The sequence below is a fragment of the Salvia splendens genome, chromosome 4 (assembly GCF_004379255.2).
Source record: "Salvia splendens isolate huo1 chromosome 4, SspV2, whole genome shotgun sequence".
Classification (NCBI taxonomy): Eukaryota; Viridiplantae; Streptophyta; class Magnoliopsida; order Lamiales; family Lamiaceae; genus Salvia; species Salvia splendens.
The window spans coordinates 34,528,972-34,600,385 of record NC_056035.1 but is presented as its reverse complement, the minus strand read 5'-3'; the positions used below and the strand labels follow the sequence as shown (position 1 = coordinate 34,600,385).

The 71,414-nt window shown below is 37.2% G+C and overlaps 7 protein-coding genes and 2 pseudogenes across 9 annotated transcripts; 4 read left to right on the top strand and 5 right to left on the bottom strand.

Annotated features, from left to right (window-relative positions):
- Positions 1-15,463: 15,463 nt before the first annotated feature.
- LOC121799617 (serine/threonine-protein kinase PBL27-like) lies at positions 15,464-20,485 on the top strand. The gene is made up of 5 exons (XM_042199032.1): positions 15,464-15,970; positions 16,362-16,552; positions 16,643-16,832; positions 19,153-19,544; positions 19,620-20,485. Exons 1-5 carry the CDS (start codon positions 15,829-15,831, stop codon positions 20,232-20,234), a joined length of 1,530 nt encoding a protein of 509 aa, XP_042054966.1. The 5' UTR covers positions 15,464-15,828; the 3' UTR covers positions 20,235-20,485.
- Positions 20,486-20,634: 149 nt separating this feature from the next.
- LOC121801040 lies at positions 20,635-27,106 on the bottom strand (annotated as a pseudogene).
- A 4,467-nt stretch (positions 27,107-31,573) lies between these two features.
- On the bottom strand, positions 31,574-32,870 carry LOC121800308 (protein MNN4-like). The gene is made up of 3 exons (XM_042199883.1): positions 32,160-32,870; positions 31,991-32,079; positions 31,574-31,888 (listed from the first exon to the last, which is right to left on the bottom strand). Exons 1-3 carry the CDS (start codon positions 32,767-32,769, stop codon positions 31,838-31,840), a joined length of 750 nt encoding a protein of 249 aa, XP_042055817.1. The 5' UTR covers positions 32,770-32,870; the 3' UTR covers positions 31,574-31,837.
- Positions 32,871-38,289: 5,419 nt separating this feature from the next.
- Positions 38,290-41,237, top strand: LOC121801626 (E3 ubiquitin-protein ligase MIEL1). Of its 3 annotated transcripts, XM_042201157.1 has the most exons (12): positions 38,290-38,595; positions 38,684-38,800; positions 39,397-39,484; positions 39,592-39,648; positions 39,766-39,798; positions 39,878-39,955; positions 40,037-40,080; positions 40,166-40,206; positions 40,333-40,415; positions 40,509-40,600; positions 40,690-40,759; positions 40,849-41,237. In XM_042201157.1, exons 2-12 carry the CDS (start codon positions 38,745-38,747, stop codon positions 41,014-41,016), a joined length of 810 nt encoding a protein of 269 aa, XP_042057091.1. In that variant the 5' UTR covers positions 38,290-38,595; positions 38,684-38,744; the 3' UTR covers positions 41,017-41,237. The 3 variants fall into 3 exon arrangements, with proteins under 3 accessions (XP_042057091.1, XP_042057093.1, XP_042057090.1); XM_042201159.1 differs by having other exon boundaries at positions 38,290-38,800; positions 40,037-40,073; positions 40,159-40,206; XM_042201156.1 differs by having other exon boundaries at positions 38,291-38,800.
- A 294-nt stretch (positions 41,238-41,531) lies between these two features.
- LOC121799544 (transcription factor TT8-like) lies at positions 41,532-42,869 on the bottom strand. The gene is made up of 2 exons (XM_042198947.1): positions 42,455-42,869; positions 41,532-42,000 (listed from the first exon to the last, which is right to left on the bottom strand). The coding sequence occupies exons 1-2, from the start codon at positions 42,740-42,742 to the stop codon at positions 41,599-41,601; spliced, it is 690 nt and encodes a 229-aa protein (XP_042054881.1). The 5' UTR covers positions 42,743-42,869; the 3' UTR covers positions 41,532-41,598.
- A 10,781-nt stretch (positions 42,870-53,650) lies between these two features.
- LOC121799776 (CASP-like protein 1) lies at positions 53,651-55,454 on the top strand. Its single transcript, XM_042199242.1, has 3 exons — positions 53,651-53,934; positions 54,798-54,924; positions 55,033-55,454. Exons 1-3 carry the CDS (start codon positions 53,696-53,698, stop codon positions 55,270-55,272), a joined length of 606 nt encoding a protein of 201 aa, XP_042055176.1. The 5' UTR covers positions 53,651-53,695; the 3' UTR covers positions 55,273-55,454.
- Positions 55,455-55,501: 47 nt separating this feature from the next.
- LOC121799775 (divinyl chlorophyllide a 8-vinyl-reductase, chloroplastic-like) lies at positions 55,502-57,080 on the bottom strand. The gene is made up of 2 exons (XM_042199241.1): positions 56,782-57,080; positions 55,502-56,708 (listed from the first exon to the last, which is right to left on the bottom strand). The coding sequence occupies exons 1-2, from the start codon at positions 56,903-56,905 to the stop codon at positions 55,642-55,644; spliced, it is 1,191 nt and encodes a 396-aa protein (XP_042055175.1). The 5' UTR covers positions 56,906-57,080; the 3' UTR covers positions 55,502-55,641.
- A 3,656-nt stretch (positions 57,081-60,736) lies between these two features.
- On the top strand, positions 60,737-61,904 carry LOC121800520 (annotated as a pseudogene).
- A 677-nt stretch (positions 61,905-62,581) lies between these two features.
- On the bottom strand, positions 62,582-66,836 carry LOC121799616 (probable serine/threonine-protein kinase At1g54610). Its single transcript, XM_042199031.1, has 7 exons — positions 65,965-66,836; positions 65,569-65,853; positions 65,171-65,488; positions 64,850-65,077; positions 64,504-64,604; positions 64,251-64,368; positions 62,582-63,182 (listed from the first exon to the last, which is right to left on the bottom strand). Exons 1-7 carry the CDS (start codon positions 66,340-66,342, stop codon positions 62,913-62,915), a joined length of 1,698 nt encoding a protein of 565 aa, XP_042054965.1. The 5' UTR covers positions 66,343-66,836; the 3' UTR covers positions 62,582-62,912.
- Positions 66,837-71,414: the final 4,578 nt, after the last annotated feature.

Below are 71,414 nucleotides of genomic sequence, written 5' to 3'. Positions count from 1 at the left end.
AATTAGAGAATATTCGGCAAAACAAACAAATAGAGCTCTGAGCTTCGAACAGCGAAGCTCGGCGTAATCAGGAAAGTATGAAAGCAGAAATTAAATTGTTTCTTCGCTCCACGGAAGGACGGTGTTACAACCCACAATAGCTTCAAAGAAAACTAAACATGAACCCCGGTGCGAACCCTGAATCTCCCCACGAAAAGAACCCAAGTGTGTGAAAAGTGAACTAAGCTACAGGTTGTTAGCGAGGCCTCCAACCGAGAAGATCCCTCCAACGTGCATGCTTCTCCCTTTTATAGATGCGGACATAGTCTTCTAGAGTCTTCATAGAAATCTCTATTCTACCCTTCAACTCCGAGGTTTCCTCCGTCAAGCAATTTTCCGCATAATGTCCACTCATGCGCCTATTTCCTAGGTCCACACAACTGTCCTCCTCCTTTCCTGGACCTGGCGAAAAATCTTCACACACCTGGCTTAAAACGTGCGTTAGACCCAAAAATTTCACAGACCTATGCATGAAATTAGCCTTATCAAACTGCTCACACTTAAACCATACTTGTCCTCAAGTATGAAAGACAAGAAAAAGAAATAAGGCGAATTTCAATGCACGGTTCCCAAGAACGACTCTATAAACAAGACACTAACACAGAAACAGACTCCTAAACCTAGACACATACAGACTCAGAAAAGAAAATAAACACAAAAAGAACACAAAACACAACAAATAAGCATGCACTAGTTTCAACTTTTAGGCGACTGTCCCCACAAGCTTAAGTTCTCTCTGATCGTCTACCGTCTTCAAATCCTCCCTCTTCCTTTGTCGACCTAAACGGTCCGTCAGTTTGTCAAGATAGCCTATTGATTTCCCAGCCATTAGGTTCGCTCGATCACTCATTCCTCACCAGGGATGTTTGGATCAAAACGCTCCAAAGTTAAAGTTACACCACTGATGCGTTGGGTTATGAGAGTTTCTCCTTTCTATCATCTCCTCCCCCTTTTTTTCCTGGGTCAGGTAATTTTTTTTCTTCCTGCCCTTAGGTAATTAATCTTCTTTTTCCTCTTTTTATTTTTCCCCCTGGACTTCGTCCAGCTTATACCTCCGTTTTTTTTTCCTTTCAGTATATATATATATTTTTTTATTTACTCCTCCCCTGGACTTCGTCCAGCTTATACCTCCTTTTCCTGGACTTCGTCCAGCTTATACCTCCATAACCCATTTTTTCTCCTTTATACTCTACTCCCTAAGCATCCAATGGTTGCCCATTTTTTTACATGTTAGCTCAAAGTGTTTAGGCTTATAACTCACTTTATAGTAGGGCTGCACAGCTAGGTTATCTAAGGCATTTTCTATCGTCCTTACTTCATTCAGACTGCTTTTAGTTTGTTAAGGAAAAGGGCATCAAAATTGACGTGTATCCTTTCTTTAATTGCTCTTACTAAGGGAATATTTGCCTTATTGTATCCACTAGCTCATGCAACACGCAACACACAAACAAAACTGAAAACTCTAAGACTCTTATTCACAGAAAAAGAAAAACAAAGCAAATACTTGCACCTATTCCCTCCCCCTCCCACTTCACTCAAGCTTGTCCCCAAGCTATCCTAGTGAAAGGGGGAAATAGGGAAGTATAAAAGACACAAAACATACCACAAACAAACAAACAGCATGCTAGAAACAAAACAAACTTCTCACACTTAGACCGTACACCGGGCTAAGTGGGAGAAGGCTCAACAAACAAATCCAAACATGCAAAAATAAACGCAACCCCTTCTCACACTTAGACCAAAGATTGGGCTAAGTGTGGGAAGTTGCGACACATATGTACAAAACAAAGCATGCTGGCACGGATAAACATAACGGAAAGCAATAAAAAAGGATGAAAAGTAAAAGTTACTTAGGTTAGGGGGGTTCAATTCGGGGTCTGGCCCCCTCGGGAGTCAGACTTGGGCGGCACGGCCTGTTGGGTCACTTTAGCTTTTTTTCTCGCTGGCGATTCCGGTTTCTCTGTCGTCTCTGCTGTCTGTATGGGTACGGTCGTCTTCAAGGTCACAGATTTGGAGATTGATTTCACAGTCACGGGCTTGCTGGCAGACGGAGCGGTTAGAGATTTTGTCGGTTGGGAAAGCTTTTGAAGAGACAAACTTCCCTGCCCCGGCGATTCCGAAGTGCTCCCAGGTCCAGGAAGCAGCTCTGGTGCGTCTGGGAACTTCCTTCTAAACCATTTTGCCATCGTCATCATCAGTGCGACGGCCTCCGTCATCTTCTCAGTATACTTGGCTAATATAGCCACTAGATCGGAAACACGCCCTTTAAGGGCCACAATCTCTTTCCTAACTTGCCCAACTTCCATTCGCATGTTGTGTACTTCCGTTCTTACTCCCGTGACCTCCTTCCGTACTCTCTCACTTTCAGCACTGTCCTTTCCTTTACCCCGTAGGGCCACGATCTCTTCTCTCACCATTTTTATTTCGGATCTCATCCATCTGACTTCTTTCCTCATTTCTTCAACTTCCACGACTGATCTTCTGGCTTCATCCACATCAGTAATTTCCTTCACACCCGCCACCTCTTGCTCCTGTTTGATCTGGGCTTCCGACTTACCAACTTCATAGAAACAGACGTCCTTCCCGTGCGTGAATAGCAACCCTTTGTTGAAAAAGTAATCCATGTTGAAAACCTCTGGGGGTAGACACATCTTCACTTCTCGGCAGGACTTGTGGATCTTCATAATCACATTCCGCTGTAGATACGCCCCAAGAAGATGGCATGTGTATAGATGCCGGGAAGGGTTGGCAGTTACTTGGTGGCAGGCTTGAGCTAACCAGTAACCCAAGTGGACACGTACACCCGTGGCCATGCACCAGGTAAATTATAAGTCGGGAGTCGTCAATGCGTTGTTGGCTGTGCCCATCAGATTGTAGCTAATGAAGGTTTGGGCGAACCTCAGGATCCCGTTCTCGATATGGTGGGCCTTCGAAAAACTAGTTTTAAATTGACCCACCCTCGGGTGAGTCAAGAACTCCCATGCACTCTGCGCTTTGAAACCTGGTGTGAACTTCGGTGGGCCGACCATTCTCTCGTTCCATAATCCTTCGTCATCTTCTGTACGCGTCAGCAGACCCATCCGTAAAGTCCACTCACGGATGCTCATCACACGCTCTTCATTGAAGAGCCGGAAGCTAACGGAATCGGCTTCCAAGTTGGTGGTGGATTTAAACCGAAAAGTCGAGAAAAATTCCCGTGCCAAGTCTATCGGAACCTCAAGGGTGCTATGCTTTAGTAACCAGTCAAAGCCGATTGCATCTGTATACCCCCGAAACTCGTCATTTAACGCGATCTCTTTGAGTTCCGCCGAGTCATACATCTTCCCGGACTTAGCAACCTTTCCCAAACCACTCTTCTCTTTGTGTATGGCGGCGCGTTTTGGGTCCGCGAACTCATTTCGTTCAGCAGTTCTTTGGTGATCCAGATTTTTTTCGGCTCGAAGTTTAGCTCCTCTTCTTGTTCTTCTTCGGAGTCGCCGGACCCATCAGGGCTTTCGGACTCAGCAGCGTACAGTACCTTAGCAGGTGAAGGGAGAGAGGGTTCAACGGACTTCCCTTTTGCTTTCTTGGTCGAGGAAGGAGCAATCTGCTTTCCTTTTCTCTTCCTTTTGACCGCGTGGCGGCGCTCCTCCTCGTTGTTCTCCCCATCGCTAGGTCTAGGAGAGATTACTTGTTCAGGTGCTGCGGTCTCTAGACCCAACGACCCTTCTTCTGTCTGTGGAAGGTGTTTCTCGATTTCATCACGTAAACTCCGACGAGCTTGCCTCCTTGCGTCCCTTGCGTCGATCGGCAAATTTGTCCCCTCTGGGACATCCGTCAGATCCACAATCAATTTAACCCTGTCCTCAACAGGGTGTTGTTCAGCATCAGCAACGAGGGCTTCTCCCTCTTCAGACATAAAAAGGGTCGCCCCCTTGAGATAAACAGGGGACTCTACCCTAACCAACTCTTGTTCAACGTGGGCGTCAATACCCACAGACTTCTCAGGGGTTACCCCCTCTTTGACATCTTCCTCAACAATTTGGGCTTCGGTGCCCCCAACCACTTCTGGGGTTTCCCCCGCTAAGTTTCTTTCAGAATTTAGGGCTTCGTCGCCCTCTGGAACATCATTACCAACAACAGGGGTTTCCCCCTCAACAAACTCCTCCAAAACACCAGGGGTTTCCCCCTCAACAAAATCCACGGCGGCGATAATAGGACCTACCCCCTCGGAAACACCAGGGGTTTCTTCCTCAATGGCAGAATCTAACCTGGGTTCACTCACAGCCAACAACTCCAACCCTGCCGCCAGATCTGCTTCTTCTTCATGAGTTTCTGCGGCGGTCGTTTCTGGAACAGTAGTGTCGGGCTCTGCGACTGCTCCTGGTATATTGGGTACTGGCTCCGCGACGGCCTCCGGTTGGGATGTTGAAACCCCTGAAAAATTTTTTTGAATGTAGAGAGAGAATGAGTAAAAAAAACAAACACGGTTATAGCGTAGGTATGGGAAAGGACGTTTTGCAGTCTGTTGCAGGTATGACGCTAGCTACCGTACGCCTCCCCATAAAGTGCCTTTTGAAATCCAAACCGGTGCCAACTCCCTCCAAATTTTGTACTCCGCAACTCCCTGCCCCAGTAGATACTCTCTGCAAAACTGCACATACAAAGATATCAAACTAAAAAATGAAACGCCAGACCCCCCAGGTCTAGGATATGACAATATATAAAAAAAAACAATCCTAAGGAGGCTGGTATTTCAAAAATATTTTTGGAAGATTATTTTTTATTTTTTTTATTTGTAGAAAGCAATTAAATATTTACAAATTTTGTTTCCAAGTGTTCTCAAGATTCCCTGGGTCAAGGTATATATAAAGAAATCTAAGTCACCTGACCCAGGAATTTTCTAAGAACACTTCCTTCCCAGACCAGTCAGGCGATCTCAAGGAGTGCGCGTAGCGGCACTTCGTCCACTACACACATCTCCGAATTATCCCTAAATATCTTTACTCTATGACCATTAACCAGAAAAGGAGTAGAGTTTGAAGCACTTCCCTGGATCTCTACTGCCCCATTTGCACGAAGACTCACAACAGTGTATGGTCCAATCCATTTGGACTTAAGCTTACCAGGCATTAACTTGAGCCGGGATTGGAACAGGAGAACTTTCTGCCCAACTTGCAGTTCCTTGGTCCGGAGATTCTTATCATGCCAAAGCTTGGTCTTTTCCTTGTACCACATCGCTGATTCGTAAGACTCAAGCGTCAATTCTTCCAACTCTTGGAGCTGTAGTTTCCTCTCTCCCTCACAAGCTTGAGGGTTCATATTAATCTCCTTGACCACCCAGTAAGCCCTATGCTCAATTCCCACCGGCAAGTGACACATCTTGCCGAATACTAACCTGTAAGGGGACATTCCAATGGGTGTTTTATACGCTGTTCTGTATGCCCACAATGCGTCATCAAGTCTCTTACTCCAGTCCTTCCTTGACGGATTAACCGTCTTCTCCAATATCGACTTTATCTCCCTGTTGGAGATCTCTGCTTGCCCATTTGATTGTGGATGATACGGTGTGGAAAGACGGTGGTGAACTCCGTACTTTCTCATTAGAGCTTCAATAGTCCGGTTACGGAAATGCGTCCCATTGTCAGATATTATAGCTCTGGGCACTCCGTACCTGTTAAAGATGTTAGTTCTAAGAAATTTCGCTACCTCTTTAACTTCACAAGAAGTGGTCGCCTTGGCCTCTATCCATTTCGAAACATAATCAACCGCCACAAGTATGTATGTGTTCCCGTATGAAGACGGAAATGGACCCATGAAGTCCATTCCCCATACGTCGAAGATTTCGCAAACGATCACAGGGACTTGCGGCATTTCATCTCTCCTGGAGATTCCAACAGTCTGCTGACACCACTCACAATTCTGGCAAAATTCGAATGAATCCTTGTGCAACATAGGCCAGTAAAAACCACTATCTAACACCTTCCTTACAGTCTTCCTAGGTCCAAAGTGACCTCCACAAGCTAGGGCGTGGCAATGGTTCAGCACATCCCTTTATTCCCATTCTGGTATACATCTTCTAATCACCTGGTCAGCTCCCATTTTCCACAAATACGGGACGTCCCAGAAATAATACTTGGCTTCACTTTTAAGCTTCATTCTCTGGGCCCGGGATATTTCCTGCGAACTGGGCACCTCTCCAGTGACCAAGTAGTTTGCCAGGTCTGCGAACCATAGCTCATCGTTTAGACGACATTTGCCCTTTTCAGAATTTCCTGGACCTGTTAATGCCATAACCTCTTCCCAATTGATAGGTCTAGGAAATTCCCCTAAATAATACAAATGTTCCTCGGGGAATGCATCTGGTATTGCTTCCTCGGTCTTCCCTTGAAAAATACGACTCAGATGGTCAGCCACCTTGTTCTCAGTTCCCTTTTTATCCTTAACCTCCCAATCAAATTCTTGTAAAAGTAGCACCCAACGGATTAATCTCGGTTTGGACTCCTTCTTCGCCAGCAGGTACTTAATAGCTGCGTGGTATGTGAAAACGATCACCTTCGACCCCAACAAGTATGGTTGAAACTTCTCAAATGAGTATACAACAGCCAGCATCTCTTTTTCAGTAGTGTCGTAGTTCTTCTGGGCTTGATTTAGCGTTTTCGAAGCATAGAAAATCACGTAACTTTTTCGATCAACTCTTTGACCCAGCACCGCCCCAACTGCATAATCGCTGGCGTCGCACATGATTTCAAAGGGTAGATTCCAGTTAGGTGCTCTGATAATGGGAGCGGATACTAATCTGTCCTTCAACAGCTGAAAAGCTTTTTTACACTCCTCATCGAAAACAAATTCCACATCGTTATGCAATACGTGAGTGAGCGGTTGAGCAATTTTTGCGAAATCCTTTATAAACCTCCTATAAAATCCTGCGTGCCCTAGGAATCCTCTCACTTCTTTTTGATTCGTCGGGTAAGGCAGTTTTGAGATAACATCGATTTTTGCTTGATCTACCTGTATGCCTCTTTCCGATACCACATGCCCTAGGACAATTCCCTCAGGCACCATAAAGTGGCATTTCTCGAAATTCAAAACCAAATACTTCTCCTGGCATCTTCTCAACACTAAGTCCAAGCTCGCCAAACATGAGTCAAATGAATTCCCGTACACAGTGAAATCATCCATAAAAATCTCGATGCAATCCTCCAGAAGATCCGAGAAGATACTCATCATACACCGCTGAAAAGTGTCTGGCGCATTGCACAGACCAATCGGCATCCTTCTGTAAGCGTACGTTCCAAAGGGACACGTGAAATTTGTCTTCTCCTGGTTTTCGGGATCCACATAGATTTGAAAATACCCACTATATCCATCCAGGAAACAGAAATATTGCTTTCCCGCCAATCTTTCCAACATCTGGTCAATGAAAGGTAATGGGAAATGATCCTTCCTAGTAGCCTCGTTCAGCTTCCGGTAGTCAATACACATCCTCCACCCAGTAACAAGTGAGTGGGGACCAACTCATTTCTATCGTTCTTGACCACCTGTATTCCTGACTTCTTCGGTACCATATGTACTGGACTAACCCATTCACTGTCTGGTATGGAATATATGATTCCTAGGGATAGCAACTTCAATACTTCCTTCAGCATTTCTTCCCTCATGTTCGGATTCAATTTGCGTTGCGGGTCCCTACAGGCTTTTGCTCATTCTTCTAGGCGAATGTGATGCATGCACATATCTGGACTGATTCCAACTAAGTCAGAGAGTGTCCACCCAATAGCCTTCTTGTTCCTCCGAATTACCTTCAGCAATTCATCTTCTTGTCCCTCGGTCAAGCTGCTGTTAATAATCATCGGGAAATCTTCATTCCCCTCCAGATACGCATACTTGAGCCCAGGTGGAAGCGTCTTCAATTCTTTCTTGGGAACATCTTTTTCCTGGGGCAAGGGATTTTTCTCTGTCGACTCAATTGCTATTCCCTCCTTAGACTCAGTAGAACTGTCCATGCTCGCCACATAAGATGTCTTCCTTGATCGAGCTAGCTCCGAGTTCGTACAGAATTCCAGAATCGCTTCAGCTAGCTCATCGTCTGATAACTCACTCGTGTTCATTTCTTGACACCAACTAGCTACTTCTCTATCAATGGCATGACTCATCTCGGAACTCTCGATCTGTTCCTGCATTAACTCTATCTCAAGATATTCCTGGACCAAGGGGTTAATAACATCTACAACATGCAAATTTTCAACGTCAAGAGGTTTTTTCATTGCCCCACCTATGCTGAATGTATATTTCTCCCCATTATAATCAAGGCAGATGGTACCATCAAAAACATCAATGATAGTCTTAGCGGTACGCAGAAAGGGTCTCCCTAGTAGTACGCCGCCAGACTCTGCAGACTCATTATCACTCATTCTAATCACATGGAAATCAGCTGGGTACAAGAAGTCATGTACCTTTACTATTACATTCTCAAGCACTCCTTCAGGACAAATGCATGACCTGTCTGCCAATTGGATCACAACTTGGGTGTCCACCATGCCTACACCTACTAACTTCTTGTATATAGACAGTGGTAACACATTTATGGATGCACCTAAATCACACATAGCATGCTCGATTTTTACATCACCAATAGAGATGGGTAAGGTAAACATACCTGGATCATTGCATTTCGAAGGCATCCTCCGCTTTTGAATCACTACAGAGACGTTCTCGCCTATCAAAATTTTCCCACTAGGTCTAGCCTTCCCAGCTATAAATTCCTTGATGAACTTGCTAAACACCGGCAATTTCAAAGCCTGTAAGAATGGTAGATTAATCTCCAATTTCCCAAAAATATCCATGAAATCCACCGGCTCTTCCTTCTACTTCTTGGCTTCCCCCCGGCTTGGGAAAGGCTTCAGTCGCTTCCCTGCTCCGATAGAGCTTTCAACTGAGAATTCTTCGATTTCTTCCCTTACTGCCTTACTTCTCAATGCTGGCTCTAGATCGAGGAAGAATGGTTCAGTTGACCTAGGCAGAGGTTTCTCCAAATCTCATGTCTTAAGGTCATCCTTGACTAAGGAATTTTCTCCCTCCAAGTTCCTAGACCTAGGAATTGTATCCTCTTCCTTTTTGCCTTCTTTGGGGTCTGTCGCTTCCTTCATTCTTACCAATGGCCCATCATATCCCCTCCCGGATCTCAAAGTAATCTGACTTATATTCGCTCTATCCGGTGGTCTTACCGAGGCGGGAATCTTTCCTTCATTCCCCCTCATATCACTAAAAGAAGTGGCTATCTGGGATAATTGCTTGGCCAGCATATCCATTGTTGTCTTCTGCTCCTGTTGAGCATCTCGAAGCTTGTGCACGACGTCATTGTTCGATTGCAGGTTGTTTTGCATATGTTGTTGAGAACTGACGAGATCGTGCACCATATCATCGATGCTCTTTGGTGGCTTTGGTGGCTGGCTGGGCCCTGGCCCTATACTCAGAATCGGTCCACTCATTTGACCCTGACAAGCGTTTCCTTGACCTCCTGAAGAGTTGTTGTATTGATTTCCTTGACCCTGGTAATTGTTTTGAAAATTCCTTTGGTGCGGTGGTACATAAGAGTTCCCTTGATTGTTCTGATTTCTATTTCCCCAGTTCGAGTGGTCTCCTTGGTTCCGATTGATCGAGCTCCCCTGCCTCTAGTGATTCCTTCCTGACCAGTTACCTTGTCTCTCGGGCTGAGGTGCAAACTGCTGACTTTGTTGTGGTGCTGGCTGATTCTGCTCATTGTCAGTCCATCTGAAATTTGGATCGTTTCTCCAGGGCGCATCTCTCTGTCTCCCTGGATTCCAGCTCCCATCGGGATTCCAACTTCTCATTGCATTGACCTGGGCCTGATAATCTCCTTCATGGGTCCCGTAATATTGCTGAATTTGATTATCTCCTTGACCAGGAGATTTATCCTTCCCTTGTGAAGCTTGTGGAATTGTCTTTTCAATCGCGTTCAAAAGAGCCTTCTCGAGCCTGTCAATCCTCGCTTCTACTTTATCATCTTCTTGTTCTCTTATGGCATGCACCGATCCTCTTCTCACTGCATTCCTAGGGTTATCGTACGCCTTCTTAGTGTCGATCAACTGCCCCAGGATTTCTCTTGCTTCACTTCCCCTTTTTCTTGTGAAATTCCCCCCCACTCGAGGAATTCATTAAGTCCTTTGACTCAGGAGTTGCCCCTTCGTAAAACAGAGAGTAGGTTTCTGCCTCTATCATTCGGTGGTTCGGGCACGCATCCAACAACCCCTTGAATCTCGACCAATACTGACTCAGAGATTCATCGTAATCCTGCTTACACTCTAGTATTTCTTTTTTCAGTGCATTCGTCTTGTTAGATGGGAAGAAATAATCTAAGAATTCCAACTTGAAGTCCCTCCATGTGCGGATAGAATCCGGGGGCAACCTCAATAACCACGTATTAGCTTCCCCTTTCAAGGTAAACGGAATTGCCCGTAGGCGATAATCCTCCTCTGTTGTTTCATTCGGCCTCTTCTGAATTCCACACAACTTACTGAATTCATTTAAGAACTCATACGGGCACTCATTTCTGCGCCCAGAGAACGTTGGCAAGATGCCGAGTACGTTTGTCTTGATCTCAATAGTCCTCTGGCGCTGGTTCATTACTATGGCTTGGGCTGGTTCTCCATCTAAATGGGTAGTGAGCGAGCCGATCTCTGGATCTAGATCTACTACGTGCGCCATGACTACTTCCTCTGCTTCCCCTGTTTCTGACTCTGTTTCTGATTCGGGTGGTGACTCTGGATCTTCGCGTCCTGACGACGTCCAAGATTCGTACCTAGTAAATTCACTCGGAAACGGATCTCCCGGGGTAAACCCTGATCCGGTGGTCACAGTAGAGACTGTATCCTTAACCCGCCAATTTAACTGGTTGTGCTTCCACCCAGATGAGTTGCTCCAGTAGGTAGATCTTGAGCCTCTGCTCATAAACTACAAATAAAAGAGAAAGAAAATAAATCAAAACTATTTACACCACAGACTCTGAACACTTAACAAAAGCACGCCATCCATCCCCGGCAACGGCGCCATTTGAAGGGCAAACACGTTGTGTTTGTGTATTACGGAGTAAGCAAGTGTGCACAGAGAAAACTAATGCAAGTGCTTGGTCAAGACACCACGCTCCTTAAATCCACTGGATCACCAGGTCCAGGAACTCAAGAGAACACGGAGTATTTTTATCGTTGGACACACTCGACTCCCCTTCAAAAAAATATTAAATCCCTCAACCCGAATACTATGAATTAGTATAGGGAAGCGGGGTCGATCCCAAGAAGATGGATTCGTGAAGTAGTGCTTAGAGACTCTGGAAACAAGCGGCTGCTGCCACGCAAAAGGGTTGAGAATTTTAACTACTTCTAGACCTAGACACGAAATGTAAATGCTAGACCTAGGACACAGAACATGTAATAGAATCAGACTTCAATACTGAGAGACACATTTTGCTTCCTGGATGGAGTAGACGACTAACTAATTAAGACCAGACAGGGAGAATAAAACAGCGGGGACCATGACTCCAATTATAGCAAGTACGGCTATAGCTGCAAATAACAAACTCATGCTCCAACTAACAACGACATGCAATTTCCTTACCAATTCAAGAACGCAAATGGAGAAAACAGAGCATATATCTAGATTCGAACAGAATATAAAGATTTGGATGCCGGAAACTTGCTATGAACCGGAAATACATCAGATCTACGTAAACTAGGCGAAATGAAATGAAAACACGTAAACTAGGCATGAAATTAAATCAATCTTGCTCAGATTCACGTCGGATGCTTAATCCACTCCGGATCTAAGCGATCCGAACCCAACAACAGACACAACCGACTCCATAACTCCGGTTTTCACAGATCTGCTCCGATCAACTCCGAATTCAAACAACCACAAACAACTCCACAACTCCAGCGAACTCAACCCTCCGATTTATCCACAAACAGACTCCGATTTTTCCAGATCCAACAGTGAACCTGCATAAATTCAGACAACAACTGCGAAACGCATCCAACTCGAACAATCCAACTCCAAAATTCCGAATATCAACGTAACAGAAAATCAAACTTGCATTAAAATTAGAGAATATTCGGCAAAACAAACAAATAGAGCTCTGAGCTTCGAACAGCGAAGCTCGGCGTAATCAGGAAAGTATGAAAGCAGAAATTAAATTGTTTCTTCGCTCCACGGAAGGACGGTGTTACAACCCACAATAGCTTCAAAGAAAACTAAACATGAACCCCGGTGCGAACCCTGAATCTCCCCACGAAAAGAACCCAAGTGTGTGAAAAGTGAACTAAGCTACAGGTTGTTAGCGAGGCCTCCAACCGAGAAGATCCCTCCAACGTGCATGCTTCTCCCTTTTATAGATGCGGACATAGCCTTCTAGAGTCTTCGTAGAAATCTCTATTCTACCCTTCAACTCCTAGGTTTCCTCCTTCAAGCAATTTTCCGCATAATGTCCACTCATGTGCCTATTTCCTAGGTCCACGCAACTCTCCTCCTCCTTTCCTGGACCTGGCGAAAAATCTTCACACACCTGGCTTAAAACGTGCGTTAGACCCAGAAATTTCACGAATTAAAGCCCTAGACCTATGCATGAAATTAGCCTTATCAGCAATCAAATAACACATGCATACATGAATTTCGCGAAATTTAAATCCAAATAATCAGAGCCAAAGACTGGCTCTGATACCAACTGAAGGGGCTGGCAGCGGAAGCGTGCGCGCAAAACGGATCACATGAATTTGATCTATTTAGCAGATTATTTAGACAAAATCTATTCGCGTAATTATCACATGTATCATGCTCATAACTTGAATTAAAACATGCTTTAGCACATAAAATCCCTAAAACATGCTTACTACGGAATTAGCCAATTTACCTTGTTGATTCAATCAAGAATCGATGATGGCTTGCTGATGGCTTGCTCTGTCTCCACGTGAAGATCTTCAATACAAGACCTCGGATCTTCTGACTGGTGTCCCGGACTATACGCTGATATTTGTGTGGGCAAATCTCACCAACGTACTAGGACTCGAATAATGAAAGACAGAACTCAGCTCACTGAGGAGGCACAAATTTCGAGCTCTCTCTTTAGAGGGAGACGAAAATTTTGATAATAAATTGTTATGTTTTCTGTCTCATTTATTCTCCTATTTATATAAGTCACATATTGGGCCCAGTCAGGGATCTAAGGAAGAATTTGGAACAAGCCTCACCCAATTAGCTTTTTACTAATTAAATTGAACCCACGATTTAATATAAGCTTATATTGGAATATTACGAGCAACCACTACAGAAGTAATATTGCACTGCCTTCCAAATCCAAAATTACAAGTATTCCGGGTTTCCTTTAATTGCATTTGATTCATTTCCCGCACTTAAGATGGAAACATCCATTAATTAATTAATGTCTGCTATAGACTTAATTAATTAACATATTTCGAATTCCAAGAGTGGACTTAGCAAGAAACTCTTATTTATTATTCATAGAGTAATCAAACTCCAACTAGCTAGGTTCCGAATAATAAAACCTCGTTTCGAGCTTCTCTTGTGGATGTTATCAAACGAGACTCTCCTCGCGCACGTTTCAACATAATAGCAATCCTAGCACCTCTAGATAATGATCACCACTACCCAATATACCTGGATCGTTGGGTTACGAAAAACCCACACCTTTGGTAAGTCAAAGTAGTGGATCCTCAATATCGTATACTCAATGCTAACGTACATTGATTAAGAAATTAATTTTCAAGACCTCGTCTTTCAGTAGATAGCATAAAGACTCGTCTTGCTGTTAGATCCATTCAGTGCTATACCACACCAACGTCATCTTATTTCAATAAGGTTTAGAAATAATCGGACTGACATTGCAACCTTTCGCGATAGGTAGTCTAGGCCTATCTAGGTTGTGAAATTCTTATTTTTCTTTGTTTAGAACTGACCGTGTTACCTTAAATTGGACGACGCCCACAACCGGTCTACTAAAATAAAGACTTAGACTTTGTTACGTTTGCTCATACATTTAAATATGTAATAAACAACCATTAAATGTAAAACATAACAACATTATGACAAAAATAATCTGTTGCATTTATTGGAAAATAACCATTAGAGTTTTACAGTATCCAATCACTCGAAATGTGATTTCTAGTATACAAAACCCTAACATATAATGCACCTATATATATATATATATATATATATATCAATTTTACCATTGTTATCTCTTATGAAAAATAAGAATTTGACAGACTTTTACAAAAAAAATAAAATCGAGGGGGACTTTTATCAATTTTACGATAACGATACTTCACTACGTCTAAAATCCAAATATTTATTCCAATGAGTTATTTGTTTTGTACTTATGCCATGTCTCTACATGAAACATCGACGTGACACATTACTCAATACTCCTTGTACTAATTAACCAAGTAAAACGACATTGACAAAATTCGAAAATTTAAAATACTGAAAATATTGTAGTATTATATTATATAGTTGTACTATCAAACCTAATTTATTTCAATAAAACTATTCTGACTTGTCAAACAAAATTATTTTAATAAATATTAGTAAAAATAGTAATATTAAATTATAATTTTAATTATTCTAATACTTTTAAATATATCTTATTATCATTTCCCATCAATGCCGGATATAGATTATGAATATTAATTATTTCTATTATATTTTACCAATTGTTCTGTTTTAATAATTTTATTAGTACTCCAATAATTAAAAATTGAGTAAGGAGCCATGTACACTTGGCTGTTTAGCATCACTATTTCTACTTATTTTACTTATATAACAAGACAAAAACTACAGTCATCAAACACTCGAAATACTCATGAGTGATCATTTAATTTTTAACTATCAGAAGATTTCAACCACAAATACAAATAATACACAAGTATTCTACAATTACTGTATTTTATAAATATTTTCACCTCTAAATTCCCCATGTGTTAAGCATGTAAGTGATGGCCGGTCCCACAGTTGAATCAAAGATAAGTTAATAACAAAAAGTCTTTAATTTAATTAATTATTTTTTACTCCGAAGAAAAAAGGGTCAACTTTGTGTCGGACGGCGGTGGCCAAATATTTTAGTTTAACATTTGTTATAAAATATTTTCTCTATATACTATTAATAAATTTGACTGTAAATCAGACATTTTCATTTTAAATTAGTAAAATATAAAGTGAAAAAATAGAGTATTAACATCAGATTATTAGAACATAAAGCACAAGATTTACTAGTAAAACATTGTTAGCCACACACTTATTAAGCACTGCAACAATTAAAAGAAGATTAATTAAGAAAAATCCCCTAATTTTGCTCTTTCAAAGATTTAAATTTTACCCCAAAAGAAGATTACAAACACCTTCCTTTTTGACTTTCACCATTCACACCATTTCATGAATGAAAATTATTCCAACATATTAGTTGCAATTTTTTCTCCTTTTTCCGTTTCTTTAACTTTTTCATCCCTTTCTTTAACTTTCTCTTGAACAATCAAGATTTTCTTCGATTTGTTGATCTGCTTTTACCTCAGCACAGATATTAGCTGATCTCTGCTCTCGAAAATATTGGGGTTGGGATGAGCTGCTGCTCATGGCCGGAATACCCTATCAAAAGTTTTCAAGAATCGAATTTTGACGAGATGGGCTGCTTTGAATGGATAGGAACACGCTTGTGACGGTCGAAATTCGTGATATATATATGTATATTGAGTAGCTGAAGAGTGTTTTTGCGGAGTGGGTCGAAAAATGGGTTGTTTTTCCTGCTTCGGATCATCGAAGACAGAAGTAAATAGTAGTAGCAATGGAGTCAAAGAAGTGTCAAAGAAGGATTCTGTTAAAGAGGGTTCAGCAGCTCAGACCAATTCTAATGTAAATAGAGTGAATTCAGGTAATTTGAATTGAGCACTGCAATAGCCTTTTTTTTTGTTGAATTTTCAATTCTGTGATGGTTGGTGTGAGGGGTTTTTGTTCATTTGAAAAAATTTATGATTTGGGTTTCTTGATCTGTGGATTATGGTGTTCTTGGTGATCTGGGTGAAATTGGGTCGAGAATTGTTGTGAATGTGATTATTGTTGCTGTGTTTTGGGAGAAATTGTTAGTGGCATTTGAAAGAATGAATCTGTAATCATCTATAGTGTAGAAGGTAGAATGAGTGGTGCAGATGACCTATTCATTGGAGCAATGTGATAAGCTGTGGATAAATTATGAGAAATTACATTCTTGATTATTTTTTACAGACGTATCAGGTGTATTAAATGAATATTTTAATATTCCACAGATAAACCAAGACTTCGGACTGGTAACGATTCTAAGAAAGAAATGACAATTCCGAAAGAGCCAAATATAGCTGCACAAATATTCACATTTCGTGAACTTGCTGCAGCAACAAAGAACTTTAGACCAGAGTCCTTGCTGGGTGAAGGTGGGTTTGGACGTGTTTACAAAGGTCGACTAGAAAGCACAGGACAGGTTGGCTACCTTTGTTGTATATATAATTGAATTTGACATGTGTTATGTGTTCTTGCTTTGTGGTCTATGACACATAGTTATCTTGTACAGGCTGTTGCAGTTAAACAGCTTGATCGGAATGGCCTTCAAGGGAATCGGGAGTTTTTGGTGGAGGTTCTCATGCTTAGCCTCTTGCATCATCCAAATTTTGTCAACTTGATAGGGTATTGTGCTGATGGTGACCAACGTCTGCTAGTATATGAATACATGCCATTGGGATCGCTGGAGGACCATTTACATGGTTAGTTACTATGCGAAAAATCTTTTATAATTTGGAGTTAGATTAGTGCATAGATTTGTTAAAATTATCACAATGTTATAAAATTGACACAAGAGCTTGATATCCTTTTTTAGTTTTAGCATTGTTTTGCTTGGACAATTGTTGCTGGAGAATTTTTGCTACTCCAAATAAAGAGAACTCTGGATCCCAGATTAATGTCTTGGAATCTATCAAATATTCATTGACTTTCCTTCTAGCTATGTGTCTGATTTTTTCCTAAGTAGCTGCATCAAAACTATGGAACATAACTTGCATTTTCTATGAATGTTTCTCATATGGGGTATTAGGTTGGGAAAGAAGATATTTTATTTGTAATACTGTCTACTGGTTCCCTAATTAGATTACGATTGCTGAACAAGCTTGGTTCAGAAAATAGTTCATATGACCACCTCCATACTTAACATAGGGGTTCATCACGTTACAGGCTCTTTCATTATCTTAATTATGTCCTAAGCAATCTTATAATCCTAGTGCCTCACTAATTAGCTTTTGATCACTGAGAAAATTCATTGGCAGACATAGCTTGACTGCCCCTAATGCAGCAACTTGAGTAATCATAAAATTATTATAACCATTCCATCTGGGGTTGTAATTTCTTCATATTTTTATCTGATTGGTATAATAGCCGCACCCGCATCTTATATTTGTAACATACTCTTTACAGTAGACTAGTTTGGATACTATCCTTAGTACTTATTTTTGTTATGCTGTTCCACATGCTTAAATTTATTCATAGCATTCTCTTAGAAAGAAAGGCTATTTCTTAGTATCACATGAATTTGACTTGTTGTAGCTTTAAGATTTTATGACACTTAGGAGAATACAGACAGGGGTGGCAAGTAGGTAGGAAGTTGGGAACGACTCATCTAGCTAATTTGGTTGACTATTTTGAAAAGAAGGGGTTAAGTTTGAAACTAACATACACTTTTTTAAGATTCTTGCTTCTTTACCCTAATTAGTGTACAAATGAGCTCTCCAAATCAAATTCGATATCGTCTGACAATTTCTTTTATTTAGGACTGAAGATCTTATCCAACTTTAGGTTTGTAATCAATAAAATATTATGCTCCAATAAAATATAAATTCATCTTGGCTAATACTGTCAGAATTTTGCTAAAACCATTATAATAAGCTCTTGATTTCCCTTTCTAGTAAAGAACTAGTATGAAATATCATGCTTTCTCTTGATTTTGCTAATTGCTAAGAGTGGAATGTATTGTTAAATGCAAGTCTCCCAGTCCCAGATACTAAGAATTTGAATTTATCTCAGCCCAAATGAAATGCAAGTCTCCCAGTCCCTGCACAGCATAGTTATTTGCATATATCAATAGTTGTCTACACTTGTGATCAACTTTAGATATGAATATGGTTACAAATCTTTAGCCAGTTTCTTGAGCTTGTTTGTTCATAGAATTGTTTTTCTCATGCCCTACCTTTTTGTTACGAATACATGCTGTAGTTTGTCCCATCATATGAGAGTTCATATGCCAGACTAAGACCATAATCTTTTGGGTTTTTAATATGTCAAAAGCGAGACTTCAACATTTAAATATCTGTTAAAATATTGGAGTGGAAGATCTGTACTAGTAGTCTATTCTGAATCATAGCATCATCACGGAACATGACTATACATAATATGTACTTGAGTTGGTTGGCAACTTTCCGTGACTTCTTCATGTAACATTTGGACCTCAGCTGATATAGTTTCTAACAATTCAATTACCTGATATAGTTTCTAGCAATTCAATTACACGAGTTAGGTTGTTATTTTTGTATAAAATATTTATAATTGACTATTGACTATAAAGTGTTAGAACATTATGTTTGAACATCATGCAGTACACAAAATATTATTCTACGAACAATAGTACGTATTAGATCAAAAGAAGGTAGAACTATAGCATTTGGACCTCACTGATATATAGATTTCAGGCAGCTAGTTTGTTGTGTTTTATGCTGTTATTCTTGACTAAGAATAGAGACACAGTAACAGTGAACTACACCAAGGTCTTCCTGTTATCTCAATTACAAAACATTCTATGCGATGTGAAAAGAAATGTAATAACCTGTAACTGGTGAAGACGTACCAAATATTAACATGCTTGAACTATGTCGATTGGAATGGAGAACTCTTTACTTGTTGAAAATGTGTCCTTGATTGTTTCTTAAATGAAACAATGATTTCAGACTTGGTGTGTTACTTTGTGTCTCGTTTTCTCACATTTGTTGTCAATCGTCTTTTCAATCTGCTAAACTTGTTCATTACAATATATCTGTATAGATGTTCCGCCGGATAAAGAACCTTTGGACTGGAATACAAGGATGAAGATAGCTGCCGGTGCAGCAAAGGGATTAGAATACTTGCATGACAAAGCGAATCCACCTGTCATTTACAGAGACCTAAAATCTTCTAACATTCTTCTTGATGAGGGTTACTTCCCAAAGTTGTCGGATTTTGGGCTTGCGAAACTGGGCCCCGTTGGGGACAAAACCCACGTCTCTACGAGGGTGATGGGGACATATGGTTATTGTGCCCCGGAGTACGCTATGACTGGTCAGCTCACCCTAAAATCTGATGTCTACAGTTTTGGAGTTGTCTTTCTCGAAATCATCACTGGTCGTAAGGCTATCGACAACATGAGAAGTGCGGGGGAGCAGAATCTCGTCGCATGGGTATGTGATTCAGATTTCATTTTCTGTGCGCAATATATTCCTTTGTACTTGATTCTCATCTTGAAATGGACGCAGGCGAGACCGCTATTCAAGGACCGAAGAAAGTTTCCGAAAATGGCAGATCCTCTACTGCAAGGCCGTTACCCTATGCGTGGTCTCTATCAGGCACTAGCAGTGGCGGCCATGTGCTTGCAAGAGCAAGCAGCCACGAGGCCTCTAATCGGTGATGTTGTTACTGCTTTAACATATTTGGCCTCACAGAGTTATGACCCCAACGCACCCGGCTCCCAGAGCAGAGGGGGCTCGGGTACGCCAAGGCACAGGGATGTGCGCAGGAATATATCTGATGCCGACAGCCTGGAAGATGTGGGGCGAGGAGGCCACTACGGATCACCTTCTGCACACAAGAACTCTCCCAATTTCAGGATGAAAGACTCGGTTGGAGACTTAAATGCAGGTGCAGAGTTGGGGAGGATCGACACAGGGGGCGGGTCAGGCCGGAGATGGGGTGTGGACGAACCGGACCGCTCTGATTCTCAATGGGGGAGCCCTGCCAGTGGCGTTCGAACAAGAGAGACTCCGAAGAACCGGGACCTGGACAGAGAGCGGGCGGTTGCTGCTGCGAAAGTGTGGGGAGAGAACTGGAGGGAGAAGAAGCGGACGAACGGCCCAGGGGACGACGTTGTGTGAATAAAATCCTCTGAATCCATTGGTGCCTGTTGGTGTTTGGCCAGAAAGGCTACAATATATTGATGAGCCTTTGTGGTTGGATTTTCGTGTATGAAAATGTTGGTTGAAGATTTGATAGGGAGAATGTTCGTCTTCATGGAGAATTTTTGCTCTCATGTCTGTCTGTGTTGCATGGAAATTAAAAATCTCTAATCTTGTCTTTTCCACACACACAGTTGCTACTATGCGAATAATGCTTTTGGACTTTATAATTTCACGTTTGTGCTCCTACATCTTTGTTCCTCATATATGTCCACCATTAAAGTATTTGAAAAAACAAATTGATATAAGTAATTTTAATGCAATAACACATTTTTGACATATAGTACATAATTAACAGTAGTTAGTGGGTCGACGAGGCTCCATTTTCCAGACATCACTTCATAATCATATACATGATAAATCTATTCTGAATTTGTACAACTAATACATCTATAATATATTATCATTAGGAAATACTACAACATTAACTTGAAAAACAAACACAAACCAAATCAGTTAGCAGAGGCCCATTTTGATCCATCATTTTGATATATCATCCAGAGAAACATACCGAGCTCACATAGTCATCCATCGATGATTGCTTCCGCTTCTTCATAGTTGATGGGGGGCTCTCGGCAGCCTGTCTGGCAGCAGCGCGCTTGGATGGGGTTGCATTCTGCTGAGCCAAAAAATGATAAATGAGCTCAAGATAACAAGGTTATTCCAATTATTCAAGTGGCACAGCATCCCTACCTTGGCTAGTTTCTTCTCTTTGCGTGCCTGCCTCTCCCTCTCATCATATTCTTGGTTTTCCCTCTCTACCAACCTAATTAGTGTATCACATCTCCTTGCAAGTTCTTGAGTCATTCGAGACTTTATAAACCAATCGAAACGGCTGCCTTGAGCTCATCCCAGTTACCATATCCGAGCTTATGCACCATGCACAAGCAGATATGTATTAGGGAGTCCCAAGAGTAAATTGGACACGCACCATAAGACACCGCACTTCTTTCTCATACAGCTCGCTAAGACGCTGTGTGTTGAAGAACTGGAAATCATGCCTGACAAAAACTGACATGCGCCATAACATACATAAATCTTAAAAGTACTCAACAGGTAAAACAAGTGAACAAAAAATGCTTACAATTGCTGCATACAAGGAATTTGAGGCTCCTTGGGCTTCACAGGACCACTTTGACGCATTGTCTGCTTGAGTACTCTGATTCTGAGTAACTACAGATAAATAACAACAATGGATTAGTCTACCAGACAACAAACTGACAGTTAAGTGTATAATTAAAGAGATAGAATAAACATACTTGCGTTTCCTCTCTCTTTTTGGTGGTTCAATCCAATTATCACTGACAATTTTCTTAAAATCGAACTTATTTTCATCCTTTACCAATGAAGAAAATACAAATGAGTTGGGGGCAAGAATAAGATAGAATCATAATAGCCAGCAATAAGCAAAGCATCCATACCTTTTCATCATCAAAATCATACAAATCAGCAGCTGGAGAAAGTGCATAGCATGTTAATTGAATTAATAAAACATAAATAAATGGACAAAAACCATAAAGGTCAAGAATATGAAACATACTGTCATCCATTTTGAATTTGATGGCATCTTCAGTAAATTTTTTCATCTTGGCATCAAGTTCGGCTGTTGCTTCTTCTCCCTTGGCAATTATTCGATCTATATCCTCATCTGTGATTGTGCTATCTTTGGAGCTGAAAACCATTTCAGCACCAAACCTTACCATTTGCAACAGCTCATCCTTATTCACAGCTACATAATAGAAAACCAAAATACATAAATAAATCACAGCAATACTGCCAGCGAAGGAAGCAATGATAGTGGATGCATAAGACTTACTCTTTTGTTCTGCTAGTCTCCCTTGCTGGATAACCAAGGCATCAAGAGCAAGCTTCTTATAGGCCCTTTCAATAACTTTTTCCTCAATAGTGTACTACATAATAGCAAATGATAAGTCATTGAACACTGAACCTCCAGAGCCTTTGATATAACCATAAATATTATGACAAGACAAACCTCAGTGCAGAATCGGAATACTTGAACGTCCTTCTTCTGTCCTATCCTATGAGCTCGATCCTGTGCTTGTAAATCAACCTGTGGGTTCCTGCAATCATACGAGCCTAGGATTGTAACTCAAAAAGCCAATTGAATAGCATTCAATAAAACCAAAACAGTATAGAACCAAATTCTTACCAGTCACTATCATAAAGAATGACAACATCAGCAGTCGCAAAATTAATACCAAGACCTCCAGCCCTAGTTGACAGCAGAAAGACAAAATTTTCGCTTCCTGGTTTATTGAAGCCTTCAATGGAAGCATCTCGATCTTCTCCCCCTGTATTCCCATCAATTCGGCAATAGAGGTACCCAGAACATTAAGTAATCCTCAAGAATGTCTAGCAGTCTTGTCATCTGATGCATGTAAAAGAAGTGATGGTTATGGGGAACCCCAAAATAAAAAGGAACCGGAAACAATATAATAATCTAGACAATCTATAAGTAGTACAAGATTCTGAAAGTAGATGAAGTTGGTCATGGTTACAACCTGGGAAAATATCAAAACTCTGGAATCGCGCTCCTTTAATTTTGGGAGCAACTTGTCAAGAAGAACCATCTTGCCTGCAACCAAAACAGATAGAAAACTATAAAAGTTAACAAAGCTGAGAAAGGAGAACCCAAACTAGAGCGTATAGTGTGTTTTCCTCCATGATCTTCTAGCAAAGCCTTACCAGCATTTTCAATGAGATGCACTCCTGTGCTATAAGGTGGGCCAGGTTCCGCGCCTTGAAACAAATAAGAATGATTACAACATTTTCGGAGCTGCATGGCTATATTAAGAAGGCGTTTGCATTCTCCACCAGCATTTACCACCTCAAGATCTTTCTGTAGCAATGCCTTATAGTATTGCTTTTGCATTTGGGACATACCAACTTTAAGTATTGTCTCCTTCTTGGGAGGTAAACCTTTCTCAACATCAGATTTTAGCCTTCTAAGAAGGAAGGGCCGGAGAACCTGGTGTGTCACCAAAAGGACTGCATCAGTCACACAAGTGAATTGCTCAAACAACTGCATCTCAAGAACTTTAATTGATATATCAAATTCTAATAGTCTCTGTACCCATAGAAACAGATAATAGGATGAAGATTTTCACTATACAAGAGAAATGGTACAGAAGTTGCAAAACCACTTCTTTATGCAATACAACTTATATTGCATTTTAAAACATAATTTAGAGTATCCAACACATGGATCTGTGATGCTTGTGAATTGGCCAGCCTACAGCTCTCATGCACTTTTTGATTACTATCAAATATAAGAATACCATTTTTGGCACAAAGAATTATCTTAATATAACAATCACATACCTTGTGAAGTTGTTGGACAACTTCATGTTCATCATTTTCACCAGAGATTTGGAACCACTTGTCAAACGTCTCTGCAGAACTAAATATTTCTGGAAGCAAAAAGTTGAGGAGAGCCCAGAGTTCATGAAGATTATTCTGCAAAAGTGCAAAAAAACATTGGGCAAACATAAAACTAACATCACATCTCTTAAATAAATATACTCGAATGTAAACCTCAGCTTCCTAATGTATACAGTGAAGATTTCTGTGGAACTAATACAAGTTCCTAAAAATCAAATTAAACTCAAACTAATTAGAAATTAAAAAAGTACTACATTTTAGATATGTAATCTTTATCTTCCAAAAGAAAACATGATATTATACCCCACTTCAAATTCTGCACCAACTTATGTAACAGTTATTGTAGAGTTCATAAAATGGCCGAGACTTAGCAACTGTGACACAACAAAATATTACCTGAAGTGGTGTTCCAGTAATCAGAAGTCGGTAGTTAGTATTATAGAGCCTCATTGTTTTTGAGAGAAGGGAATTCTCATTCTTGATTCTATGAGCCTCATCAATAATGATATAGCGCCAACTAAATCGGCGCAATGTAGTCTTTTCTTTGATGGCCATCTCAAAACTTGTAACACAAACATCGAACTTCCCAGCAACAAGTAACTCCTCACGAATATACCTCTAGAAAATATCAAAATAGGATTTTTGAAATCAATAGCAGTAGAAACACAAGTCCTGGAAAACAATATCTAAATTGGTATTGCAGGCTTACCCTTTCATCAGGATTTCCAAGGAACTTTACAGCACGCAGCACTGGGCAAAACCTTTTGATTTCATTCATCCAATTTCCAAGTGTGGATTTCGGAGCAACAACCATGTGAGGACCTGTAATTCTTCTGAACTCGTGCAAGTAGCCCATCAACGATATTGTTTGCAAAGTTTTACCAAGTCCCTAAATTAAATACAATACACTAATATTAGTACAAGCAGTTATTATAAATAATAGGGAAATAGATGCACCAAATATGTTGAAAATACCACTACTCTCCATATATACCATTTCATCAGCAAGTATCCCATTAATGCCATTTTCATACAACCGAATCAGCCAATTTAAACCAGCTAGCTGGTAGTCCCTCATCTTTCCCTGAATACCTGCAATCAAAGGTAAAATTAGCATAGGAGATAGGAGTACCATTTTGTGTAAAAAACAGTGCAGGGACCCAATACATACTTGCACCAAATTAGAAACTAATGCAGTAGAATATAAACATAGGGTAGCATTTACATATACTAGTGAACCATTCTAAAAGCAAACATTTAAGTATTATTATGGCAGAAGCAATCATAACAATGAAAACAAAGAGGATAAAGAAAATCTTACAAGAGGGCTGCACCAATAGCCTATTGTTTCCTGTGCCAGAAATGCCATCTTATTCCTCTTTGAGACACTCTTCATCTTCTTCTTCTTCTTCTTCTTCAGTTGTCTTTGATGCATGGCGGCCCCTAACAATTGGAGAGCACAAGAAACATAAGATTTACTTAAGAAGCAACTAGCTTGGCTACAGAGGATGATTATGTTAACAGTGTGAATATCCTTAACCAGTTCCATCTATTACTGACCTCTGCCCCCATGCTAAGGAATTCACTTCCACAACCACCTCTTAGTTTCATGATATTCCTAAAATATCTACTTCTAAGGCTGCCAACCTGTTCAGTTGATAACTTTTAGAAAGACTTCCACTAAGCCCAATCTTATTTATCTTCCTAGTGCCTACCACAAGGTGTAATGCAAAATAGAATTAGAAAAAGAGAAGAGACAAGACAAGGATTTCTACTGACAAATTTTAGCATCACTACATCCCTTCTCAACTGTCAGCTGCTCAACCATGTAAAAATAGCGCTTAAGCAAGATACAACACATGCCGATCTACCAAGATCTTAGAAACTCGATCATGTACAATGGTTAGGTGCAACCCAAACCCAACCTCAATTTATACAACAAACTATTTCGCAAGAGATCCTCATAACTATTAGCAGCTATGAAGAACAGTGAAATACTAACCAAGAAAATGGTAATATTAAAGTTTCAACCTATGCAGCCATACTGGAAAGCATTACCCACCTTCCCTTTTCCCTTCTTCTGATAAACAGACTGATCACCCTTGGCAAAATGAGCAAATAACTCTGTTTGCTGTAACAGATAGTTTAAACGACCCTTTCCTTTGTTGTTCTGTGCCAAAGTAGATCAGATCACATATCATATGATTATATCCAAGAAGATAATTTAATGTACACATCATATCAAGTATCAATTCATATTCAGAAAACACACCATGTCAGACTCAATAGCAGCATTCTGCACATCAAGTATTTCTTGTATTTTCTGCTTTTTACCCACTGCATTTCTTTAAGCCTTGCTCTTTCACGCTTTGAAATTTCTTTTGCAACAACATCCTCTTCCTGAAACCACAACTAAAAGCTTCAGCATAGCCCACTCATTCATTCCAACCATGTAAAGCATCTTTAAACAGCACCATAGATATAATGATAACAAAAAGAGAAAACTACAGAGTAGCTCATAAATAAAAAAATTAACTGTATCCTAAAGGGGGAAATACAATACCAATTTTGAAGAAAATTATCTTTTTTTTTTAATCTCCAAAGTTAAACAAATTGTAAGAAAAACTTAAACTTATTGTCTAACAACTAAGCATATGTTTGGTACCTGAGATTAGCCAAATCTAAGATTAAGTGCCCATTGGTAGTAGGGCGGACAAGTATGTAAGATTATTAACGCAGAGACCCGTGTTAGGAGCTGTGGCCCGGCCAAGCCCAATGAACAATTCACATTTCGACCTGTTTCACTATCGCACCGAAAGGATGCGATAGTGAATCTGTATTGGGAAATGGACTCCGACAACCTTGTCGAAATGGGCATTTTTTAAGCAGAGGAATTGGATGAGGGAGATGGCGATGTCGAAGCAACAGTGGCAGCAGTGAGTGAAAGACAAAAATGTAATTTTGCATTCCAATCTAGTACGAAATAATCTAGACTACCACACATCTTATTTTTTGACTTGATCACAGATCAGTCGAGCTACACCGTGAATTGAAAACAAACAATAACGATTATAAAGTAATTTAACCTCAATGTCATCTTCTTCCTGAGCGGCAGCGTTAGGAGCATCCTCGTCGTCGGAATCTTCGGCAGTTCGAGCCACCGCCTCGAGCTCGTCATCGTCTTCTTCGTCATTGACCTGGTCCCTAGCCACCTCCTCCTCGGCCGAGGAGATAGTCATCGATTCGTCAGATGAGTCCTTAGCACGCGAGGGTTTCGCGATCTTCGATGGTTTCTGTAATTCACCTCCGCTTCGAACAGTAGTACAGTTTTGCAGTTTGGGGGAAAAGCGGAGAAGAAAAAATGAAAAAATGAAAAAGGAAAATGGAAAATTGAAATGCAACCGATCAATTTAATTGGCGGTTTGGGTTTATATAATTATTTGGCATTTCCCGCCATTTGTTTGTGTGGGCTTACTCTTTATTTTAAATCTACTCAAAGCCCAATAAGAGATTCCTTTTTATGTCTATCTTCCATTTTATTTGAATGTTCATATAGGTTAAAGGATCTATAATCAGAGCCATATTCATTCATAGGGCTGGGAAAATATACCGAAATACTGAAATACCGCACTTACCGTATCGAAAAAATACCGAAAATACCGAATTTTCGGTATACTGTACTTTTCGGTACGGTATCATACCGTACCGACAGTTTTAGGTACGGTAAAGGTATGCAGTTTGCATATACCGCGGTATACCGCATCATAATTGCGGTATATACCGCAATTGCGGTATGGTTCGGTATGATGCGGTATACCGCAAATACGGTATATACCGCAGATATATACCTGGGTTTTTAATTTTTATTTAGATTTTTCTTTAATCGAGAAATTAGGATTAAGAGTTAATCTGCTGACGTGGGTGATTACTCATTCTTTAGTCATACGCGCGCTATATAGATTATCGAATAGTAGTAATTATTTTATTGATGAAATTTTGAATAAGTTTACAATATTTGCAAAATTAATTTAACATTCGGCAGTATTATGAAGAATTGAAGATCATATATGTAATTCAATTCAAAATTAAGGCCATAAGCTATTTTTCATTAATTAGTTTGTGTAGTTGTTGACCTACTAACCACTAATACGGCGTATTTAGACGTTTAACACGTCACTATATTACTGTATTTCATACGTTCACATGATGTGGTGCATTCTATTTTGATACTACCTCTTTTTATAAAAAAATAGAAACATTTGAAATGACACAAGTTTTAATTCACAATTAATAAAATAAAATAAAAGAATTGATAAAGTAAGAGATATAATATACTCCATCCAATTCAATAAAAAATAATAGTTTATGGCCTTATATTTTAATAAAAGATGAGATGAGGTATAATGTACTCCATCCATCTTTCAAAAATAGTTTCATTTTATTATTTTAGACTGTCTCACAAAATTGATCAATTTAAAAAAAATCACCACACATTACACTACTTATAAGTTTAAGTTGAGTCTCACTATTCATAAACACTTCTTCATTTATTATTCTTTTTTTCATACTTAACTAAATTTACATTAAAACTCGCATAGTCCATAAAATCTTTACTTTTAAGGAACTAATGAGGTAGAATAAAGAAAAATAAATAAAGTACTTGAAAATTAAAATTTCATTTTTATTAAAAAGAATAAATATTGAGTATCATTTCATTTGGACGTTCCAACTGTTTTTTACATTAAAATGATGTAAGCGCTCCGGACAAATAGCGACTTTAGTTTGTCTACAAAAAGTGATTTTTTAATGACTCGATATTTATCATCTAACATTAATTGCTCTGATCGTTAACAGAATTTATTTCATTATTGGACAAGTATTATTTTTCCTTTGCTTTTTTGTTTATCTTTTTTCTTAATAACCTGATTTGTTTAATACAGTAAGTTGTACAAATTTGTATTTATGTTATTAATTCATTTGTTTCGAGCGAATTGTTTTTATTTGAGGGTATTTTTTAATATGAAAATACATCACATCATTAAATTCCATTACGAGCATTTTACCAATATATTTAAATTTAGTTCTCTGAAAATATTTGTTATTCATTATATTTGTAACATTAAATTTGCGGATCCAAATCGTATTATACATACCATTTCCAATTTATTTTAGTCAAAACGGTCTCCCATAGAAAATCTCTGATTAATAAACAATTCAAATTCAAGCCGACAAGGAATTTTTGGTTAACGGCAACATTGTAACATTAAAATGATGTATCCCGTCAAAGTATCATTTTATGATGCAAAAGTATCATTTTATCATCCAAAAATCTAAAACTATCATTGTAAAACAAAAGTATCATTTTATCATTTGAAACTATCATTTTATCCCGTCAAAGTATCATTTTATGATGCAAAAGTATCATTTTATCATCCAAAAATCTAAAACTATCATTATTAAACAAAAGTATCATTTTATCATTTGAAACTATCATTTTATCTCATCAAAGTATCATTTTATGATGCAAAAGTATTATTTTATCATCCAAAAATCTAAAACTATCATTATTAAACAAAAGTATCATTTTATCATTTGAAACTATCATTTTATCCCGTCAAAGAATCAATTTATGATGCAAAAGTATCATTTTATCATCCAAAAATCTAAAACTATCATTATTAAACAAAAGTATCATTTTATCATTTGAAACTATCATTGTATCCCGTCAAAGTATCATTTTATGATGCAAAAGTATCATTTTATCATCCAAAAATCTAAAACTATCATTATAAAACAAAAGTATCATTTTATCATTTAAAGTATCATTTTATCCCGTCAAAGTATCATTTTATGATGCAAAAGTATCATTTTATCATCCAAAAATCTAAAACTATCATTATTAAACAAAAGTATCATTTTATCATTTGAAACTATCATTTTATCCCGTCAAAGTAACATTTTATGATGCAAAAGTATCATTTTATCATCCAAAAATCTAAAACTATCATTATTAAACAAAAGTATCATTTTATCATTTGAAACTATCATTTTATCTCGTCAAAGTATCATTTTATGATGCAAAAGTATCATTTTATCATCCAAAAATCTAAAACTATCATTATTAAACAAAAGTATCATTTTATCATTTGAAACTATCATTGTGTCCCGTCAAAGTATCATTTTATGATGCAAAAGTATCATTTTATCATCCAAAAATCTAAAACTATCATTATTAAACAAAAGTATCATTTTATCATTTGAACCTATCATTTTATCCCCTCAAACTATCATTTTATGATGCAAAAGTATCATATTATCATCCAAAAATCTAAAACTATCATTATTAAACAAAAGTATCATTTTATCATTTGAAACTATCATTTTATCCCCTCAAACTATCATTTTATGATGCAAAAGTATCATATTATCATCCAAAGAACTAAAACTATCATTATGAAACAAAAATATCATTTTATCATTTGAAACTATCATTTTGTCCCCTCAAACTATCATTTTATGATGCAAAAGTATCATTTTATCCAACCAAAGAACTCAAACAATCAATTTATTATGCAAAAGTATCATTTTATCATTTGAAACTATCATTTTTTCCCCTCAAACTATCATTTTATGATGCAAAAGTATTATTTTATCATCCAAAATTCTAAAACTATCATTATGAAACAAAAGTATCATTTTATCATTTGAAACTATCATTTTATCCCCTCAAACTATCATTTTATGATGCAAAAGTATCATTTTATCATCCAAAAATCTAACTATCATTATGAAACAAAAGTATCATTTTATCATTTGAAATTATCATTTTATCCTCTCAAACTATCATTTTATGATGCAAAAGTATCATTTTATCATCCAAATAACTAAAACTATCATTATAAAACAAAAATATCATTTTATCATTTGAAACTATCATTTTGTCCCCTCAAACTAACATTTTATGATGTAAAAGTATCATTTTATCCAACCAAATAACTCAAACAATCAATTTATCATGCAAAAGTATCATTTTATCATTTGAAACTATCATTTTGTCCCCTCAAACTATCATTTTATGATGCAAAAGTATCATTTTATCCAACCAAAATTCTAAAACTATCATTATGGAACAAAAGTATCATTTTATCATTTGAAACTATCATTTTATCCCCTCAAACTATCATTTTATGATGCTAAAGTATCATTTTATCATCCAAAAATCTAAAACTATCATTATGAAACAAAAGTATTATTTAATCAGATTATCCATAGTGTTTAAGAACGAAATTAATCAATGTCAATATCACTCTCATCTCTTGTATTAAATCATTCCACTATAAGAACACAAATCTAACCATTCAACACTAGCTACTGAGCTAAAATATAGAACTCCATTCTATAAGAAAAAATATATGTTTAAAATATAGGGATTAAATGTTTTTTTTCATAAATAAAAATTTGAATATTCGCCTTCAATATATTCTATTGTAAATATGTAAAGCCCGAATTCAGAAATGATTGTCATTATCTTTATAAAATATATTATTATATAATTTTATTAAACATAATACATAATTGGGGAGGAATTCGGTATTCGGTATACCGTACCGTGATTTCGGTATACCGCATATTGCGGTATACCGAAATGTCGGTAAGGTATCGGTATCGAAATTTTGGTATACCGACTTTTCGGTTTACCGGTATGCGGTATACCGAAAAAAAAGGTACGGTAAAGGTATGCATTTTGGCCATACCGCACTTTTCGGTACGGTATGCGGTATGGCCATTTCGGCGCGGTATACCGTACCGTTCCAACCCTATTCATTCAAACAATGAGAAGAAACTTTACATATATCTTGTTAACAGTAACATTATTATTCGATGCCATGTTTAATTGCCCATCCACACATAAAAGCATCAAGACAACACAGGAAATTTCCATTAATACATCAAAGCAACTGAGATTTTCTCCTCACCAAGTGATAATAGTCTGAAATTTTGATATAGGGTGTGTGACAAATTCACCATTATGAGTATTCAAATAGTACATAAATACAAGTATAGAGATGTTGACAAACAGAGAAGGATTGAAGAATGCCAATCTCATATGAATTTCTTCTTCAGTTGCCCTTGACATCAGCTGCTGCAGCTGCTACTACAACGTCGCCCTCCTGCAAAATCATTCACAACGAACATCCATTGTCGTAAATCATACTTAATATTCAAATACAAGCCCAAATTATGAGTAAACGAAATCCGAAATAGAGCCATACACTTTGATCACCAGGCTTCTTCGCTTCTTCAGCAGAAGGTTTTATTTCTTGAGCCAACTCTTTGCTCTCCTCCACCTTGAGGCCCTCTTCTGCAAACCACAAAAAACACATAAATTTGAATCATCAATGATCAAAAACCACCTTATTTAAGCAATTTAGATATACAAACCTTTTCCTGCATTCTCTTCTTCCGCTGCAACTGCAACTACAACTACAACATTGCTTTCCCCCTCAACGACGACGTTTTCGCCTTGGAGGATCTTCTCATTAGCACTAGAAGAAGAAGAAGAAGAAGATTCTTCTACTTGCTGAGAAACTACCTCTTCTTGATCAGCCTTGACCTCATCTTTCTTCTCTTCCTTCAATTCCACATTCTTGATCTCTTGCACAACCTCAATTGCTGCAGGGATTTCTTGCTCCTCTTTTTTCTCTTCCTTCAAATCCTCATTCTTGATGATCTCTTCTTTCTTCTTCTCCTCCACCTCCACAACCTTAGAAACAGCAGCAGCCACTTCAATCTCCTTGTTCTTCTCTACCTTGACTACTTCTTCTTCATCATCTTTGGCCTTAACAGCCTTGGATTCTATATTCTTGGGAACCTCAACACCTTGGTTTTCATTTTTCTTCAAAATTTCTGAATCCTTAACAGCATTTGCAGTCACATTTGCATCATTTTTGGGGATTTCAGCCTCTTGTTTTCTGATGCTCTTGCTCTTGCTCTTGCTCTTGGTGATGGTGTTTTGTGTTGCAACAGCATGCTTTGATTCTCCGCAACCCATTGTGTGTGTGTGTTTATGAGGATGAGAGTGAAAAATGGATTCTTGGAATATGGAAAGAAAGAGGAATAGAGGAAAATGGTGATTTTTTCCCCTCTGATTTCTCTCTTGTGAGTTTCTTTTTCTTCCTACAATATTGTTCTGGTTTAAATGGGTCAATTCACCGGTTTTGCCGTTGCTATTTTGATGGCTGAAATTTGTTCATGGGGAATTGAGTGGACAAGCATTTTACCAAAAACAATTACTGCTAAAAAAGGCGTTTTGATCAAATATGTGAAAATTAATAGTACTACTAGTATAAAAAAAATTAGATTTAGTATTATATGTACCTTTTATAAATTAATATTGTTGGACCATATAATATTGAATCTCGCTTACTTTACTCTCTTTTGTTTTCATATTTATTATCTCGTCTATTTGATTTTATCTTTCTTTAACCCACTATATCTCACTTATTTTAATTTTACTTATTTTACTCTTCTTTTATCTTCTGCTTTATTTCATCATTAGTATTTTTTATTTTCATTTAATACGAGTATTTTAAATACAATTTTTCTAAATACCGCATGGAAAAGAAATGTCACTAAGTAATATGAAAAGTAGGGAGTATTTAATTTACAGGTGTCCAAATTTGAAGCGATATGAAGTTAGGAAGAATAAATTATTAGTTTTGTTGATATTTATTTGGTGGAGATTTTAATGTATATACAAGTACTACTATTCACTAGAGTAGTCATTTTACAGTATTGAATGAAAATCGAACACTTTCATGTGGTTCGGTATAGTTTATACAATTCATTTTGTAATTCAGCGACGATGAATTTCAAATAAATATGTGAATAATTGAGAAAATTTCAAATAAATACAGAGCCCTAATTCATGCATGTCTTGTTTGTTTGGTGTGGTATCTACCAGTCATGACGTTTCGATCTATATATTATAGTTGTTGTTTAATTTGTATTTATAATGGAAATTAAAGAGCTATTTAATGGGAAATTTAATGTTGTCACCCCATGAGATTGGAATACTAAGTGGGACTATTGTGCCATCATCTCACAAAGTGGAAAATAATGTGAATTGTTACTATGCTTATAAACTGAATAATCTTATAAAATTCGATAAATAGTAGGATTGGCGAACATTCACTTAGGCAAACTAAAAAATGAATGGATTTTTTTTGGATAGACCAAAATTATCTTTTTGGGGAAGGCAAAAGAGAAAGTGACTCCATGGAAATTGGGGTTTTCGAATGTTGGGAATTTTGTTTGTCATTTTGGTGCAATGCATTTGGATGGTAAATGGTATTGCCCATAATATTGCTATTTTATCAAGCATGTCTTATTATTGACGTACATTTAGAAAATTTATTTACATTTCATGTATATTTTGTCTTTAAATGCTGCAGGCCCATGAAGCATAAGACAACAGGATAGAATAGAAATGAAGAATATACATTTGCGTTGCGAATTAAATAAACAATTTTCAATAGTGATATAACATAGAAAATTGTAAATAATTATTTGTTTTGCAGGCTGTGTGACAATTCATGAATTGGATGATACCCATGTTTATGACCTTTTTCCCATTAAACCAATCAATTTCTATGCTGAATTGAAAACCTATAAAAAAATTTCGTAGTTTACAACCTCGTAGTGATATTTTAAGAGTTAATTAGGATTTGTCTGGATGGATTTCCCCAATAACAAATTTTCTTAATTTTCCAGATGGAAGAAATTTGAATTTTTCGTCCTTTTCATTGTTCGGTTTATATTCACAATTTGATACTACTCCATTTTGGCGTTTTTCTATCTTTTCGAATTAAATTTATTAACTAACAATTTTCTGTTTTATAATTAATGATTACCGAATATAGCCGATTATTTGATACATCATGTGTTGAAAAATGTAAAAATAAATAAAATAACTATCTACTGCATTAATGGTGTATTTATGTTAAAGATGATATATAGTATTATAGTCTCGTCAAGAAGTACTTATAACTTATAAAAATTGTTCGATTGCTATTACTAATTATCATACTATAATCAATCTAAAATTAAATTATGAGACTATTTCAGTTGGGGTGACTATAACTCATTATTAAATTATTCATATAAGATTATAATATGAAATTCAATCTAATGAACCAAACATAATACATACTCAATCATGATCAGATATAATCTTTCAATAGAATGAACTCTAATATACTAGTGTTATATTTTCGAGCATATACATTTGCAATTTTTTTCACAAATAATTGGTTGTAATTAAGTGAATTGATCAACTAAGTGGAAAACTTTACTAATCAAACTTGTCCAAATATATCTCTTGAGCTTTAAAATGTATGTGCATCAACAAGTGGAGTAATGTTTTTTGAAGCTAAGAAAACACTGGATATGCATAATCAAGCAAATTATCCACTTATTGCCTATATTTTCGGCCCAATTTGTGGGCTAATAATGGGCCTCATGTATACCTACTTAATTAATGGGCTGCTGTTGATTCCCAATCGTATCTACATTGTATATGAGCAATTTATTTTGACAAGTATTCGCATTCATGAAACATGAAATCTGGTTTCATTTATAGGCGGCTATTAAATATGTATAGATCGAGATGGATAAAGTGTAATAAAAACATGATGTATATCATTATAAATTCTCTTATTCATTAATGCTTATTCTATAAATAGATTGATGCCCATACGTTATGAAACTCCTCCTCGCTTTCAAGATTGACTTAAATAAAGAAAGGAATGAGCTAATTGACTATATATGCAAATGCAATTGTTGTTTCATCACCATCCAAGAGATTGACTTAAATAAAGAAAGGAATGAGCTAATTGACTATATATGCAAATGCAATTGTTGTTTCATCATCCTTGGATGGGCCTTTTCAATTTTACTACATTTTACAAAAGACAAGGTTTATATAATACTTACTCCAAAGTACAGACACAATACATGGATATAATAGTACTAATTTAAATGACAAAGTTTAATCAAATTTTGGCCCATAGTATCAAAACTAAATAATCAAATTATGAAATTTTAATTTTTTATAATTATTTCATATATGTATGTACAAAATAACGTGATGCTTAAAACAATGTTATTTCATAAAAATAAGTATCTTTCATCTTTTCCTTAAATTTTGTTTTATTTTAATTAAACGATTTGAACATCATTAAAGATATTATTTTGTACACGGTAAGATGATTATGAAAAATTAGGACTTTGATATTATGTGAGTTGATTAATTATTAGTATATCTTAATTATAAATGTGCATAATAAACTAATGCTATAAGTTGGATATTTTACTAGTAAATGAAAGTGCGGAGCATGTCATATAGTAGTATTAGATATTTAGATTGCGTCATGTATGTCTTGAGTCGTTTGAGAACGAAAATTGCCTAAGAGCATTCGCAATGGGGCGGACGATGGCGCGCCCGAGGCTCAATTGCCTAAGAGCATCCGTAATGGGGCGGACGATAGGCCGCCCGATGCCTCGGGCGTGCCATCGTCCGCCACTGTGGGTGTGCGGACGAGCCTGATGCATCGTCCGCGCCCTATAGATCGTCCGCGGACGATAGGGCATCGTCTGCCCACTGTGGGCGACGCGGACGATGCAACGCGTTTTTTTTTAATTCAAAAATTATTTTCATATAAATACCCCCTACCCCACATTCACATTTTTAACATTTCTAACTAGTGTAACTTTTTTTTAATCAATGTAGGATTTGCCGTTTTTAATTAATCGTGGTGTTTTAATTTATTTTGCATTGACATATTTGAAAATATTTAAATTAATTAACAAAACAATAGTGAAACCTATAACACGACCTTTATGGCGGCTTATAAGGCACCCCACTGTAGGTGAAAGGGTAGGAGAATAAAATGATGATATGGGGCGTCCTATAGGGCGCTTTATTGCTAATACTAATAACTCGGAAACACGTGCGTTCTTCGAAGACTTAATTTCATTTATTTATTTATGTTTCCTCCTTGTTTATGGCTGTAATTGAGCATGTTTTCTTTAAAACTAATTGAAATGGGAGCTTTTTTTATCGTTATTTAAAGAGAATCGGAGATATCTTTAAAGAATTTGATACTCCCTCCGTCCCGGAATAGTATTCTTATTTAGTTATGGCACGAATTTTAATAAATATAAAGAAAAGTGAGTAAAATAAGTTAGTAGAATATGAGTCAATTTATATATATATATATATATATATATATGAGTCTCATTATTCACAAATCCACTCTTAAAGACCGAACCACCGAACCATACCAAATTAGGGTTTTTAGATCTAGTTTTTTATGGATGAGAGACACAAATTTATCAATTATTTTCGCCTTCATCACGAGCCTATTTTAATTCATCCGAAGGTAAATAAGTCATACTAACATGTTACGAATATTTAACTTCATCCCGGTAGGTATTTACTTCATTCCAGTATGTTTTTACTTCATTCCAGTAGGATTATTACTTCATTGCAGTACGTAAATGCGGTTTCGCCGTCGCGTGCCGTTCTTTCTCTCTACAATATCTATCACCACCACCACAACGCTGATATGATGTAATAAACACATGGAATGATGTAATAAATTGTTGGAATGAAGTATGTGTAGAAGCATTTGAAGTCCTACTGGAATGAAGTAAAAACCTTATCCAATGAAGTAATAACGTTTCTGAATGAAGTAATCAATGCACTTGAATAAATTGCATTTTTTAATGTAAATAAAGTAAAAACTCAGGTCAATGAATTCAAATGAAACATATGTTGAATAATTTCAAAACCTACTGGAAGAAAGTAAAAACATGTTGTAGTTTCAAGGTATTACTTACGGAATGAAGTAATAAACCTATACAATGAACTAAAATGGGCTTGTAATGAAGACCGAAAAATTTACACAGCAGCACATCTCATCAAAAAAACTAGATCTAATAGCCTTGATTTGGTCTCTAGTTCGGTCTTTAAAATTTGTTCGACATTGACCACAACTCTATGTTATATTAGTTTTATAACAATATGCGAGTAAGTTGATGGATCAGAAACATACTTATCATTTATGGTAAAAAGAGAAATAAGTATCTGTCTACACTCGAAGTCCCAAAAATGCGTATACTCTTGGAGGCGATGACCCCACAGTTTTTCTTAAATTTCGATCATTTTAGTTATTGGATAATGTATTTTGACATGGGTTCATTGTTTTCTGAAATCATGACGTGGATTTAATAAATGTTTTGACTATTGTTCACATTATTGCCAAAAATAATAATCTTATGCGTAACAAATTGGCAAGTTAAATGAACCCATAAATATGGAAAACTTGATATTTTTGTTTGGAGTGTAATGGCAGATGCTCGAAAATTGGATTCTGAACTATGATAACCTCATCTTCACCAAGTTATGTAAAAAGTACAATTAGAAAATCATACTAGTACTTAATTTCATTTTAATTGCACTTATAAAAAGGATCAAGTAATTAATCAATTATTTCATACTCAATTGAAGTTCAAGATCCGAGAAGGAGTTTGCAGCCAATGAGAGCTCCTGAATTCACATGGCCAAAATTGAGCCTCTCAAGCAACAGCTTCAAAGGATTTTAACTGTCGTCAAGAAGCAGATAACTTTGATTTCGTGAAGAGATTGCTTTGAAGTGTGATTGGGTAGATTGAGCGGTGCTGGGGCCCATCCGACCACCCCACTCCTCAGTCACTTTCACGCTACCTTATCCTCTTCCCCAAAATAATTGTTGTAAATGGTTGAAGGTGCTTCCAGATTTGGCAAGTTAAGAATATAATAATAAGATAAGTAGAGGTGTTTCTTTTGCTATTAATGCTCACGTATATATAATCTGTCTCTGTCCATTTGACCCCATGGCCCTCTCTTAATTTGATTTTATTAGGCTTCTTGGAGTTTTTGAGGTCGCCCCCCATCTTCTTCTTGCATCCCACTTTCACTTGGAAATGCTAATGGAAGGCAGCCCCAATGATCGCCTCACCTTTGGCAAGATGGGCTATGGGTACTCTCTCTATTTATTTCTCGTTAGATGTTCATTTGCTTATGCATCTTTGGTCTTATTACTGCAGTGTTGTCGTGATGTTTTAGACATGTTCTGACTTGTAGATCTCTATATGTTTGTTTGAGGAGATGAGTATTAGGAACATAAAAAAGATTACATTTTGGGATATAATCAATTTGTGTAGAATCTTGTTGATGTTCCGGTGCTTGTTGCCAATCTCCACTGTTTAAGATTCTTGATCTTGTTCAGAAATAGAAATTCTGATAGTTTAAAATGGAATCTTTCTGATTTGGGGAATAAGTGTATTTGTATCTGTATTGAGTGTCATTCTGTTTTTGAAGTTGTTAGAAATAGTGTAATTACTAGACCCAAATAAATCATTCATGTGGATTGACTATTTAAACTTCAAATTCTGCATTATGGTCTGGTTTAGATATTTATATTGTTAGAATAAAATAGTTTGGAGATGGTTGTTTTGCAGTAATGAAATTCTATCTGCGCTGTTAGGATAAATCAGTTATTTGTTTGCTATTGTTGAGGATTTTGATATCATAGAAATCCAAGTCACTGATTTTGTAGTCATTGGATTTATATAGATGCAAGCATTATAGAAGAAGATGCAAGATTCGAGCTCCATGCTGCAACGAAGTCTATGATTGCCGTCATTGTCACAATGAAGCCATGGTACGGATTATTCAATGATGTGATCTACTGTAAACCATAGTTCCCCCAGCATCTCTTATCTACCAAAGTCCAATTTGATATGTGAATTTTGTTGCTTGATTCAACAGAGTATGCAGCGCAAGATTTATGATCGTCACGATCTAGTCCGGAGCGATGTGAAACAAGTATGTCCTTTGCAGAAATGTACTCTTCTTGCTTCTACCCTTGACTAATTTGTTTCTGCCATTCTTGTTTTGCTTGATTTCTTACTGAAATTGGTGATATTATTGGTTCGATTGCAGGTTATTTGTTCTGTTTGCGACACTGAGCAGCCTGTACTTCCTCTTAACCTGAGTCGTAGCCAATTATTTCCTACAGTCTGTGTATTAATCGTCTCGTCTTCATCTTATCCAGGCTGCACATGTTTGTGTGAATTGTGGCGTCAACATGGGAGAATATTTCTGCGAAATATGCAAATTCTACGATGATGATGTAATGTGATCTTCAATATCCCTCTTTTCTATGTGTCATGACAGAAGGCTTTAAACTCTAGCTCTTTCTTGCTTGATGCAGATTGAGAAAAAACAATTTCATTGTGATGATTGTGGGATCTGCAGGTTTGTGGAATGAACATGTGTATCCGAACTTGTTTATACCAAATTCGAAAGTATGTTAGAGCTGATTTATGCTCGTGGTCTGCAGGATTGGAGGTCGAGAGAACTTTTTTCACTGCACGAAGTGTGGTATGAGACTTGTTTGAAAACACATTCCGTGGATGGTTCTCTCCCCTTGTTTTCGGACACTTTGTAGACTATCTTCGACTAAATAGGTGACTTATCTCCTCGTCTCTGTTCTTGCTAACCTTGCAGGCTCTTGTTATTCAATTAGTTTACGCAACAACCACCTCTGCGTGGAGGATTCCATGAGGCATCACTGCCCTATATGCTATGAGGTTTCTCTTCCTTTCTTCAAACTTCAGAGAATCACAACACTTGTTAAATATACTTATAAATGCTGCAAAATTTGTGATTCTTGCATTCTACAGTACCTATTCGACTCCCTCAAAGATGTAACGGTCATGAAATGTGGACACACCATGCATTCTGAATGTTACGATGAGCTGATAAAGCGTGACAGGTAATGAACTGTCTCGTCTCAGAAAAAACTTCTGCGTCCCTTCTTGTTTTACAGCTAAAAATATCTTCTCGCACGTGGGTGGCTGGCAGGTTCTGCTGCCCAATATGTTCCAGGTCGATCATGGACATGTCTATGGCGTGGAAGAGAATAGACGAGGAAGTAAGTCTCCCTACATATACATACTGTAATCAACAGCTCTGCAGGTTGAAAACGGTTATTAACTCGAGAAGACACTTCTTTTTGTGCAGATTGAAGCGACCATGATGCCCGAGGAATACAGATACAAGAAGGTATGGATTTTGTGCAATGACTGCAACGACACCACTGAAGTTTACTTCCACATAATCGGCCAGAAATGCAGCCACTGTGAATCGTATAATACTAGAACAATTGCTCCTCCCGTTCTTCCTCAGTAAAACAGTTTTAAAACTCCATTATTTTGCTCTGATGCACCGGACAAGCTGGTGCAATATGATTGATGTCGTTGTTTCTTGTCATGTTTATACGTGTGGTGATTGATGTACACTATTGTGTTGCTCTTCCTCTTCCTCTTCCTATTAATGTGGGAAAATATTTACCGAGCTCAGTGACTTTGGATTGATGTATACAAAGTTTTATTGGCTTGTTTACCTTTTCAGCTTATGTAGCTCGAAAATGATGTTTCATCTTACTTATTCAAAACCATTAACTTCCCCAGTTTTGACGACAGCAAAAAAACTTTATCACTTCTCTATGTTTATGATATGTATTCAATTATTTCAATTTACAATCATGCCAATTCAAAAGTATGGCAACAGCATTCGTGTAATTTTCTCCAAAACTTCCAATTAACAAAATGAGAGGTCTTTGAGCACAAGCTACAATCAATAACTACAGCAATGAATCATTCTAATCATATCTTCGCATATTAAACTCAACCTTGTTATACTTATAAACTCAATTCTAATCAAGAAACTTTATAATCTATCACATATGAATTAGGATCCAAAATTTCTAAATCAACTTCTGTTCAGTAAATTTAATGAAGATAGTATATCTTGTCTCATCTTATCAATAGAGCAGCCTCTGTGACCTCGAAGCTTCACCGTGGCTGTGAATGTCATCACCTTCTCGTCACTAACATTAATCCGTGCCTCCATCACTTCAGCTTCATGCCTCTGTAGAACCCTCAGTATGTTTAGCACTGAGCCCTGCCTAGAGGGCAGTTGAATAGCGAGAAACACCGCAGAGTCGGAGATGGTAACATTGACAGAGTTGTGATCTGTGCATTTGGAGAGACTAGGCCTTTCCACCCTGTGCTGTTTGCTCTGAAATTTCTTCAGGCCTTCCAACCTCTCTGCTTCTTCTTGAAGGCATTTGATATAGTTTACTGTATTGTCCAGTATCCTTACTTTGCTGGGCTGTAACATTTCACACGGTTGAAATCTAGATTGAGAGATCAGTGTTTTGAACAGTTTCATAATGTGAATATGGTCAAATTTCTTCCATCTCACACAAATTAGAAACATAATCCTCCATTGAACTCTCATTGAGAGCCAAAATTCGTGTGAAACTCCAAAAACTTGTAATGCTCGAATCATGAATATATTCACACACAATCAATCAGCACTGACGATCGAATAGAAACTCAATCGAATCAGGCAATAATCTTCTAAAACTGAATACAATCACATAGCTCAGCAGAATTCACAAATCACACTGATTCATTCTATTTAGCCCCAAACAATATTGAAAAGCACAATTTAATCCCAATTACCCTTACATCTAATTAGCATTGATGAAAATTGTTCCCAGCAACAATAACAGCTACTAATTCAACAAAATTCGATCAAAGAGAGAGAAAGGGGGGATGACCTTATGTGCTCTGAGAAGGGAAGGCACCATTGATTGAAGAAGAGAATAGTTCTCAGTCAATTGGTCCCTTCTCTTGCGCTCATTATGCTTTTTATCGGATTCAACTTTCTGCATCTTTCTCGAATTTTGGATGTTGTGTTCATTATTGGGGATTTCCGGAGTGGAGAAATATGACAATGGTGGAATTGCAGAATCATTGTATCCCTCCATAATTTCGAGAAACAGATCTCTGAGTTCCTCTTCTTTGAGTTTGCAGTTCCCCGATTCTGCGTTTTCACCTCGACTCATTTGATCACCGACTTTTTCATGTGTGTGTTTATCTATATGCGTGTGAGAGAGAAGATTTTCAAATAGGGAAAGTCTTTTCCACCAAGAAAGCAGTTAGAATCTCTTCTGCAAACATGTTGTATGTTGATATGAGAGTGTGAGACTGAGAGAGACAGAAGCGAAAGCGATTGATGTACATGAAGAATTAAGCTTCAATTGATCTACACCGTTGATCCTACTTACAGACGGTTGAGATGATGCTATTTTTTAATCAAATAGCTGAGGTTGACTTTTATTTTTATTTTAATTACTCCTATGTTTGTTTTGAAATTTTTGGATGGCGTTGCAGATGGGAATGCAAATCTCAATTGTTTCTGAATTAAATTGGATAAATTAAATTTTTTTATGGCTAACTTTGTTTTTTATGGATACAAAATTACAAATCAACCAATTTGCCAGGAGGAATAATTACTCCATCCGTCCCTTAAATTTTATCGCACTTTGACCGGACACGAGTTATAAGAAATATAATTGAAAGCGGGTTGAAAATATTTGTAGAGAGCGAGTCCAACTTTTATATATTAGTTTTATAATAAAATGTTAGTTGGAATGAGTCAGTGGAATATGAGGTCCATTACCAAAAATGTTAAAAAGTGAAATATGACAAATTTTGTGAGATTGACGAAAATGGAAAAATATGACAAATTTTAAGAAACGGTTCAAAAATAATGATTTGTAATATAATCTCATTTTGACTCAATGGGGTTAAAAATATATGAAACAAATTTGATGGATGGAAAAAAAAAAGTAGAGTACGAGTTTCACTTTTATATAATTAAGTGATTTATTTTCTTTTTAGGAATGTTACTTAGAATGACACATTTATTAAAATAGAAACATCTTCATCCCTACTTTTATTCTCTATTCATTCAACTCATAAAATAACATTAAATAAATTATGGTATGAAAAAAATGAATGCTTCATTTTATACGAGATAAAGTGAAGTATTAATTTTATAATGAATTTTAATATAACATTTTAAATGAAGAAGGCAGCAACGGAGAGGCCAAAAGGAGGCGGCCCCCTGCAGGCGGCAGAATTTGTCGAACACATTGCACACCTTGTTACCCTGGTAGCCATACAGCTGATAACGAGATCAATTTGAGAAGGAAGAGAAATACCGGAGGCGTCGAGGAAGAGAAAAAGAAGGAGAAGCGGCGATGACAAATTTCGTGAAGAAGAAGAAGAAGAAGAAAAGCGACGCGACGGCGGCGGCGGCTAGTGGTTGGCTAGTTTATCGGCATTCTTAAGTTTACGAACTAAACTGAGAATAATTAAAAATCTAAACTAGATGTAATCAAATTAATAAAATTAAATAAGCAAATGTTGGGGGCGAATAACAAAAGAGAATAAACTTGATGACATATAAATTTATAATGATGTGTTGATGGTATAGAAATATAAAGAAAAGCTTATGATTTTAGATATTCTAGCTCTTTGAAAGATCTCAAAGCACAGTTAAATACTGGCTACCGCTCATCTGGGCATGAAATATCACACCTTACCTCGTTAAACTTTCATCAGAATAAAATTATTTAATTAAAATAATACTCCCTCCGTCCCCAAAAAATGTACAATTTGGATTCATCACGAGCTTTAATGCAAAATTGGTAAAGTAAGAGAGAAATGTAGAGAAAAAATAATTAAAGTATTGTTAGTGGAGAATGAATCTCACCTCATTAGAGAGAAAATAATTTCTAAAATTAGAAAGTGCATATTCTTGTGGGACGGTCTACAAAGGAAAGAGTGCATATTCTTGTGGGACGGAGGGAGTACTAACTTTTATTGGAAAAATTGTCGTGTTGTTTCTAGAATCGTCGATACTAAAAATATGCAATTATCATTAATACTAGTAATTTGGACCCCCAGTATAAAAATCCTACGTCCACCACTGATTCCAGGAATACTATTTAATCTTATCTTCAGATTTTCCTTTTCAAATTCATACAAATTCATCACATCCGAGGCATGAGTATTTCTAGAGATAAATCTTATATTCGGGTTCAAATACTTCAAAATCTCTCTTATTGCACTTCCAGGGAAGATTATGTATAACTGATACCTTAATCATCCAATCCCGACATGTTTTTGGGTCTATTACATTATCCTGAACCCATAACTTCCCATCGTGATTAAGAAACATAGCACTCAAATCTCCAAAATTCGGTTTCTTCTTACAAACCAATATATGACGACTAAAAGTGGATGTTCCATTCTTCGTACCTTCATATTTCCATATTTGAAGATAGTTATTGCACTTGACATTTTCCCCATTTTTGTCGCGTTCATCGGTTGTAAAGTAATTCCAAACTTCAGAAGTATGGATGTCAATCGGGCCGGCCCATTGGGTTTCGGGCCGGCCCTACTCGGGTTGCGGGTCAATCGGGTGCGGGCTAATCGGGTTGTGAATTCTTTCGGATTGTAAAAGTTCAACCCTAACCCTAAAAGATCGGGTTTCAGGCTAGCCAGCGGGTTAATCGGGTTGCTACCGATAAGATTAACATGCGATCAATCCAATAAATAATGGTGAAAATTAGTTATATTCATAAAATGTAAAATATTTAATTATGATAAATTTGAGATATATGGTCAAACTCAATCATAAACATGATCAAATACTAATATTTGAGATATTTCGTGAAATTTTAATTCATGTTTTAGAAATTTAAATATTTTTTTAAAGTAAATCTGAAGTTTTTAATTTATTTATCAATTAATATATTAATAAAAATTCAATATATAATTTGTATATTTAATATAAAATTAAAAGTTATTTTTTAGTTATCTATTTTATAAAATTAATCAATGAAGTGTCGAATTAGAAGTAAAAAATAGAATAATAGAAATTTTATCGGGTTTTCGGGCCAGCCCATCGGGTTTTCGGTTCTAGCCCTAACGGGTCGCGGGTTAATCGAGTTTTAATTTTATCGGGCTGGAAATTTCCAGCCCTAACCCTATAAATTTGGCAGGATATTCGGGCCAGCCCACGGGTTACGGGCTACATTGATATCCCTAGAAGTTTTATCTCTTCTTAGACTTGGAACTATTTGAAGTCTATGTATTAATTTTTAGAAGAAGAATCTTCCATCCTTAGGAATTATAAATGTACAACATAAAAATATAATTAGCATAAATTAATCACTAATCAAGTAATAATATATAATCAATTCACCATATAAATATTTACAAAACTATAAAGTAGCAATTAATAACTATACACTAACTAAAATGTCCAAAATAGCATAAAGATGTAGTAAGTAACAAATATTTTGTATAAAGTAACTACTTATTAAACAAAAAAAGTTAGGATTTATTGACTATTTCAATTTCTTTTCTATCTAAAGAGCATAAAGCTTAAATAATGCATAACAAATAATGTATACAAGCCATCTCATGATTCTCATATTAATTTTGTTCTCGAGTAGGCATATCTAAAACATTAAAAAAAACACTCACATATTATATACATGTACACATAATGTATATAGCTATATAAACCAAATCTCATGATTCTCATTTATTTTATACTCCACTAACTAAAAAAACAAATGATGTACATACATATTATATACCCAAGGTAGGATAGGACATCTCCATATACCATGTATGCAGAGCCTCGGATCAAGTACCTTCGTTCCCTCAACCGAAAAAGGGAAACATAGAGAAAGACATAGACTATCTGGATCCTCGTCTTGGCTCCGTAGTTCATTCCTAAATCCATGAGTGGTGAGATGACGAACTGATTCTAAAGCTATGTTCATGAGACTTCAACTTCGATTTCGATTGATTGGCAGTGCCATTGATAATACAATGCAATTTAAAATGTCATTTGTTGAAGATAAACTGATGAAAATGTGGAATCAAATCACAATTTAGAATGAGAAATATTAATATAATCTAAAAACATAGTTCAGCTAATTAATGTTCCATTGTTTGAGTTTATTCAAGTTATCATACTCTTATTGTATAGTAAAACGGTATCGTCGTTGATAAAGTGTTTAGCAAAATTAATGTTTACGTCATTTTTATTTCATAGTTTCCATTAGACGATGTCTCATGAATATTTTTAGCAAATGACTAATTATAATTAAATTTTGTACAAAAGACAACGATTCCCCGGTGGTCTCAGCCCAATTCACCGGTGGTCCCAGGCTTCGTTGGGTCTGAATTTATAAAAAAGAATCTCAACATATTTACCCGGTGGGTCTGGCTCATAAGCAATCTGTGTAAGGGGAACTCATGTGCTCGATCCAAAGCTCTGTGTACATGGAAATTGTTATGAGAAATTAGGTTTTTACTACTAATTTAACTCTATCAATTATGTGTATACATAAAAGTATAATAGTTATGTATATAAAGATATAACCTTAGATTTATCTTAAGCTTCCACGTTACAGGGTTCGGGCTAAATTGACATCTCTAATTCCAGCAAACAAACCATGTTTTTCCCATTGATGCGCGAACGACCTAAATGCTAGAGTAACATTAGCTGGATCGGTCACGTCGGGAAAATACTCCATGAGTTCTTGTGGGCGCATAGCTTCAAACATATATAAAAAATAAAAACTAATTAGTTATGTAGACAAAAGATCATCTTTAAAATTACAAGAAACAAGGGTGCAAAACAACTTAATAGGATTACCTCTTGAACTACACTAGATTGAAGAAGTGCATTCATTTCCATGTCTTGCTTATTCGAAGGATCAAACCAAGGTAGGATATGACATCTCCATATACCATGTATGCAGGGCCTAGGATCAATTACATTTGCTCCCTCAACTGAAAAAAGGGAAACGTAGGAAAAGACGTAGACTATCTGGATCCGCGTCTTGGATCCATGCAGGGACGGATGTAATGTATTATTATGTGGGGCAAATGCCCCTCCTCAAATATATTGATATATACTATTTTATTTAATAATTTTGCAAAATTTGTAAAATTTCTTTATATATGCCCCTTCTTAAATCCTCAAATTTCCTATACATATAATTTTGCCCCTTTCCATTTACATTCCTGGATCCGTCCCTGGATCCATGGTTCATTCCTAAATCCATGAGTGGTGAGATAACGAATTGATTCCATAGCTAGGTTCATGAGACTTCGACTTCAGTTACGGTTGATTGGTCGTGCCATTGATAGTCCTACGCAATTTAAAATGTCATTTGTTGAAGATAAACTAATGGAAATGTGGAATCAAATCACATTTTAGAATGAGAAATATTAATATAATCTGATAAATATTGTAAAACGGTGTCGTCGCTGATTAAGTGTTTGACACAATTAATGTCTACGTCATTGTTATTTCATAGTTCCGATTAGGCGATGTCTCATGAATATTTTTAGCAAATGGCTAATTATAATTAAATTTTGTACAAAAGACTATGTTTCCTCGGTGGTCTTGGGCTTGGTTCAACCCAATTCACCGGTGGTCCCAAGCTTGGCTGGGTCTGAATTTATAAAAAGAGCACAGTCTCATTTTCCTAGAGGGTCAGGCTCATAAGTAATCTATGTAAGAGGAACGTATGTGATCGATCCAAAGCTCTGTGTACATGGAAATTGTTATGAGAAATTAGGTTTTTACTACTAACTTAACTCTAACAATTATATGTATGCATAAAAGTATAATAGCTACCTATATGAAGATATAATCTTAGATTTATCTTAAGTTTCCACCTTAGCCTTTGTTGTTGCACTACTTTTATCTATTCCTACCTAAGTAAGGATTAGAGATATGTTTGCGCATCCTTTATATTCTTACACTTGTATACAAGTATCTTTAAATCAATAATTAGTTCAAGAGTAAGACATTGACTCGGCATGATCAATTAGGCTCAAAGATCTTATCTAAGATATATTAGATTATGGTGAAAATAGTGAAAAATTATATAGGTTAAGTACACATGATACTAAAATAGGATAGATGGGGAGATCTTCAATATATATATATAGGACTGTGATCAATACAAAACCAGTCTTAAACCTTAAACGCTGAACAACATCATTATAAGACAACCTGGAGTTCATTATAATGAACTAATAATAAACTTATAATGAACTTCAGATCTTAATATTATGCTAGATGATGTCATTGTTTTTATATTTTTGAATTCCCTATAATGAACTTCAAATAAAATTGCAATGAACTCCGCTTTGTTTTATAATGATGTGTTTGGTGTTTACCGTTTAAAATTAGTTTGGTATATAAAACAACCTTATATATATATATATTTCATTCAATTTTGATTTTATTTCTGTTCAGGAAAAGAAGATGAGTATTTCTTCTAAGTTTTTCGCAAAGAAAACAAAATAGTATCTAAAGTTAATCTTATTATAATATATATATATATATATATATATATATATATATATATATATATATATATATATATATAGGGTTGTGATCAATTGAGATTTTTTAGCCTAATTGAGAATTGAGATGCATTATTAGCCACTCATTTTTATTAAATGAGTGGTCCAGAATTTACCACATGGAAAATATTTTTACATTAATTAATTGTGAAAGGGCAGAATGGTAATTTCATCATACATTTTATTTAATAAATATTTTTTTATTTTTTAAAAAAAATTAAATTTTTTTTTCGATTTTTTATTTTTATTTATTTTTTTTTTGTCAACTACATATACAATTCATGTCAACTACACACATATAATATCAACTACATATACAATTCATGTCAACTGCACATATATAATATCAACTACATATACGATTCATATCACCTATACACATATAATGTCAACTATAACCTGTTGACATTTGATGTGCAGGCTATTGACATTTGATGTGCAGGCTACACATCGTAGTTGACATCGCGTGAAAATTAAAAAAATTAAAAAAATTAAATTTTTTTTTTAAAAATTTTAAAAAAATAAAAAAATAAATTTAAAAAAATAAAAAAATAAATTTTTTTTTAGTTGTTGACATTTTAATACGAGTTGTTGACATTTGATATTCTGGCTATTGAAATGAAATGACGATAATACCCTTAGTTGATATAATCTACTTGTAGTTGACATTTCAAAATGAGTGGCTGAAAATGCATCTCAATTCTCAATTAAGCTAAAAAATCTCAACCTAACAAGACCCTATATATATATATATATATAGAGTCCCATTATTCACAAATCCACTCTTAAAGACCGAACCATACCAAATTAGGGTTTTTAGATCTAGTTTTTTATGGATGAGAGGCACAACTTTATCAATTATTTTCGCCTTCATCACGAGCCTATTTTAATTCATCCGAAGGTAAATAAGTCATACTAACATGTTACGAAGATTTAACTTCATTCTAGTAGGTTTTTACTTCATTCCCGTAGGTTTTTACTTCATTCCAGTATGATTATTACTTCATTGCAGTACGTAAATGCGGTTTCGCCGCCGCGTGCCGTTCTTTCTCTCTACAATATCTATCACCACCGCCACAACGCTGATATGGTGTAATAAACACAAGGAATGATGTAATAAATTATTAGAATGAAGTATGTGTAGAAGCATTTGAAGTCCTACTGGAATGAAGTAAAAACCTTATCCAATGAAGTAATAACGTTTCTGAATGAAGTAATAAACGCACTTGAATAAATTGCATTTTTTAATGTAAATAAAGTAAAAACTCAGGTCAATGAATTCAAATGAAACATATGTTGAATCATTTCAAAACCTACTGGAAGAAAGTAAAAACATGTTGTAGTTTCAAGGTAGTACATACGGAATGAAGTAATAAACCTATACAATGAAGTAAAATAGGCTTGTAATGAAGACCCAAAAATTTACACAGCAGCACATCTCATAAAAAAAATAGATCTAATGGTCCAGATTTGGTCTCTAGTTCGGTCTTTAAAATTGGTTCGACATTGATCACAACTCTATATATATATATATATATATATATATATATATATATATATATAGAACTAGAGACTAAATATTAGCCAATGGATTTTAATCTAGTGGCTGAGATTAGAGAGCCTACATCATAAATTCGAATTTCATCTTGTGAATTAAATTGTTCATCCAAAGGGCATGTTAGTCATTTCTTAATGTGGTTAAATATGGTAAAAATGAGGGTGGCGTTAATGATGGTATTATGAATTAGGGTAAAAAATCGCACCCATTCCACTTCCCACTCTATTCTCCGCCGCTTCAGCTTTGCCACCACTCTCTTCTCCGTCGTTTCACTACACCATTTCTCAACCGTAGCGCTTTTCCTTTCATCAACACTAGTCTTCTACCTCTCCACCCTCCCCAACACCCTCGTCATGGGCATCCCCTTGCTCAAAGGCATGTACGGCGCCGACTCCGGTAGCCTCATGGTCCAGATCGTCGTCCTCTAGTGCATCATCTGATACACGCTCATGCTCTTCCTCTTCGAGTACCGCGGCGCCCGATCCTTAATCTCCGAGCAGTTCCCCGACACCACTGCTTCGATCATCTCCTTCCGCGTCGACACGGATGTCATTTCGCTAGACGGGAAAGAGCCGCTGGAGACGCAGGTTGAAGTTGGCGAGGATGGGAAGCTTCATGTCAATGTCAGGAAATCCACAAGTTCCAGATCTGAAAATTGTATACAATGGAAAATATAATACTACTTCATCTTATAATCACTGTACTTCATCTCGTAATGAAATAACTTCACCCGAGAAATGGAAATATTTTGGTTAATTGAACCAATTATGAATAGTCCAAAACAAATAACTTCATCTTATGATAAAATTTCTTCATCTTTTAACGAAATAACTTCATCTTATAATGTAATTAATTCACGGTATATAGCTAAAATGAACCAAATTTGAACTATCAAACAAATCGAAACTCATATCTTGAAAACCATTGAGAAATCAGAACTCGCCACAAAATACACTAAAAATGAATCGAAATTAGAAATTAATTATCCACTCACTTCATTTTATACTCACATTGTTTCATCTTATAATGAAATAACTTCACCCGAGAAATGAAAATATTTCGATTAAAATGAACAAAATTTGAACAGTCCAAAACAAATAACTTCATCTTGTGATATAATATCTTCATCTTATAATCATGTTGCTTCATCTTATAATAGAATAACTTCACTCGAGAACTGGAAATAACTTATAATAACTTCACGTTGCAAATGAAGAGGAGTATTAGAATCGTGTGAATATTATGCAATCATATTAAATCAGTTATGAATATATTTCAAGATTGAATTGCAAATGAAGAGGACAATTTAAAATCGTGTGAAATGCATTTCCAAATTAACTGGTCTGAAATCAAGGAAATGATTGCCAAAGTTAAAATTACAAAATGGACCCATACGCTATTTTATAATATCATGTTCAATGTACACAATATTTAATAATATTTGAGAGAATTAATTATGACCATAAGATTAACAAAATGGGTGGACATGATTTGTTCTCTAGTTCGGTCATTAAAATTGGTTCGACATTGAATATAATTCTATATATATATATATATATATATATATATATATATATATATATATTAGTATAAACAAAAATATTGTATTCCAATAGAAGACTTACATTTAGTTGATTGTATCACAAGATATGTTGAGAGTTCAAATTGTTGTTATGAAAAAAAGGAAAAGAAGATATGGGAAACTAAAAAAAATAACAATAAAAATAGTGGTCAACATGAATTCAAGAAATAGCTGGAATGGAGTATTATTCTATTAGTACTATTCAAATTACTACTACTTGTTTTCGTCAACTTAATAGTTGATTCAAACAAGCATGATCATATTCATATGATTCAATAGTTGACGTTCACACTATTCTAAATTACGAATTACATAATCTTTCACTTATTAAAAAAAATCAAACTTTTCCATTCTCATAGAAGCAAAATAATAGTCAATGCTCATACATATTTCTGCATGTTCATATTGTCATGATCAACCTTATTAGCTGTAACCGTTATCTAAATAAAATGAACACAAATATACTTTATATCATGTCCTCACTTTGCATTAATTAAATGTCATAGTCAAGTATGTTGCATCCTCATTGTGACCACTATTTCAATTAAATAAACAAAAATAAGCTTATAGTATATCTTATTCATATTGATTTAAATACAACAAGTTGCTTGGCGTGCAGGTATATCCAACCAAATCTAATCCAAATTAGGAAATTACTATATAGTTAAGTGAGCTATTTAAACGGTGTTAATAAAATATAATGGAGTACTTGTGATTGTGATAGACAATCATCATGCAAATAATTAATATAGTTTCAATCTATTCTAAAATTTAACGAATCATGATATTTGTACAAAAATGTACACTAAATTTTCATTTGTACTATCAACAAAAAATGATTAACTATTTTTAACTGTATAAATATTTTTATAATTGGCCCCTATATATATATATATATATATATATTTTGATCAATGCAAAAGCATTCTTAATACAAAAATGCAGAACCAAGCATACAAAAGTCATTTTTAGGTCATTGTAAGCTTATTTTTACGTCATTATAGTAAGGATGACATGAAATGATCTTAACATGACCTCAAATCCAAAGTTTATAATATGACCTAAAACTGCTTTACAATGACCCCCGTGTTTTTGTTTAATTATTGACCATTGGATTGTCAAATCTCATGGTCTGGATTTTGTATTGAGATTAAGTTTTGTATTGATCATTTTCATATATATATATATATATTGATGTCCAATCAAAAAACTTTTATTTGTATTGTTTACTCCATAATTAGCTCACACTGACTTTATAAATGTTTCCTTAAAGTCTCAAGGGTATAATGGTCTTTTCGAAAGATTGAACATAGAGTCTCAAAACTCTATTTATGTGGCCATAATCATGAAATCTTACTCATTATCAAACTCCAACTTTGGAAAAACACACAATTATACATATACATGGCATCATCCATAGCTACGGAGCCTGAAAAGATGGAGGCGGGGCCACCACCCGCGGTGGAGAAAGAGAGCTTTCCGGTGGCGGATGTGGTGCTGAGATTCTTGGTGTTTGCATCAGGTTTAGTGGCTGTTTTGGTAATGGTCACAAGCAAAGAAACACAAGTCGTTGGCCAAAGTCCCGTTCCACCCTTCGGACTCGTTAGACAATCTGCCAAGTTCAACCATTCACCAGCTTTCGTGTAAGTATTTCACATTTGTGATACTATTTCAATTTCGGTACAGTATAACGTGTATATACCCTGAATACTAAAAAAAATGTACTGAAAATTTTGATAAAGTAAGTATATGGTTTTTATTCATACCGATATTTTGATACGACAATATATGTTATGGTCATTTCCCTTGGTACTAGTTAAATGAACAACTTAACTGTTAGTTAATAAAATCAATTAATATGTCTGATTGTGATCTGTCTTTGTTGCTACCTTCTAATGTAACTGCTTAATGAAAACGTCAAATTTAATTAATAGCTTTTCTTTCTTCCTATTAAAGTAAATGTTTGACAAATTCGTACCTGTTTGTTTGACTAACAATAGGTCGTATTATATCCTAATCTTTTTCATTGCTTACCTGCGACCAACCTATGCCTGAAATATATACCCCTATTAAATCATAAAAATCTAGAAGAATTTCATATACAAAAGGTCTCTTTTCTTCACCAAATTAAGCAAAATATATTATATTAATATGTATACTAAGCTTCTAAATTGGCCTTAGAAATTGAAATAGGAGTATAAGACTATTGCTACTAGTAACACCGAAATTACTCACTGATTAAATTGATCACTTTTCTTTAAAAAAGTTACTACAAAAGTGGCATACTTTTATATTCGAATCAGTGGGCTAATCTGCCCCACAAGAGATAAACTGGTTTGGAATCTTTAGTATTGCAATAATTACAATTATAATAATCCGTTCATATTATTATTGTCACCACATCAAGTGACAATTATACCCATATCTTAAGTCTTTTAAGATTTAGTAATTTATATGCAAAAAAATAGAAATCTAAAAATAGAGATTTATGATTTTGATTATGCAGATTCTTTGTAGCAGCACTTTCAGTTGCAGGCTTGTATGGTCTCATAACAACCCTCATCTCCCTCTTGGCTCTACGCAAACCAGGCATCCATACAAGACTCATCTCTCACTTCATCATTTTCGACGTCGTAAGCTCTAAAAACACTGATCATAATTATAAAGAAAAAAATTAAGCAGATGATAAAAATTCAACTAGAAAATGTTATATATGGATTCTAACAATGTGCATGATGAAGCTATTGCTCGGAATCATGGCTGCAGCAACGGGAGCAGCAGGCGGAGTTGCTTACATAGGTTTGAAGGGCAACAAGTATGTCCGGTGGAACAAGATCTGCAATCTGTATGGTGAATTCTGCAAGCACATTGGGGGTTCAATTGCCGTCTCCTTGTTTGGATCCGTCGTGCTGGCACTGCTCATCTTGCTGTCCGTCCGCTCTCTGTCCAAGAAAATTCCAAGACACAACCACTCACATTAAGTCAGATATGAATCAGAATCATGCTTGTTAATTCTCTTGTTGTGTGCATATGTTGATATGTAGATGTGTTTCTTTCTGTAGTTTGCACAACTAGTATTCATCGTCATGTATTTGCTTCGTTCGTGCTGTTAAGATTGCCGTGAGAGAGAATTTCAATAGAATTTTTTGTGACTATCTGTGCACCTAGTTTGTCATCATTTACAGCAGAAATTCTCAACAATAACCAGCATTCAAACACAATAACTAGGTATTATTCACATTTTGTTGCAACTAATCACATTTCAGATAGAAGGCATGAATTTCTCATATCAAGCAAGAATATAGTCACATAGTAGGTACATAGCAAGCAAAATCTGGAAAGAATTTCAATCAGAAGATTGTTTGCTCTCCTAATTCTTGGCCAGCCATTCCCTGTTCTAGCACCCTCTTAAAGAATCCCTCCAACGTGTCGTTGCCATAACTAGGCGTGCTATCAGCATCATACTTGCCCGTCTCAGGATCCCAAATCAGCATACTCTCAGCAGCATAGTATCTCCCAATCTTGCCAAACTCCGCTGCATCCTCCAACGAGGGGAAGATCTTGACAAGGAAATCAAGAACTCCAATTGCATAATCCATTATCTGTATAGGCACTTTCAAGAACTTTGGCTCTTTACCCGCAAGCCTAAACAGCATCTCCCCTTGCTCCAACGGGGTCACTGCCTTCCCCGGTCCACCAATAGGTAGAACCTTATTCACCAGCTCCTCACTCAACACACAGTCTGCGATGAAGGATGCCAAATCCGGCTCACTAATAGGCTTGCACGCGCATAGCCTCCCGTCTCCAAACATGACATAAGGCTTCCCATCTTTAACCAGCTCAACCTGCCCTGCTAAGCTCTTGAAAAATGCAGTAGGCCTAACTATGCTATAACTGAAATCCTCATCTTTCTCCGCCTCATTTATCAGCTCCGCCTCGAATTTCAGCTTAGCACGCTGGAATACGAGGAGGGGCTTCTGCACGCAGATTGCAGACAGCAGCACAAAATGTGCAGCCCCAAATTTCCTACCAACAACAAGACTATCCTTAGTTGCCTCATAATCAATCAACCAAGAATCTTTGACTCCACCACTCCTGCTAGCTAAGCAAGACACAACAACATCAATTGAAATTCCAAGATTCTCAATGCTTTCCTCCAAAAATTCGAACTTTGTCACATCAGAGAAGCAGGCATTTGCACCACTCAACATCCCCAGTGTCTCATCCTTGCTGTTTTTTCCCTTTATGCCACTTCTCTCTCTAACAACAGCTATGACATTAAACCCTCTTCTCACTAACTCTTTCACCACAAAATTTCCAATGTAACCGGTGGAACCTTCAACCAAAATATTGATATCTTTTGGGTTTTTGCTTCTGAATGACGATTTGGGAGATTCAATTGCAGGAGCAGCTGAAGCTGTGACAAGTTGGGATCTTTTTCGATTACCTTTGCAAGATTCAGATAAATGAAAGCATGGGATTGTTGGTACCTGGAACTGGTTGATGAATTGAGATTGAGACCATTGCAGTTGAAGGGTGTGCAAATGGACATTTTCTTGGTTTGTTGAAAGATTGGATTTTTAGGGGAAATTGGGGTTTGTTAATGTGAAGCATTCTTTTTTCTACTCCCCAGAAGGCTCCAAAATTTGAATAAAATCAGAAGGCAGTGATGGAGAAATAGCATAACCAGTGGCTCAATCATGGAAGAATCGAAATGAATGCATGCCTTGATGGGAAGATCGGATGATCAAAAATAGGGGAATTGTAAAAATGAGTACCCATGGAAAGTATTGGGTGTGAAGATAATTAGATCCATTTTTTTAAATTATGAAAATTAATTTAATTGATATATGTAATCTTTCAAGTTATGGCCACATTTATTTTTCGTGCAGATAGTATATAATAAGAAAAATAAAGGTATCAATGCCATAAGATCCCAAATTAATAAGAGTGTATGTTACTATATTTGTATACGGATGACCAGGAAATTTTGGGAGAAGTTTCCATATTAAAAAATAAAGAATCTATTTATATTCACACTAATTAGTTTCTACTCCTACTATATAACCCTTATTCGAATCCAACATTATTAGTTAGACGTACCATATTATATTGCACTTGGTATGTCAAGACTAAACAATTTTTACTCCTGTCATCTACAACAACTAGTACTCCTATTATAGTCTCACAATACTTTTTTAAATTACTTTATAATATTATTCACAATCCGTCATCTCTTTACTTAACGATTCATAGGCCTTATAGTACTCATCTTTTGATTTTTATTCTTTTTCGCAATTTAATTAAAATATGAAATTCAGTAAAATTCTAAAATTAAATTTTTATTAAGAAAAAAGTTTCAAATACTATAACTACATTTTATTAGCTGTGACAAAATGAATAATCTAAGTTATCACATATATGTCTGACTAGGTATTCGCGAAAATGTGACATCACACCTATTCGCAAAAATGTGGCATCACACCTTGGTGTGTTGGTTGTAGTGGCGGAGTATTAATTATAATGCACGCATACATGACGCTGGCAAGCACTTCCCCAGACATTTGACAATGGTCAAACGTGCTTGCAGAACTCTTAATGTTCTTTCGATATACTTCATCGGTCTCATGTTCCTTGCACTATTCCATTTCAGCTCGTCTCAAACTACTTACATTATTTTTAGTTTAAGTTAAAGTATGCACTATTTCACTCACTCGTCTCAAACTACTTACATACTCCCTCCGTCCCACAAGAATCTGCAATATTTCCTTTTTAGTCCGTCCCACAAGAATATGCACTTTCTAATTTTGGAAAATCTTTTCACTCTAATTAGTTGAGACCCATTTTCTACTAATAATACTTTAATTATTTTTTCTCTTCACATCTCTCTTACTTTACCAATTTTACATTAAAACTCATGTCAAACCTAAAGTGCATATTCTTTGGAGATGGGAGGAGTATGTTAGATTAAATTAAGAGCCCCTTTATTAAGTTATGTCTCATTACACTTAAAATTATAATTTAATTATACTAAAAAATCAATCTCAAATTTACTGCCTAAAATGAAAAATGCAAGTTACACGGATATTTGATTGCAACATCTCGTTTACGCGCAAAAAGAACACATTTGAGGTCGAGTGAGCACAAAAATGACTTCACAAAGGTCGACTAGCTCCGATAGATATCATCACCGAAATAGCAACCCATTTCTCATTCTTCGTAGATTTAGCTCATTTTTAGTATTCACTTTCTATTCTAATTTTTTTATGTAACTCCAATAAAGCCTATTTACAGCTAAATATAGTTAAAAAAAGTCAACAATTGCTGGTTAGAGAAAGAATTTCACTAGTCTCCTCCTGCTATTGATCACTGTTGGACAATGGTGCCCATCATTTACTTAATTAGGAAGACATCAAATGTTATCTACAAATTCCACCGCCTTATGATATAAAATGGATCGTGACATCCTTTTGGATATGAGGCCATTAGAATGGGGATATGAGGCTGCAATGGGGCGCCCTAAGGCGCGCCCTATATGTTATTAATTTAAATGTTATATTATTGTTTTGTTAATTAATGTAAATGTTTTAAAAAATGTAATGCAAACTAAATTAAAAACATAACGATTAACTAAAAACCGGCGAAGATTGCATTCATTAAACAAAAGTTACACGTTTTGAGTTGGCTAAAATCTACGCAATTCCCAACTTCCGGCGCAGCTCATCGATCAACCCCCGGAGATATTTGGCTTCAGCGGGGTCCGTACACTTCTTGAGCATTTTGTGCGTCTGCAACAACGTCCTCGCCATCGAGGCTGTTGCCAACTTCTCGTACGTGGCGGTCGACGGGTGCGGGGTCGGGAGCGGGACCTCGATCGGCGATGGGTCGGCGGCGGTCGAGGATGATGTCGCCACCGCCTTCCCCTTGGCCTTCGCAGCCTTGACACCTACGGGACGCAGGGAGGACATCGGTGTGCCGGAACTCTCAATGTCCTCGTACGGTCGGTTGAGGTCCACCGGGCGAGTTCCGCTTTCACCGCTCGTATAACCACCAGCTTCGGTGTTCTTCGTCCTCTTTGACGCCCCGGTGTGCAGAATCCCGCCTTGGAACTTCTGCTTGTCCCTCAAGAGCGCCCAGATGGCCTCGTGCCTGAACTCGCCGTACAGGGACTGGCACGACAACAGCGCTTTGGAGCGCACGTCGCTCAAGCTCTCGCCGCTCCCCTGGGCCCTCGCGCACTTCTCGTACTCCGACGAGAACAGGTTGATTTGCTTCTTCAACTGGTCCCAGTGCTTGCGTAGCTGCTACCGTTGCCGCTTGTACGCGCTCGGCGGCTTCGCCGCATTGTAGAGCTCGGCGATGCGCTCCCAGTACGCCTGCTGCCTCTGATTGTTCGCGAATATCGGGTCCTCCGATATGTCTACCCAACACCTCGCCAATATGAGGGATTCATCCGGCTGGTAGTTCGTACGGCCGGGGGCGTACTCTTCACAATTTCCTGGAGGTGGCAACTTCTGCGCGCGGTGCCGGGCCCGCTTCTTTTTGGCGGGGGCGGAAGGGGCGGCCGCGATGGCGGCCTCAGCGGCGGCGGGAGGGGGCGACGGGTCGGTTTGGAGACGGCTCCATGTCATCCAAACCGTACGATTCCGTGCTGAATTCGGGATCGTACTGCGTGTTGTCGTCGAACGGTCGATATTCATCCGGTTTTGTACCCGGCCAACGAGCCTCCCCAAACATCGGACTCTTGGGACTTGAATCCATTTCGTAGAAATAATAAAAATTCGAGTTTCGAGAGTGAAATCGTGAAATGAAACGTTAGAAATGAAGGTAGGGTAAGGGTATTTATACAAAAAATCGAAAACGCGTGCCATCGTCCGCGACCATCGTCCACCGATCCCGCAATGGGGCGCCCGATGGCGCGGACGATGGCCTATCGTCCACGTCATCGTCCGCCGATCCCACAATGGCGCGGATGATAGGCCATCATCCGCGACATAGGGTGCGCCCTATGGATCGGCCGCGGACGAAGGGGATGGACGATGGCGGGCACCCACAATGGGGGCATTGTCCGCGCCCGAGGACGATGGACGCCATAGGGCATGCCATCGGGCGCCCCATTGCGGGTGCCCTGAAGAAATAAACATTCATCCACAAATTAGCACAGCCAATTTTTAGAATGATGCAAATGTTTCATCACTTCTGCAAAACTTTTAACCGAGTTTATTAAAAGCTCAGCATCTTTTTCATAGGGTGGCGTTCATTTCCACCCATCTCTTTACTCACTCAAATATGGTAAGTTTTTTAGATCACTATAAATGTCCATACCCTAAAACAAGCTATGATTATTTACTAGAAATCTTTTTAAATTCATTCTATCTTACCTATAAATAGGACAATACCAATTATACCAAAAATGAACCAAATCAAAGATTAAATCAAGAAAGAATGGCATCACACTCCCAAGATCTTCTTGATGCTCAAACTCATGTTTGGAACCACATGTACAACTACATAAACAGCTTGTCACTAAGATCTGCGCTTCAGCAACGGATACCCGATGTTATCCACAAACACGGCAAGCCTATGACGCTTTCTCAGCTGGCCGACGCCCTCTGCATCAACACAGCAAAATCCAGTGCCCTCTATCGCCTCATGCGAATTCTAGTCCACTCCAAGTTCTTCGACAAGGTGAACATCTCCGACCAAGAGGAGCCAGAAGAAGCTTATTCTCTCACCATGGCTTCACGTCTCTTGATAGGAGATGATCCGCTGAGCCTCGCTCCTTTTGCCCTTCTCGCCACCAAACCGGCCTGGATTGACGCGTACCATCATATGAGTGAATGGTTCCATGACCAATGTCCCACTGCGTTATTCACCAAAAATCGGATGGATCAATGGGAGTTCGCAGCCAAAGAGGAGAAATGGAATCAAGGGTTTAATGAAGCCATGGCTGCAGATGCACGCTTCGTGAGCAGCATACTTATTCAAGAATGCAAGCATGTTTTTGAGGGGTTCAAGACAATGGTGGATGTCGCAGGTGGCACAGGGGAGGTGTCCAAGGCGTTGGCCGGGGCATTTTCCAGGTTAAAATGCATCGTTCTTGACCAACCACATGTCGTTGGTAGCATGTAAAGCTCTGAGAATGTGAGGTTTGTCAGTGGAGACATGTTTGACTTCATTCCTCCTGCTGGTGCAGTTTTCCTCAAGGTATCGAGTGAGTTTCTGGTAGACTAGTCTTTTGGTATAACGACATCTCTAATTTTATTCGAAATCTTTACTTATGGGAACGCAACTTTGTCATTGACAGTGGATAATACACGATTGGGGCGACGAAGATTGCATCAAACTACTGAGAAAATGCAAAGAAGCAATAGGTCACAGCAAAATTAATGGTAAAAAGGTGATTATTGTGGATATGGTTGTGGATGAGGAGAAGCAAGCTCATGAGGCAACTGAAACTCAACTGCTCATGGATGCGGTTATTATGGCTAATTTTACTGGAAAAGAAAGAACTGAGAAAGAATGGGCTAAGCTCTTTGCTGCTGCTGGCTTCAAAAATTATAAAATCACTCCTACTTTAGGAGTGAGGTCTATAATTGAGGTGTTTCCGTGATTGTTTGCCTTGTCATCTAAAATTATACTCTCTATACATAAATAAAGTTACATCTCGATGACGCATGCCACGCCCGAGCTCGCCTACCTAACTCCCAAGCCACAGCTCACGTCCCAACGCAAAGTACGAAGGCCACATACCTCAAAGATTATATATGAAGGATCCGAGTCCTATGTAGATTAGGATATACTAGTGTTTATATCCAGTACTTATTACTTCTTGTCCTGTTCAGAGTCGAGCATATCATAAGCTCCGGGTTGGGTTTTCTTTGTCGGTTCTTTCCCAAACCCGTATTTAGAGAGTCGAACCGCGTAGGGTCTCCATTACTTTTTAAGAATGAATTTAGTTAAATCGCATCCATGTTCTCCTACAAACCCTAAATTTTATTATTCAAAACCCTAATTTCCCACCTCCTGTGGGGAACGTTTGCCGAGCTTCTCAAAATCGACGCCAACATGTAGTGTACCGTACCAGAAACCCTAATCCACTATAACATATTGTAAGAGACAAGCATTATATGTTCAAAGAAAATTCTTTTTTCAAAAAGTTAACATGATCACACATCTGAATCATGATATTGAAATCACATACTAATGTGTTTAAATTAAACCATGCAACTATGGAGCGCCGGAGACAGTTTGATGCGGCATTATTTAAAAATAAGCCAAGAAAACAAGTAAGATCAAAGTAAACTGTGCATACAGCATATATTGATATTGATATTGATATTGATATTGAAACTAAATATCTCACAGATCAAGACATCTCTCCCAATGGAAGGCGAAAACTTTTCAGCATATACAAAAACTAAAAATATTTCTCATGATCCCAAAAATATATAGAAACAAAATATGTGGACAAATTTTCTCTCCAAGAATTGCAGATTATCCGGCCTGAGGCAAGGAGTTGCAAATAGAGGCAACGTACCAGGAAACGAGTTTGTATTGTCCCTTGCAATTTGCCTCCGAGTTGATGGGTTAGGAGCAAGTATATGACGGTCGATTCTCCCTAGTTCAGTGCAGAACTCTTTTTTGACTGCTTTGACTTCCTTCTTGAAGCCCCAACACCAGCAGGGTCAGCCAACGGGCCTGACCACGTCTGCATGGGCTCTTTGGCATATGAGAAGTTCATGGAACTGAATGGGACATCAGGAGGATCAAAGGCTGGGTCGATAAGATGTGATGAGTCCATAGTATAGCCAAGTCCTCCATCCTGGTGTGGAGGAGGAAATTTCTCGCTTTTGCTCTTTGCATTGGCGTGGTTGATCAGACGCCGCCTCTGTTTAACAGAGTGAACAAAGTTGCTCCAATTTAGAAATGAATGCATCATGCGGAATGAAATTTGAAAATAGTCACAAACACTCTATGTGATCTCTCCTATCAATAATATTCATTAGTGAGAATGACTAGTATCCAACTATCCATTATTTAAGGGTTACTGTTTTGGAAATAAGACAATATTTAACCGAATTTCCAACTTTTGCATGACTTATAAAATCCCAAAATTGTCAGCATTAACACGATGTAGTTGGGTTTTTTTCTTTTTTTGTTCTAGACCACAGATAACATTCCTCGAGTGTACTAGATTTTTTTTTTATTCCGCCTTTGGGAGAGACGCATGACCCTCATGCGTCTCCTTTTAATGAAACGCATGACGGAGATGCGTCTTTTATAGAGACGAATGAGGGACATAAGTCGTTAAATTTTTTATTTTTTTTCTTTATTTTTTTTGAAAGACGCATGACGCTTATGCGTCTTTGCCTGTGACGCATGACGCTTATGCGTCTTTCAAAAAAAATAAAGAAAAAAAAATAAAAATTTAACGACTTATGTCCCTCACGCGTCTCTATAAAAGACGCATCTCCGTCATGCGTTTCATTAAAAGGGTCTCTCCTAAACCCGGAACAAAAAAAAAAGTTCACTACAAACACGGAATCTAAGTTCTATTCTAGAACAAAAAAAGAAAAAACCCCGATGTAGTTTTATAATTTTATTGCTGAAAGAATTGGGATGTTGTAATTAACAAAGTCAATTGTTGTTGTATAGCAACACTTTAGAAGTCGTGTAAAAATTGCTTTTCGGGCAATCAACCTACCATCTAAATCACTTTCAGATCCATTCCCATATCAGCCAAGCAGATAAGCTAACAAGAATGGCGAAGAACAATTGTAGTCCACTAAGAACCATACTAACAAAAGGGTGAAGAAACTGCATTCTGTTCATATATAGGCGAAGTGCGCCCATTCTTGAACATGGAAAAAAGGTTCTTATGCTGATTATCAAGGTTAAGGTCACAGATTGTAAGCAGATAAAGAGGTTTTTGAAAGATGAATCTTAGGAGACGTACATCAAGGTTGGCTTGCAGCTCTGCATTGGCTTCAGGGGCACGCATTTTCCGCATTGATCGCTCACGTGTCCGTGGTTTCTTCAAACCATCTGCATTTGCCTTACCGGCAGCTCTCAACCTGCAATTTTGTAGCTGCATCAGCTTAGCATTAAATAAGTTACATGTCACTCCAAATTAATGCAAACCAGAGCTTATTTATATACATGACAGGTAAACAATTACTAAAAGACATTGGACACCTATAACACCAGACCTCCTAGCTTCTTCATCCCGACGCTTAGCATCCATCTCCTTACTTGGTGGGTATTTTGGAAGGCTTGAAGGATCACATGCATAAGGTTTTGTAGTGAAGAACTGCAAAAAAAACATTAAAAGCATATTAGCTTGGGCAGCATAGAAAAGGGTATGTCGGACAGAACCACAGACAGATTCGCGCATGAGGCAAATTAGAGATCAAAGATATGGACACAAGAAATCATAAAGGGAAATCAATCGAGCGGTTTGCATAGTTTTTGCAGATTTTATTCTTTTTTATCGTGTTTATCTAGGCATACTTGATGAGAGTGAGCGGGTGTGGGAGAAAGAGAGAGAGAGCTCACGTCACTCCTTAAAGAAGCTGTGGCAGTTTGACGCTCAGCTGGATCAATCGAAAGTAGGGTCTCAATCAAAGGCAGTGACGACTGAGGGAAATCCTTAAATGTCTCTGCAATGCGCCTTTTGTATGCTTGCTGGGGTTTGAATATGGTTGCATGCGGTAGCTTCGACCTTTTCCAATACTCATCAGACGGAGAACCACATAACTTGAAAATCCTGTGAAGTTGTTCCACCTGAGCACAAGAATTAGGTAAATCAACAATCATCACTTAGATAGAATGTATACACACTGTGAGGAGCCTAAATTCTAATGGCTGCAGCATTACCTCTGTCCGCCCCGTCATAATGGGCTTCCCAGCAAATAGCTCGGCTAAAATGCACCCAGCGCTCCACAAGTCAATTCCCACGCCATAGTCCGTGGCACCAAGAAGCAGCTCGGGTGCTCTATACCACAGAGTAACCACACGGCTTGTCATATGCTGCTTCTTGCTGGGATCAAAAGAAGAAGCCAGTCCGAAATCAGCAATCTTCAGAACTCCTTCATCATCAATTAGAAGATTGGAGCCTTTAATATCACGGTGCAAAACATAGCGACTGTGGCAGTGTTCAAGGCCAGACAATAGCTGATGCACAAAGCATTTCACCTACAGTATCAATTTACACAAAAATATTCAAAATCTAGCTCGGAAACAGAATACCAAATCACATCACAGCCGAATCCTACCTGAGGCTCTGTAAACTTAATGCTGGGACTCGATGAAAGGCCAGCCAAGTCATGTGGCATGTAATCGAACACTAGATACAAACTACATGACATCCTTGAGGTCACCAAACCTTGCAATTTGATGACATTTGGATGATCCAAGCGGCGTAGGATTAAAATCTCCCTAGCCATAAACCTTATGCTCTCTGGCTCTAAATTATCGAATCTAACCTTCTTCAACGCAACAATGTTTCCTGTTAGAGCATCTCTAGCTTTATACACGTTACTATACGTACCTTGTCCAATCTAAACAACAGAAACACACACAATCACAATTCACAAAACAACATTGCAAAAAACATTCTAGTAAAGTCGATAAACATACTGAAATATGACTAGAACTGAAAATCAGCTTGCCTTATCGAGCTTCTCGAATGTATCAGCTCGACGGGGGATCCACCCACTGAGAGCCTCACCAGCAACTGCCACAAGCCAAGAAGGCCATCCAGCAGCCACTTGCTCGCCATGAACATTATTCGGGGGATTACTTAACCTAGGATTCGGTCTCGACCTCCTCTTTTCATTTCTCGATTGCCTCACAATCCCATCTTTCAAATCCTCCTTCTTAACCCCACCATTCTGAGCTTCACCACCGTTTGGTTTACTCACCGAACTATCTACTACTTTCTCCCCACTCTCAGCTGTCACTGACAACTTGTCTCTCCTCTTCTCCACTACACCATTCCCTCCGGGTGAACCAGACTCAGAAATTTCTTTGCCGAAAGCACACCCCATTTCTCAGTCACTCCAGCCCTCATTTCTCAGCACATGGCAAAATCTTACCCCTCATTCAAAACTCACCAAAATATCACCAAATAACTAAATTAAAAACAAAAAAATCAAGCGTGGAAAGAAGCACACTCACTGCTGCAAAAACACAAGCATTACTCAATTCAAATATATATGCGACGAAACCGGCAAATAAATCTGAATTAAGTAAATAATCAGAATGTGGTGCAATTGGAATTGCTGTTAATGGCGACTTGAGTAATAAAGATTGAATCTTGCAGTATAATGCAGCAAGAACCCTAGATTTATGAGTGCGCAAGAAAGCAAAAGAAGCAATTATGATTTTGTTAAAGCCCGCGACCGCGATGAATGGCGGTCAAAAATAAGCTACACAAAAACATAAAGCAAAGGCAAATTATACGGTGAATATTGGCGGCTTTCCTATACTTACCGTATTTTCCTTTTTCCGCTTAGACTTTTTATGTTCATTTTTTTCTGGAAATGAATAAACAGAAATAATTAGTTAGATGACATGATAGAGGAAAAAATATTACTAGTATTAATTTAGCTACACTTCATCATCTCATAAATTTTTTATTTAATAAATATGTATAATTTGACAACTACGGATACTCGATTAATGTTGAAATAGTCTATATCATAATTTCAATGCTCTAATCTTGAGCAATTTATTAAACTATATGACAATTTCTTCATACTCATCATTCAATAATATTTATTTAAAATTCAAGTCTCAATGCATCGTTGTTGTAGGAGTACTAAATATAGAAGGTCTTATACATTAAGGAATGGAGAAACCCAACCAATTAAAAGCTCTTTTATCTAGATGTCATTATTGGAGTGCTAACCTTTTTTCCAATTGTGGCATATATAATAATTCTACGAAAAAATGTTTGGTGGTAAATGAACAATAAACTATGGTCCCTCTACTCAAGGAAACTTTTATTTCTTCTTTTTTCCAACTTCTAATTTCAATTACGTTTTAAGATTTTAATTAATGGATTTAAAACTCTAGTTCATTAAATGCCAAAGATGAGACATGTAGATTATCATATGACTAATATTTAATCGCAGCAGCTGCGGGTAGGTATAAAGAATAAAATAAAAGCACGTATTTGGGTTAATATAAAAGATTTATATGTACTCCATATGTTTAATTGCTACTGACCATAAGAATGAGGGTAATAAATTTTTAATATCTTGGTATTTTGTTTACTTTGAAACATAATAATTAATAACCTTATATATATACAATCCGCACCATCTATAAGATGTTATAACTGTATAAGTTGCACAAAACATAATTATACCTTAGTTGAATCATTGAAAAGTTAAACTTTCAAATTTCTTTTCTAACATAATTTACTTTAGTTGGTTGTTTAGTATACCTAATTAACAAATATAATGTGATACATAAACATTATTGCATCCTGTTAAGCATGCATACTTTTGTTTTGTATATCAATAAATTGTGTTCCGCAAGAAGGACAAAAAAATGAAGAATAAATATAGTTGGGTTGAATGGATTATCATTCAATAGCCTAAAAGTAAAAAGTTCAATCCAAATTTATGACTCAAAAAATTTGACGGTTTTCATTAAGTAGAATTGATGAATGCATTGTTCTCTACATCAATTAATTTATTGCGTTAAGAGTCTTAGTATTTGATTGATGTATGATAGATTAAGTGTTTTTTTACATTCGTTAGTTTGTAACCGGCTTTGTCCAATTTTTTTTTAAATATGCTAGAAATATATGTTTGATTTCGAAGATATGAAGTGAAGCTACTAATGTTATTTGCAATTATAAAAAACTGATGCATAAATTGTAAGGTGGAAAAAATTGCACCTAAACAATCGTTGAGTTGAGTACCACCATTATAATATGTGAAGTGGCAGCCAGCGACACATTAATCAAAATCATGAGGAAGAAAAGGTTTTAAGAGCATCCACAGCAGTTGAAGGACGACGTCCGTCCGTCCGTGCCAGCGGCACGACACCCGCTTTCCGCCGCTGCGCTGCTCGATACATCGAGCACGTCCGTTCCAGCGAGCAGCTGACGTAGCGCGTTCTGATTGGCCAACGGCATTTCCGTTGGAAATTCATTTTTTTTAAATCGAAAATAATACCAAAAAAGTTGTAAAAAAAAATTCGGATTCCCAAAAATATGGCCGTTTTTTTTACCATTTTTCTGGAATTTTTTTATTTTTTTTAATTCCCAAAATCATCTATAAATACACACATTTATCATCCATTTTTCACATCAAATCATCTCTCATTCATCTCTCATTCATATTTTTTCATACAACTTATCTACATCTTCCTCTCTCACTCAAACCCTCTCAAATGGATTTCACCAATATCATTGGGGAAGCGGAGCGCGAAGAACAAGAATACTATGAACAATATCGTGCCGCCTATGAAGCCTATGTCACCCCGAATACCCCCGCCCCTCCTCCTCGACCAACTAGATCAACTTGCCGCTACATCCATCGTGACCGGGAGGGAGCCAACGAAAGGCTCGTTGCCGACTATTTTTCGCATGTCAAAACGCTTGTTTATGCGTATTGTCAACACATTATTCGCCCATGTTGAATACTTTCAAACAAGTACAGACGCAATCGGTCGGCAAAGTCTCTCGGCGTTGCAGAAGTGTACGTGTGCCATCCGACAACTTGCTACTGGGCAAACAGCTGACCTCTTCGACGAGTATTTGCATGTCTGTGAGTCAATTGGAATCCTTTGCCTTAAAATTTTTTGCGACGATGTTCGTTCAGCTTTCGGTGAGGAATCCTTTCGGGCACCTACCACCGATGATTGCCAACTGTTGCTTCGTCTTCACGAAACAGTCCATGGTTTTCCCGGTATGCTTGGCAGCATTGACTGCTACATTGGAGGTGGAAGAACTGCCCGACTGCTTGGAGGGGACAATATTTAAACGGCCACAAAGGCGGCGGCCCTAAACTTATCCTTGAAGCGGTCGCCGACTACCGCCTATGGATTTGGCATGCATATTTTGGTATTGCCAGATCCAACAACGACTTGAACGTGCTCTATTCTTCACCACTCTTCAATGATGTTTTGAATGGTGTAGCACCGGCGATCGACTTCACCGTCAACAGAAATGCATACTACATGGGTTACTATCTCGCCGACGGTATCTACCCAAGGTGGTCGACTTTCGTGAAGACGCTCAGCAACCCGCAAGACCCGAGATGGGTTCTTTTTGCGCAGCGTCAAGAGTCCGCTCGGAAAGACGTTGAAAGAGCTTTTGAGGTCCTTCAAACCCCATTCAACATTGTGAAGGCCTCGTCTCGGCTGTGGTACGTGAAAAATATCGCCGACATCATGTACACGTGTATTATCTTGCACAACATGATTATAGCTGACGAATGACCGATGGCGGCTAGCTTTTACGATGAGGATGAAGCCGGAAGCTCAACCGCGAGGTCTCCCCCACGCCGAGGTGTGCATACGACGGTGGGCGAGAGGATCGAAACAAGGAACACAATGCGCGATACCCGAGCCCACATTGAGCTACAAGAAGACCTAATCAAACACATTTGGGCGAAATTCGGCAACGAGTACTGGGTTTTTTTAATTTTATGAATTTAATTATATAATTTTTAATTTTTAGGATTTTAATTATGTACGTTTTAATTTTTAGGATTTTAATTATGTAAATTTAAATTTTTTTGTAATTTGTAATAGTATTCCGGATATTTTTAATGCATTTTAATTTTGTGGAAATGTTTTTATTTAAATTGAATAATAGAATGGTGTGACCCTTGAGCTTGTCCTTGCGGAAAAACACAGATGTGGGTGTTGTGCTCTTACCTAAGAGCAGGGAGTAAAAGTGGGTTCGGGCCCACATCCGTACTCGTTGGCAAGAGCGGCAAGAGCACGGATGGAGATGCTCAGAAAAACAAAATTTGGGATTTATCATAAAAAGTTCAAACATGGAGATGCAATGAATTGAGAATGTATCTAAATTATTTATCCAACTGTCTTGTCACTGTGCCGGTCGCAGAAGTTCAATGATGCATGTACATATTCTTTCATTGAGTGAACAGCACCAAAGGGCCCCTAACTTTTAAAAATACCACCACATGGATCTGATAAAACATATAATCACAAATCGTATTTTTTCGGACCATTAGACCCCCCTCAGGGCCTGTAAGGGTAAAATCGGGCTTTTGCATGGCCGTCACTGTTGTGTCAGCTGCAGCACTGTTGACGGGACATCGAATTGCAATAGATGTGACAGGATATCATGCGTGTTGTCCCCTAATATTTTCACACGCGTGAAAATAGTTTTCGGACCTGCATTGAAATTTACAAATTTTGCCTTTCCAAAACATTTAGCCGGTTCAACTCTATATTTTTTCCCTCCAATTCCACTTTCACTTCATCATTTTGTCATTTCGCCAAAATAATTAGCCTCTGCCTATCGCCTCTGCCTTGCACGCCATTTTCATCCTTTTCATCAATGGCTCCAAAACGGAGACGAAGTGCCGTTGGAGCGTCCTCCGCTCGTAGTTCTTCAAGGCGCAAAAAGAAGCCGGCAACGCCATCGCCATCGTCTTCGTCACAATCACCTCCGGCATCACCTAGACACAGTAGAAGGGGTCGAGGGCCGGAGATAATCGACGTAGACCCAGAAACGTGGAGCATTCGCGATCCTCTGCTTGATTTCTTCTATCCGGAAGAAGAATATAGTACGTTCAAATTTAAAATTCCTAGCAAGGTTTTTTATTGTGATTTAGGGCTCTGAAAATTGGTTGTTTTGTGAAATTATTTTGACTGTGTTGTAGGACTTTATATGTGAAATAAGTTTGGTTTAAATTTTGATGTTTGCTAACTCTGTACAAACCCTAACAGGGGACCATCCTGGGTTGTTTTCCATCGGTTTTCATCACGGAGGGTCAATCTTCGAAATCAATGGACATAAGAAGTATGTTGGGGGGCAATTGACATTCTTTGACTATTGTTGGATTCGTTAGTTCGAGCTCGTAGATCTTTCCAGCATGGTATTGCGGTTGGGTTACAATAGGCAACT

Coding starts and splice junctions, on each gene's coding strand:
- LOC121801626 (XM_042201157.1), top strand. CDS start 38,745: ATGCTAATGGAAGGCAGCCCCAATGATCGCCTCACCTTTGGCAAGATG. Junction 39,485..39,591: donor ATTGTCACAATGAAGCCATG/GTACGGATTATT, acceptor TTGATTCAACAG/AGTATGCAGCGCAAGATTTA. Junction 40,416..40,508: donor ACTGCCCTATATGCTATGAG/GTTTCTCTTCCT, acceptor TGCATTCTACAG/TACCTATTCGACTCCCTCAA.
- LOC121799775 (XM_042199241.1), bottom strand. CDS start 56,905: ATGCTTCACATTAACAAACCCCAATTTCCCCTAAAAATCCAATCTTTC. Junction 56,709..56,781: donor AATTCATCAACCAGTTCCAG/GTACCAACAATC, acceptor AACTTGTCACAG/CTTCAGCTGCTCCTGCAATT.
- LOC121799544 (XM_042198947.1), bottom strand. CDS start 42,742: ATGAGTCGAGGTGAAAACGCAGAATCGGGGAACTGCAAACTCAAAGAA. Junction 42,001..42,454: donor CCCTTCTCAGAGCACATAAG/GTCATCCCCCCT, acceptor GAAATGTTACAG/CCCAGCAAAGTAAGGATACT.
- LOC121799776 (XM_042199242.1), top strand. CDS start 53,696: ATGGCATCATCCATAGCTACGGAGCCTGAAAAGATGGAGGCGGGGCCA. Junction 53,935..54,797: donor AACCATTCACCAGCTTTCGT/GTAAGTATTTCA, acceptor TTGATTATGCAG/ATTCTTTGTAGCAGCACTTT. Junction 54,925..55,032: donor ACTTCATCATTTTCGACGTC/GTAAGCTCTAAA, acceptor TGCATGATGAAG/CTATTGCTCGGAATCATGGC.
- LOC121800308 (XM_042199883.1), bottom strand. CDS start 32,769: ATGGGTTGCGGAGAATCAAAGCATGCTGTTGCAACACAAAACACCATC. Junction 32,080..32,159: donor AGAAGAGAATGCAGGAAAAG/GTTTGTATATCT, acceptor TGTGGTTTGCAG/AAGAGGGCCTCAAGGTGGAG. Junction 31,889..31,990: donor AGAAGCCTGGTGATCAAAGT/GTATGGCTCTAT, acceptor ATGATTTTGCAG/GAGGGCGACGTTGTAGTAGC.
- LOC121799617 (XM_042199032.1), top strand. CDS start 15,829: ATGGGTTGTTTTTCCTGCTTCGGATCATCGAAGACAGAAGTAAATAGT. Junction 16,553..16,642: donor GACTAGAAAGCACAGGACAG/GTTGGCTACCTT, acceptor TATCTTGTACAG/GCTGTTGCAGTTAAACAGCT. Junction 19,545..19,619: donor AGCAGAATCTCGTCGCATGG/GTATGTGATTCA, acceptor AAATGGACGCAG/GCGAGACCGCTATTCAAGGA.
- LOC121799616 (XM_042199031.1), bottom strand. CDS start 66,342: ATGGGGTGTGCTTTCGGCAAAGAAATTTCTGAGTCTGGTTCACCCGGA. Junction 65,078..65,170: donor TTATGACGGGGCGGACAGAG/GTAATGCTGCAG, acceptor TCTTGTGCTCAG/GTGGAACAACTTCACAGGAT. Junction 64,369..64,503: donor CGGGATGAAGAAGCTAGGAG/GTCTGGTGTTAT, acceptor ACAAAATTGCAG/GTTGAGAGCTGCCGGTAAGG.